Genomic DNA, 71,569 nt, shown 5'->3' on the forward strand with positions numbered 1-71,569 from the left:
CTCTCGTTTTCCCCTCCAGCAATTAATAGAAGAGACATCTAGAGCTATTTTGGGGAATGTGAAGAGCCACTCAAAGTGGCCAAATTGTTAGCAGCTATGCTTGGAAACACAACAAAGAAATAATGTTTCATTCCAGGGCACCCACCCTTCCTGAAACACCAGGAAACAGACATTATCCTCAGGCTGTTCCTTTTGCTAACTTTACTAATCATATTTTTCCTTTGGAGAACCATGGTGGTGTGAAAAACACTGGTTTTCGAGACAGACCTGCTGAGATTTAGACTCTGGCTCCCCTTTGGGTTAACAGTGACAAATCCTCCAGTTCTCCCCACCGCACCCCTGAAATCCTCAGTTTGTGCCTCCCAACACCATTGGAAGGACTTCAACTGCACCATGTGGTAAAGAAGAGCTCATTCCTCAATTCTGTCTGCCAAGAAAGTTTCACGTGGTTCCCAATTCTTTCTCTTTAAACTTGCAATCTTTCAGGAGGGAAAATGAACGGAAAGGAGGGTCAGGATTATGCACAGCAAAGCAGGAAAGAGAGAGGGACACCTTGCATCAAGGATCCTGAAGGACAGGTAGGATGGTAAAGGGCAAAACTGAGAGCTATTTTGCATTGATCCTTTCAGATCCCTGAAAGCTTCTGGGTGTGACATCTATAGAGTGAAGTCGTGGGGAATAGGCTGATCCATAGGGGGTCATAGGTAAGATTAATTTAACCTCATCATCTTTCACTGGTGACAGTTTATCTAGTATTCTAGACTTGACCCTAGGTGAATGTTAGCTCTTTTTCCCCAAATCAAATTCACTTCTGGAATTTGCATCCTTTGAAGAGAAGCAGAGGAAGTCACCGAGATATGGGATCAATAAGATAAGAGGCTAAGAGAAGGGAGGTCTGAGCCAAGCCACCTGCCAACACTGTGACATGGGCGGGTCCTTTCACACATTCAGGCCTCACCTGCTCCAGGTGGGTGGACTTAGGCATTCTGCAAGGTACCTCCCGCCTGATCAGTCCGTGCATCCTCACCTTGGAGGGTTTGCATGAATATCAGTTGCCTGGGGGTTACTCAGCCCATGGGCAATGTAGCACAAGGAAGACACTCAAGGTGTGGTGACATGGTGGAAACCAAATCCTAGCAAGAAATACTTTTGGGGGTGCCTGGGTGGCTCAGTCATTAAATGTCAGCCTTTGGCTCAGGTCATGATCCCAGGGTCCTGGGATCGAGCCCCGCATGGGGCTCCCTGCTCGGCGGGAGGCCTGCTTCTCCCTCTTCCACTCCCCCATGCTTGTGTTCCCTCTCTCACTGTCTCTCTTCCTCTCTCTGTCAAATAAATAAACAAAATCTTAAAAAAAAGAGAGAAATACTTTTGAAAGTGAAGGATGGAACACATATGAATAATCAAGAGCGTTCCTATAACCCCACCCAGTCTTGGGACCTTGTCACCTCCACCCTAAAGTAGTGGGATCTTCATATTACGTTTGCTTGCAGAGCCACACCCAGAATCCCATGTTGTTCTAACTAGCACTTACAGAAACCAACCCACAGAAGGCTGGCTCCTAACTGCTGACTCTGACGGATGCATTACTTCTGATGTCACTCTTTCTGTGCAGTGGCTCTTCAAATAAAATCAGAGCTAAAGAGATGTTAGACAGTCCAAATAAATCAATATGGTGGATGCTATGCTGATTCCTTTGATGAACTGCCTTTGAAAATGCTAAATACCTTTCCAGTTGTGCTCCAAAAATCATTTGCTCCCTGTAACCCTGAGCCACACTAAAGATCATAGCTTATTCGCTCTTTAGTCTAAATCTCATCCTGGGCTTTGGGCTAAAAGCAATAAAACTTGCCCCAAGCTGCAAGGGAAATGTACAGATACATTTCTTTTTTTCTTTTGTATAATTCTGTATATTCTGAGAAACGATATGATCAAACAAAAGCCTTCTAAGCAAATGCTTGTATTAAGTCCATTCTGGAACTGTTATCAGTTTCCTTCCTAATGGGGAAAATTGATTCTCAGGAAGGGTGTGAGACTGTGCCTGATATTTGCCCTTGGTATAGAGAACTGAGCTCAGTTCTCTAGTTTTCTTGCTCAGACTAACGTTCTCCTGGGTCTGAGATGATTGACTTTAAACCTACCAGGCTCTCTCCTGCCTTTGAAACGGAAAGCAGTTTCTGCTGACCTGACTCAAAGGCCACTGGGTAAAGTGATAGCTAAGACAATTGTGTGGTAAGCTTGTAACCTCTCTTCTCCCCATTAGCAAATCAGGTTCACAGCCCCTGCCTCTGTACCACACCTCCTCCTGGGAAGAAAGGCACGGCAAAGTCCGCACTGAACACTCCTGACACAAGACCTATGCTGCAGTGAATGGCTTCAGGCCCTGGGGGGTGCACAGGTGATCAGAGGAATTGCTGTAGGAGTTATCTCCCCCAGTACTGCCCCCACCAGGGTACTCTCCATTGCTGAGGGCCTGGCTCTTGCACTCAGGCTGAGTAGACTAGAGATTTTTCTTCCATGAGAGCTGTGTGGAGGATGATGGATGTGCCCCCAGGGGACTTCCTGTCCCCAAACAGCACCATTGGTGGTGGTGGCCATATAATATATTTTAGTTTCTGTAGGTATTTTTAATGTCTTACTGCCCCACCAGCAGGTATTTACATCAAAGTTGCCTAGGAGGAAAAACCCCCATGACAGACCAGAGGATGACATTTCCAATCCAGAGCACCAGAGAATTTTCTTCCTAGGTTTTCTACAGTGGGGGGAGGAAGGGGTGCAGCACTAGCAAAATCCGGGGTTTTCTCTGGGGTGCAAAGCTGGAAGACGAATCACTTTGCTCTTCAGTCACTCAGCTTAGGGATGAGGCTGGCCAGCGGCAGCCAGGGAGAGTATGAGAGCCACTCCCCGTTCCCCAAACAGCATCCAGATGCCCTGCTTTAGTCCAAGTGGCCACTCCAGGCTGAAGGGTCTTAAGAGTTCCTGGATCTGACTTCACGAATGAGCTCCAAACTCCCCTCCAGCAGCACTGGGGACTTTTCTTGTGAGAAGAGCATGGGCTTGGGGGTCAGCAGGCCAAGTTCCAGTCTCGTAGACCCTGGGCAAGCTGCTCTACTCTCAGAGTCAGTTTCCTTATCTGGAGAAGGGATAGCAGCGCCCAGGGTCTTCACTCAGTACCTTGATAACAGCTGCTATTATTAATGATGTTTCTGAAGAGAAGCAAAGACAGAGAAAATGTGGGATAGCAGCGCCCAGGGTCTTCACTCAGTACCTTGATAACAGCTGCTATTATTAATGATGTTTCTGAAGAGAAGCAAAGACAAAGAAAATGTGGGGGCCCAAGGGAAAGTGTTCTTGCCACCCAGGCCCTGAGGGATGGAGAATCCTCTCTGATAGTTCCTGTGAAAGCTTTGAGGCCTGAGAGACAAATCTTTCTGGAAAGTTCACTTTCATCACAGCGGTTCTTACAGGAAGGGCTGTGGCTTTGTTGTGGTTCCTCTTGGAAGGCCAAGTCTGTCTATAATCATGGGATTCTACCTCCCTCCCTGGGCTGGACATGTGCCAGGTGTCCCGCCAGGAGTTCTGTGCTGACACCAGGAGCAAAGATGGAGGAGATGCAGGCTCTGTCATCTTTCCTCAGGGAGGAGAGGAGCTCTGCTCCTGTGCCTCCTGCGGGTGGGCTGGGGTGGCCCTGGAGAGCCAGCTGCAAGCCTCGTGTGGGGCTGGGATGACAAGCCCCGGCAGGGAGGTGAAGCGAGGGAGGGTGTGGGGTAGCCAGGACACAGAGTGACTCTGTCACCAGCACTTGGCTGTCTGTGTCTAGAGAGGAGGTGGAGGCAGCCTTGGGGCAGGGCAGTGGTGAACCCCCTGTTTCTGGCCACTGAGGGGTGGCGGGGTGGGGGGTGGAGATGAAAGTGAGGCCAGGCAGTTGCAGGTGGGCCATCATGGAGCTGGAGCTGCCCAGCTTGGGAAGGTGGGAGCACACGAGCAGGCCCAAACCAGGCACAGCTGGATGTGGGACCCAAAGGAACCCGGAAGAGAGAAGCCCAGATGTTCCCTGCTTCTGCGACAGCTGGAAGCCAGTGAAGCCTGAGGTCAGGGAGACTCGGTGTGAGGTGTTCCTTCTATGTGCCAGACAGTGTCCTGGCTTAGTGAGTGAGCATCGATGTGTGGCAGGTGCAGTCTTCATTGCTCGCATGTCAGCTCACTGTGACCATCATCCTGAGGTTACAGATGAAGAAACTGAGGCCCAGGGATGTTATGTGACTTGCCTCAGATGACACCGGGTTCTCCACATCTGAGGATGTGGAGACTGGGCCTCAGGCAGTTTGGCTCCAGGGCGGAGCTCCTAACCGTGCACGCTGCTGCCTCCCCTTTTGGGGTGGCACTGCCTCCTAACAACGCAATGGGACAACCATGACTCGTCCTGCTTCAGCTCGGCGCAACTGGTAAGGAGCGAGCCAGAGCTCAGAGCCAGCACTGAAGGCTCCCAAGCCCAGGACCCCTCTTTGGGCCCCAAGAACAGCCTGGACTCCCAGGGTCTCAGCCCCAGACACTTAGGTCATGGCTCAGCTTTCTCTCTCTCTCTTTTCTTTTTTTTCCAGAGAGCTGTTTCTCCAACCCAACAGTGCTCACTTCTTCCTGCCTGTGTAGTTTTGAGTGTGGGCTCTGCATCCTCCCTTAGTGTCCCCCCAACCCCCAACTTTAATTATCGCTCACAATTGACTCACAATTTTGTTCCTTCTATTGGCTCCCCTGGTGCCCACTGCTTCTGTCTCTCTGTTCCTCACAGAGCAAAGGGCCCGAGGAGAGGGTCCGCGGCTTGGAGCTCAGGTAATTGGTGAGGCAAACCTCTGAGCAGAGTGAAGGATGGGCGGCCCCTGGAAGCACCAGAGCTGAGCTGGAAGATGATGTCTGACACTGGAGAAAGCTCTTCCCAACTGCTCGGAAGCAGGCGAAGCTCAGAACAGGATGTGATGAGAACACTAAATTCCAGTGGAAATGACAGAAGGATGCAGATAAGTGGTAGATAATTGTCCCGATTGGGACCTAAGGCAGAAGTTTGACACAAATGGAGCCTTGGTGACTTGCATAAAATAAAATGGAATAAAATCTTGAAAGCAAGGGGAAAATGCATAAAGCTTCATTCAGCTCCATGACTTCGAGCTGCTGTACATATTCAACAGGGCTGGATTTAGGTTTTTGTGAGCAGATGTCACCAGATGGGGGTTGGGGTAGGGGTTGCTGAGCTCAGGAGACAATTCCCCTGTGAAAATCTCACTAGAAATTCCCCTGGGAAACTCTTCCCCTGGAAGAGCCTGCTTGTCGACTGGGCCTGCGGGTTGGCAGGCATTTGGGGGCTACTGATGTGGATGGGGCTGAGGGCTCTTTTAGAAGTGGGACCACTGCTGTGGCATTAATGAAAGTTTGGAAAATGCAGAAAGTTGGGAGGAGGAGATATTGATTCTCCCGTAGGCTTATAGTCCAAACACAGCTATTCCTGTCATTTTGATATGTTTCGTGACAGTCTTTTCTTCTGTGTGTTTTTGTAATCATGCTGTTTAAATAAATTTCGTATACTGTTTTCTCCTCAAATGGGCTTTTCCATATTATTACTTTGTAAAAATTATTCTTATTAGTTGCACTATATCCTATATCCCATCAAGTGTGTGTGTCCTGGTTTGGTATGTTCCTTTTTGAACATTTGTGTTATTTCTAATTTTTCATTGTTAGAGGTATATTGGTGCATAGGGCTATTTTCCATCTTTGAGGTTGTTTTCTTAAAAAAGAACTCCAACAGTGCGGTTTGCATGTCAAAGAGCATATCCACTGTGAACGTTTTTGTTAAGAATTACCAACCCACCTTCTGGAGGAAGGCCCCCATCCATGTACCTCATTTACTATCTAAGGGCAAACGCTGAGCCTCCATCAGTTCCCACTTACAGCAGAGGCTTTGGCTTTCCTTGGCTACGCTCTGATCCTGTTCGTTTGTTTATTCATTCATTCACTCATTCACTCAACAGTTACTGAAATTCTGCTGTTTTCTGGGAATTGTTGTGTGTGTGTGTCATGGAAACAAAAAAGGATCTGAAACATCCCTGTTGCTCAGAGAACTCACGATCTAGAAGAGAAGGCAGGAAATGGACCAGCATGGTTTGTGTGGGTGGAGTTGGCACCTGGCGCCATGTTTTCCTGGGTCTGCCACTGCCCAGTCCATCTCAATTCTGCTGCTCTGCTCCCACCAGGCCGAGGTTTCCATTCTCTCACCCCAGTGTCTCCTGGACCTGCTCCCATGGCTCTCCTTTCAACAGAATCCCTCTCCTCTTTCTTTCATCCCAGTGCCCCTTCGACCCTCCTATTCATACCATGGAAATCTCAGCTCCCCTGAGTCTGTAACTGTGCCTTCAGCTTCCCAGCTAACCCATCCCACCTTCTTCAGACTGACTGTAGTTGGCTTGTCTGACCCATTTTATCTCTTAGGGCTCCTGACTTTATATTTTCTGTAACCCAGGGACTCCTACATGAACTCCCAGAGCCTCTGGGCTGTTTTCTCTATACATTTCAGTCTGTCCCAAATTTCTCAGCCCCCAACTGAGGATATTTGGCTAGAGGTTGCAGCAGAGTGGCAGAGATATGCAGAAGCCCTTAGCGCATTTCTGCCATCAACCTGCCACTTGGATGGCCTTTGGGAAAAGATGTGGGCAACAGCCCTTCAGAGAATTCAACAAATGAGGATATTTCAGGGAACAGAAAATTGCTTCCTTGCAGCTTCGTTAGGTGCAAGCTGTTGGCTTGAAGTTTTCATGTTCTTTTCATTTTTTTTCTGTGTCATAACCTGTTTTGAGGTAAGAACTATTCATTCAATTTGATTCCTTCTTTTTTTTTTTTTTGCCAACTCTTGCACAGAGGCAAAGTTGATAAGAAGGAAGTAGTTTCTCCCCAGTCCCAGAGGACTGTAACAGTAGCGCTTTAGCTTGCCTCTAATTACAGCCACCATGACAGTTCATATGTTGTAGCAATAAAAATAACCATAAACCTTACATAATCATTAAAGTTAAGCAAACAGCCCCTCACTGCATCATAATGTACAGGTAGTTGCTAATAATCCAGGAACAGCATTGGGGCATTCAAGGAACATCTTTCCTATCTCCACAGTTTCTTAAACAACTTTAGAGACATATTTTTATTAAGTATATGCAAGGCAGATGATCTTAAACCTCAAGAAGAGTGTGTATAATAATTGTGTACTCTTCTAATGCTCTCTAAAGACCTATTCAGAGTCCATTCTGAAAGACAATAATATATCAAGAAGTTCTGCAAACTTCCTCCTAATGAAGACATGCCAATTTGAGACCAAGAATGTGGCCTCAAAGGACAAAATAACCACCGCTTTCAGTCTCTCGGTGTTTTGCTACTTTATTTCAGAGTGATTCAAAATCTAATTAAATTTCTAAACTCTAATGAAATTACAGAAGAAAAATCATTTAGGATTATATTATGCACAATTACTCACAGCTGAAAATTACAGTTACCCTTTTTCACCAGGACGGAGTCTCCCGGGAAAATCCTTGTTATTTATCCACCATATAAATCTGACACTTCTTCCACTATTTACAGGTTGGAGGTAAAGCTGAATTAATTAAATGTATATATCCTGAGCAGATAGGTGGGGAGGGAGTCAAGGAGAGAGAGAGAGAACATGTTGGCTGATATTCCCTTATGCAAGAAAGTCTAAGATTGAATGAATGAAGACTGCACTAGATTCTTTCTAGCAGGTGAGATGCTCAGAGTCTGGGCTCTCTTGAGAGCAGAAGCATTGCCCATTGAAGAGGAGGTCAAAGCCTTAGATGATGAGCTTAGTGTGTGCTATGTTCATCTCAAGTTCTGTTTGTCTTTGAGAATCCTAGCTTATTTTTCTGTGGATAGGAGAAGACCTTGCGACCAGAAACTTGCTTAGGAATGGTGGCCTGAATTTCTATTTTAAAAGGATTCAATAACTTAGTCAATCAATGCTAATATAAATAGTGAGATTCTTTTGAATCTCCAGCAGCTGGTTAGCAATTTCATGAAATCCATCTGCTCAAAGTCTTTAGTTTCTGTGAATAGAGAGCTTTGAGGGGTGGGTCCCCATACTCACAACTTTTGTCTGGCACAGCAACAAGTTTGGCTTTGGAGGAGTTGAACTGGGAATATAGACTAAGTAATTTGGATCTTTCCTCTCATTAAGAATGAGTGGAAAAGCTAGACAAGACATGTATTTTTAAACATCTGTTGAAATTTATCAGAGAGCTACCAAGGCATAAGAACAATAGAAGAAACATAAGAACGTAAGAACAAAATATGGGAGAAGAAACTCCACATGAACCTGGAATTTGAAAAGGTTTTCTTCTAGAGGCAACTTTCCATCCCAGAAGAGGTGGCTGACAGGCAAGAAGTGGGAAAAGCTATCAGTAGCTTTGAGGGGATAGAACTCAGAATGTACTAAGGAAAAGGAAACTTAGTAACCCTCCTAACTTTGAATCAGGATTTTGAAAGGCTAATCCCTGGGAGAAATGGTAAACCAGAAATAAACTGGCTTTCAAAAGGACTGAAGTCCAGCCTTCATTCATCTTAATCTCTGGCATTGTATTTAAGTGTTGCATTTTTTTGCTAGTGAATCCTGGAAGATTTTCAAAAGCAATATAAATCCATGTGTAGGAAGATAAGATTATCCTAGGCTTAAAATTATTCTATTTCTCTAATTTTTCATAATATCAAGGACTCAGTAAAAAAAATGAACATATGAAAAGATAATAAAACTCAGTGGGGGAAAAAAAAAGCAAGAGAAGCAATAGACAGTAGAAACAGACCCATAGTTAATCGAGGAAATTGAGCTATCAGACTATAGACTCTGAAAGAACTTTACTTACTCTGCTCAAAGAAATAACAAATAAGATCGTGAATTTTGTCAGAGAACTAGAAATTATAAAAAAGATTCAAATAAAAATTCTAGAACTGAAAATTACAATAACCAAAATTAACTTATCAGATTACGCACATCTGAAGAGAGAATTGGTGAACTGGAAGACAGGTTAGAAGAAAGTATACTGAAGCATGGAAAGATGAAAGGATGAAAAGCACAGAAGATATTATAACAAACATAGTGGATACCCTGAGATATTCTAAAATATGCATAATTAGAGTACCAGAAGGAGAGCACAGGGAGAATGAAACAGGAATAATATTTGAAGAGATAATGGCTGAGGGTTTTCTAAAACTAATGAAAAACATCAAGCCACATATTAAGAAGTCCTAAAATCTCTAAGCAGGATAAATATAAATAAAAACAAAAGCAAAAACCACACTTAGGCACAATAGAGTAAAACTGGTAGAAAGAAAACACAAAGGAAAAGCTTCTAAGCAGCAAGAAAAAGAAGGAAAGAGCAACAATAAAACAGACTGCCAGGGATGGATTTCTGTGACACCAATGAAGTTGAAATTCCAGGCTCCTCACTCACATGGGGCCCTTCTGAAGCATCTGTTTACATGGTCATAAGTTTTTAAAAAACATACTAGTAAGATATCTTAATGTTAATTGATTGCTCTTTTTTTCCTTTTTTTTTTCACTCCAATTTCCCAATATATATTAGCTACTATGATGGATGGTGTTAGAGTCATTCCAGGATTTTTGGAGATCACATCAAAGTGAAGTTGAGGAGGCGCTTGGGGGGCTCAGTAGGTTAAGCATCTGCCTTCCGCTCGGGTCATGATCTCAGGGTCCTGGGATTGAGACCCGAGTCAGGCTCCCTGCTCAGTGGGGAGCCTGCTTCTCCCTCTCCCCTACCCCTGCTCATGTTCTCTTTTGCTATCGCTCTCTCTCTCTCTCAAATAAATAAATAAAATCTTTTTTTTTTTTTAAAGGGAAGTTGACTAAGTAATTCATCTTGTTTGGTTTAACAGAATAGAATTATGTGGTTCTTGGTCACTTTCACATATACCATTATAATACATGAACAGTTTTCAGGAGTACTCTTTCCTGCTGATTATGAGGACTTGCCATGACACAAAGGTGTAAGGTTAAAGGTAGCATCTTAGCATAAGTATGCTTATGGTGGCCATGCTGGAAGTGTGTGGGTAGTAGAGAAAAACAAGCAAGCAAGCAGACAAACAAAAGATTTGAAACATACAGAAGCCAGAAGCAAGTCTATAGAATATTCTTCCAAATCTTATAGCTCATACATGAAAGAAACTTGATATGGATTTTCCCAATTTTGACAACATTCATAAACTTTTTTTCATTGCATTACTAATAAAGGATGATGCTAAAGAAATTTTTATAAACAATCGGTAACAAAAAATAAATTTCAAACATGCTAGAGAAAACTTTACTCTTAAAAAATAGTTACCATATGAAGAGACACCAAAGAACTTATTGCAAAAAAAAAGGCGGGGGGGAAGTATTACAAGGTTTTGTTAGGTAGTTAAGTAATAATATAATTTTGTTTCTCTAGATTTCTGATGCTTGTATTTTTATGTTTATAAATTTGTATTTTTTGTGATTTCTTCTCTTATTCTAAATAAATATTCAATTTTGAACCTTACTTCATGTTAATAATTTGTATTCTTTTAAAAATAAGCACTCTTAAATTTTATAAGCTTCAGATAACACAAAACCCGGGTCTTCTACTGCTGATGGCCGACTTATAAAAAAAATAGTGAAAGTCAGTAAAATAATATATTTCAAATGGTAAAGAATTATTATTTATTTTAAATTCCAGCAATATCAAAAATAATCTATAAAAATGAAAGTGACATAAAGGTCTTTTCAGAAAAAACAGAGCATTTGTCATTAGCTGACCACATCGGAAAGTATACAAAGGATGTTCTTCCAAAGGGAAAATAATCCCAGGTGGAAGCTAAGAGATGCAGTAAGGAATGAAGGGCAATGAAAAGGATGTTTGACTATGTAAAAAAATCATCATCATCATCATCATCATCATCATTTCATCATTATCATTGCCACTTAGTAAGTATTAATACCTGTTAGGTCAAGTTTCTGCCCACCAACAGCCTTCATCCCTGCTCTGCCCTCATGCTCTCCTTTTTTGAAAACCCTCTAGCTATTTTTTGTCTTGTATTTTTCCACATATGTTTTAAGATCAGTATGTGAGGCTCCTAAAAATTTATCTGGCATTTTTGTCATCTTATTAAATCTATACGTTAATGTGCAGGCAATCGTCGTATTTATAATGTTAACTTGTTCCACATACAACCGTGGTGTTCTTTGCATTTATTTGACCTTCTTTAATGTCCTTTACCAGAGATCTATGTCTCTGTAAATGATTTGTGCATTCTTCATTAAGAAGACTTCCAGATAATCTATAACTTATGTTGCCACTGTGAATGGTATCTTAATATTTGAACATATTTTTGAATTTATTTTTGTTGCTATAAAAGAAAGCTGTTGCTTTGTATTCTAATACCTACCTTAGCTCTTTTATTAATTTCCACAACTGTGCCTTCTGTTGAGGTTTCTATTCAGGTAATCATTTCATTTGGAAGGAATACAGCTCTGGTTTTTCTTTTTCAACGCCACTTTTTTTGTTGTTGTTTTAAAAACCACAGCTAGATGTTGGACTTAAATGCATTCTCTGTGTCTACTCAGATGATCCTGTTTTTCTCCCTTGATCCACAAATACAGAGAATTGCATTGATAGATTTTTCTGATTGAAATCATTCTCAAATTTCTTGAATAAAAACCTGTTTGGTCAGAGTTTATCAGTTTTTTTAAAGTAAGCAGTTGAATTTTATTTGTGAATATTTTATGTACAAACATATATCTGTATTTATATACGACTGCTCTTTTTGTCCTGCCATTATCTGATTTGAGCATCCAGGTAATATAAGCTTTTATTAAAATGAGCAGGATAAGAAAGGGGAACCCTCCTACACTGTTGGTGGGAATGCAAGCTGGTGCAACCCCTCTGGAAAACAGTATGGAGGTTCCTCAAACAGTTGAAATTAGAGCTACCGTTCGATCCAGCAATTGCACTACTGGGTATTTACCACAAAGATACAAATGTAGGGACCCGAAGGGGTACGTGTACCCCAATGTTTATAGCAGCAATGTCCACAATAGCCAAAATGTGGAAAGAGCCAAGATGTCCATCGACAGATGAATGGATAAAGAAGATGTGGTATATATACACAATGGAATATTATGCAGCCATCAAAAGGAATGAGATCTTGCCATTTGCAACGACATGGATGGAACTGGAGGGTGTTATGCTGAGTGAAATAAGTCAATCAGAGAAAGACATGTATCATATGACCTCACTGATATGAGGAATTCTTAATCTCAGGAAACAAACTGAGGGTTGCTGGAGTGGTTGGGGGTGGGAGGGATGGGATGGCTGGGTGATAGACATTGGGGAGGGTATGTGCTACGGTGAGCGCTGTGAATTGTGCAAGACTGTTGAATCACAGATCTGTACTTCTGAAACAAATAACGCAACATATTTTAAGAAAAAAGGAAAAGAAGATTAACAGGAGAGGAAGAAAAGGGGAGTATGTCAGAGGGGGAGACGAACCATGAGAGATGATGGACTCTGAAAAACAAACTGAGGGTTCTAGAGGGTAGGGGGGTGGGGGGATGGGTTAGCCTGGTGATGGGCATTGAGGAGGGCACGTTCTGCATGGAGCACTGGGTGTTATGAACAAACAATGAATCATGGAACACTGCATCAAAAACTAATGATGTAATATATGGTGATTAACATAACAATAAAAAAATTTAAAAAAAAATGAGCAGGATAGGTGTTATGCATTTTTTTTCTGTAAAAATGTATAAAAGAATGATTTATTCTTGTAAAATTTGGTGAAGCTCACTTATAAGGCCATGTAAATATGGGCTTTTAAAAGGGCGAATGTTTTTGAGTTCCTTTTCAATTTTTTGAAAGCTATTGGTATCATATTTCTTCTTATGCTAATTTCAGCATTTGAATTTTTACTGATTTTTGTCCATTTTTTTTAGGTTTTTAATTTTGATCATTAGGTCTTTATACAATTCTTTTTAAAAACTACAAATTATGTGATAGTATTTTATTTATTTTGATGTTCTGTCTCTTTTCCATTTGATAAATTTTGCTGGAGGTCTATTGTATTAGTATTTGTAAAAAACCAGCTTTGTTAATCATTTGTCTTGTGTGGGTTTTTTCCTTAGTAATAAATCCCTCAATTTTATGCAGGGCCCATACATGAAAGACTGTATTTCTCAGCCTCTTTGCTGTTAGTTTTGGTCATTTAATTAAGACCTTGCCAATGAGATGTGAGCAGAAATGATGGGTCACAAAATTTATTATTGCCTCTTTGCTGAGTATAAATGTGTTAGTATGAGCTTATTTAAAATGTTACTCAAATTGTTTACTTCTTGCTTATTTTTGTCTACTTGATCTCTTAGTTTCCAAAATAGACATGTGACATTCTCCAAATATAACTGTTTATCTCTCCCTGTAATTCTTTCAGTTGTTGCTCTATATATTTTGAGACTGTATTTTTAGGGGCCTGCATGTGTATTATCAGTATATTTTCTTACCTTATTTTTTTAACCAAGGTATGTAATATCCACCTTTCCTTGTCATGTTATTTGGCACCTTAAATTCTGTTTTATTCAATATGGAAATTGATACCCTGCTTTTAGTATTTATCTGCTTTTTTTTGTTTCTTATTTTCAACTTTTATGAATTTCTTTTTAAAATATGTCTTTATTTAACAACACATGGACAACACATGCAGAATTTTTAAAAAATCCAATGTTCGTGTGTCTCTTATAATTAGTGAGTTTTCCTTATTTATATGTCTAAATTTTTACTGAAGTTCAATATACATACAGAAAATGTATATAACAAAATTAAGAACTCAGAGAATTTCACAAAAAAGATCGCATCCATGTAAAGCCCCCGGTTTATTACCAGCACCCAGAAGTTCTCTTGTGCTCTCTCCCAGTCATTATCCCCCAAGGGAAACCACTATCCTGACTTATGAGAGCAGGGATTAATTTGACCTGTTTTTGTGCTTTATTCAGATGGATCTGTCTTTTGTTTATGTTCGTGAGATCAATCAACATTGTTGTGTAAATATTTTGATTGTTCATGTTCACTACTGTATAGACTTTCATTGTGTAAATATACAGTGTATTTATCTCTTTAGTTGTTGGGCATTTTGATGATTTCCTGATTTTTGCTATTATTATTTGGACTGCTATGAACATTCTAGTGCATGTCTTCTGGGGCACACATGTAGACACATATTTACATTTCTCTTGAATTATATACCTAGAAACAGAATTGCTGGGTCATAGGGTATATTCAACCTTAGTAGATACCACTAAGAATTTTTTAGTTGTACAAATTTACACTCCTATCAGCAATATATGAGGGATCTAGTGCCTCTACATTTTCACCAACTCTTGGCATTTTCCGCTTTTATAATTTTAGCTGGGTGGTATGTAGTGCAATTATACTGACATTTTACTTTGTATTTCTCTGCTAATAAATTTAATTGAGCATCTCTTCATATAATTCTTGGCCATTAGTATTTTGTGTGTGTGTGAAGTGCATCCTCAAGTCTTTTGTCCACTTTTTAACTGTTTGTCTAGTTTTATTGATGTATAAAAATATTAAGGCCTAGAAATGAGGCCTGGTTCAAATACATGCATTATCAATATCTTCTCCCTTTCTATTAAGTTGCATTTGCACTCTGTTAAATGATGTCTTTTGATGCGTGGCAGTTCTTAATTTTAATAAATTATAATATATAAGTTTTCTCTACTATGTTTTGTGTCTCATTTAAGAAATCTTTGTTGGGGCGCCTGGGTGGCTCAAGTCATGATCCCAGGGTCTTGGGGTTGGGCTTCCTGCTCAACGGGGAGTCTGCTTGTCCCTCTCCCTCTGCCCTCTCCCCCAACCCAACCCCCCTCCCCTTAGCTCTCTCTCTCTCAAATCAGTAAATAAAATCTTTAAAAAAAAGATTAAAAAAATAGGAAACCTTCGTTTTACTTCAAAGTCACAATGTTATTTTTGCACATACATTTATTTTACTTATTTTGTAATTATTTTAGGTTACAATTTATTTCTATGATTTTTTTTTTACCATTTCCCTTCACTTTACTTTTTGTTTTTATTTGTTCACTTTCTCCTCTTGCATGTTCCATTGGAATAATTTTTCTTTTGTTCATTTAAAATTTACAGTCTAGGGGTACCTGGGTGGCTCAGTCATTAAGCGTCTATCTTCAGTTCAGGTCATGATCCCAGGGTCCTGGGATCGAGCTCTGCATCGGGTTCCCTGCTCAGCAGGAAGCCTGCTTCTCCCTCTCCCACTCCCCCCTGCTTGTGATCCCTCTCTCGCTCTCTGTCTCTCTCTGTCAAAAATAAATAAATAAAATCTTTTAAAAAAATTTACAGTCTATTTTTATTATTCTGATGTTTATCCTTAACCTCGTGTGATTATTCTTATGATTTCTCTCCCTGTCAATTTCTTGAGCTTGCCAATACTTCCGACTTCCTTGGAATAGGTAATTACTTTAGCATATGTTTACTTCCATCTGATATTCTCCCAGTCTTTATCTTCACTCCCCCACTCCCACCCCATGAGTATCATCAGGAATTTTAATTAGGAAAACAATGTGTGTGTGTCTGTGTGTGTGCATGGGTGTATGTGTATCCTGAATTAGCTTACAAATAAAAAGATATGGAAAATGAAGAAAGAAGAAAAGACAGATTTAAATATATATATTTCTCTCCATTTTTTTTGATTAATTCCACATTTAGGTAATAGACTTTTAAAGTTTTTTTAACCCTAACTTCCTGTATCTTTTGTTGACTTTGTGACTATTTCTTTTTGCTGGAGTATTTCTTGCAAGTGTTTTGACAGAGATTGTGAAGTTTTACATTCCTGATACTATCTCTGTTTTATCTTTGCATTTAAATGAGAGTTTAGCTGGATATAAAATTCTTGATTTGAAGTCCCCATTTTATGGTGCATCCACTGTTTCTGTTGAGATATTGGATATAACCTAATCTGTTTTCCTTTGTCAGTGATGTATGTTTTTTCCTCTTGAAGCTCTTAGATTTTTTCTTTTTTTTTTTAAAGATTTTATTTATTTATTCATGAGAGACAGAGGGAGAGAGAGAGGGAGAGAGAGAGAGAGAAACAGAGGGAGAAGCAGGTTCCCAAGGAGCAGGGAGCCCAATGCGGGACTCGATCCCAGGACTCTGGGATCATGACCCGAGCCGAAGGCAGACGCCCAACCATCCGAGCCACCCAGGCGCCCAGATTTTTTCTTTTTCTGTGATGTTATTTAATTTCAACAAAACATACCTAAGTTTTTTTTCCCTCCCTTAAGACATTCTTCTTAACATTCCTTGAGCCACCTCAATCTGAAATCTTTAATCTCTGTATCTGAGAAATTTAATGTATCATTTCTCCAAATATCCCCACTGTTTTTTTCTCTTCTCTCGATACTCCAGTTATATCAATGCTGACACTCTCACTTCCGTGCTGATGTTTTCAGAGAGACAGTTCCTAAACCTGATCTTTCAAAGCTCACTGATTAATTTTCCTGCTGTATTTTCTTTCTATTCATCTCCTCTCTAGTGTTCCTTAATTACAAACTTTCATACTCAGTGATTCCATTTTTCTTCTTTTTAATAACTGCTTATTTCTGCTTAATGTTTCCAATATCCTCTCTTATTTCTTTGGGTATTTTTTTTTTATCCTTATGTTAAATTATTGTGTTTTTTCCTGTTCCATTAACGCTAATTCTTATGTCATCATATGTTTAGCTTTTCTGCTTTTTATACTTGTGCTTGTGCTCTTCAGATATCTTTCTTTTTCCCTGTGAACTCATGACCTTGGGACGATCAGCTTCCCCTGGCTGGTGACGAGAACCAGAGTTGCAGCATGATCACGGCTCTATGGGGCCCTTCACTCTGAGAGTCAGGGAGTGTTGGGTGGAGGCTGCTTGGCTTTATGACCTGGGTTCAAGCACTTGTTTACATGCCTTCCCCTACTCCCCAGCCACTGGGCTTAGCAGCCCTCATGGGACCGCTCAGTAACTTGGACTTCCTCTCAGTTCTGAGAATCAAGGGACCTCCATGGCAAAGGCCTTTGTGTGTAGAGGGTGAGGAAGGGTGGAAGCAGTGTTAGAATGTGCTCTGGGGCCACCCAATCAACATCCACTGCTGTCACTGGTACCCTTCCCTTCAATGCTGTCTTGATGACAACTCATGACTCCAGCTGACCCTGCTGTTCTTTTGTTTCATCTGGGCAATTCAGGTGAAGGTAAGTCAAGTAGAAAGCTCCCCACCAGCCTAAACCTAAACCTGGTCCGGAATGCCCGGGCCTTTCAGCTCCAGACTGCCATTTCCTACATGTACACACTGAGACCCAACCACCTTCTATCTCCATGAGGTTTTCCCACAATTTTCATTTAGACCCTTGGGAGTCCCCAGTCTTCTCACTTTTCTTTTCCACTTTTTTTTAAAGATTTTATTTACTTACTTGTCAGAGAGAGAGAGAGAGAGAGAGAGCACAAGCAGGGGGAGTGGCAGGGAGAAAGAGAAGCAGACTCTCCACTGAGCAGGGAGTCTGACGCAGGACTCGATCCTGGGACCCTGGAATCATGACCTGAGCTAAAGGCAGTTGCTTAGCCAACTGAGCCACCCAGGTGTCCCTTCTCCCTTTTCTGTGGGAAGCCCTGTGCTGGTCTGTGAGGGACCCTATGCTAGTCTATGAGGGAATGTGGTAAGTCCCCATTTTTTAAAGTCACCCATTGTACAGATTTGTAATATTTATTTTATAGGTCATTTGCAATTGAGTTTACTTTTGTAAATCAACATTACAAAAAATAACAATAACATCAACTGCTTACATTTACACGTAACAATGTGGTGATCATTTTTTAGGAGGGTCACATGTATTAATTCACTTACTGCTCATAACAACCCTCACTCCTCTAACAACCCTCCTAACATTTTTATTTCTCTTTTACAAATGAAGAAACTAGATGGAGAGAGGTTAAATTTAGGGTCAAGGCCATCTGGCCCTGAGTCTGTGCTCTTAATCGCTACATTATAGCTGACTCTAAATTTCTTTCCTAATTTTTAAAAAAGATTTATTTATTTATTTATCTTAAAGGGGGTGGGGAGGGGCAGAGGGAGAGAGAGAGAATCTCAAGCAGATCCCCTGCCACAGAGCCCAACCTGGGGCTCGATCTCATGACCCTGAGATCATGATCTGAGCCAAAATCAAGAGTCTGACACTTAACTGACTGAGTCACCCAGGCACACCTTTAAATTTTTTTAAAGCCTGACTCAACTCCAGCACTGTTTCTCCAAAATTTTTATCTTCTTCTCCATCCCAAGTCTTACTGCTTTAATTAGCAATATCCTGTTGGGAATATTCCCCAAGTAGTTAGATTTTTGGGTTTATGTTTGTAAGAACAGATTTTTCATGTAGGTCCCATTTTTGGAATCTTTATTTATCTGACAACATTTGTTAATACAAAGAAAATGGTGTTTATGCTAAGCTCTTGTGATTCTAGGGCAGAATCCTGTTTCCAAATAGAGACTGTGGATAACTCAAGACTCATTTCTCAGGCAGAGAAGCCAGGAAAAAATTTAAGTCCTTCTGAGAAAATGAGGCAGAGTTTGCTAGTGTTCTCCAAGAAGCTTCCTGCATCATCACCTGAGATGCCAGATAGTAGACAATCCTTTACTAAAGGTTGAAGTCAAGAAACAGAGCATCTGGGTAGTTTGCATTTTTGTTGATTTGCAACTTGATAAATGCCAACTTTTGTGTGAGATATAGGCTGAGACTGAAGTTCTTCTTTTCAAGAGTGTGGGAAATACTACATATGCCAAAGTGTCCTAAATCTCCAACAGCTGTGCATGGCCGAGTGTGGATGAGGTTAGAGGCCCAGCCTGAGAAAGATGCTCTGTCCCCAGAGCTTCCTTTGAGAGGGGCACCTAACAGGCAATTCCTAGGTTTCTTTGGCTATGAGACCCTGGGCCAAAGGGGCTTTGTACTGGTGAACTCGCCCTTATTCCCCAGAGTCGCTTTGTTGAATGTGCAGCTCCTTGGCTCCAGTGGGGCACTAGAGAAAAATTTCAAGTGAAAGTTGCTTTTAGTTTTGGTAGTTTCATTATTTCAAGATCGATTACTTTAATAATGAAATTTGCATTAGTACCTTAATGGACTTTATACTTTTTATCATGACCTGGCCATATTTGAGAAAATTTAGAATCACAATATTATTCTTGGGTCAGCAGCAGAGCTATGTACAGCTATGCAAAGTTGGGAAAGAAATGAAGTCATATGTATGTAAAGGCATAAATATAATCTTTATAATCAGGAAATAATATTAAAATGATAATACATATGTATTTATGGCAAATGAGATCACATTTATGTATATGATTCCCTGTAGCCAACCTCCAAATGCACACATATCTTGCTTTACTTTATTATTTCTGCTAGCCATATTCAAAGGTCACACTGTTCTTTATTTGCAAAAGGTTTTGGACAAGTGGGATGCACCACTGGCCATGTTTACCTACACTCTTTACCTTTCTTCTTTCCCTGGAAACAGATATATACACTAATTTGCTTATTGAAACTCAAGCTAGTTGATGAAGGTAAAGGTACACATTTACTGGTATACACTATCCTGTCAGCTATTTCAGTATATACATGGGCCAACTTAGGTTGGTTCCTGTCTTTACTTGTCCTCTGATTTTTAATTTAAAAAAAAATTGCATGGTGAGCATCTTTATACATCCTTCTACATTTGCTCAATTAATTCCTTAAATATGTTTTTTAAAAGTGGGATTAATGTTTCAAATCTTGTGTAAATTTTTAAATCTATTGATACTTATGACTAGAATGATACAAATAATTTGAATTTCTATCAAAACTATTCTGCTAGTATTAATATGTGCTTTAATTACATTTAAATTATGGAATCTTTAATAAGGAGTTATGAATAAAGAGACCATATAATTTATGATCCAAACTTTCTGGCTTTTGTCAAACCTTTGGGAATGAAAGGGGATGTTATTATAACTGCACCAATATAATGCACATAAACTAGGACTTATCTGGGAAAAACTCAGCATGTAATCCTCCTGCTAGTGAATCATCGTAATAACACAAATACCAATTACCCACTCGCAATTGAAGAACTAGAACATGACCTCTGGGTCCTGCTGCATGTTCTTTCCTTATCTACCCCTTCTCCTGAATTATGTTTGTCATTCTAATGATTTAAAAATAGTATTTAATGAAAAAATATATGTATTCCCTAGACTCTTTATGTTTAGTTTTGCTTATTTCTGTGTTTTGTGAAAACGGTGTCATTCTGATTGTCATCTCTTGCAATTTGATTTTTTTTAAAGATTTTATTTATTTATTTGTCAGAGAGAGCACAAGCAGGAGGAGTGGCATGCAGAAGGAGAAGCAGGCTCCCCACTGAGCAGGGGGCCCGATGCAGGGCTTGATCTCAGGACCCTGGGATCATGATCCGAGCCGAAGGCAGTTGCTTAACCGACTGAGCCACTCAGGCATCCCTTCAATTTGATTTTTCACACAGTATTATGTTTCTAAAATTTATCTAACTTGTCTGTGTTGCTATAGTGTATTCATTTTTATAGCTATATAATAGTATATATTTGTTCGTTCTTCTGTTGATGTGTTTCATGGTTCTTTCAAGGTCTTTTTTGCTATTATAAACCATGCTCTATAAATGTTTTGTTCTGTATCTCTGAATGTACAGGTCTAAGAGTGTCCCTGGTTAAATCTCCAGGAGTAGAATTATTGAATCTTATGATAAACAAACCTTCAACTTTCTCAGAGAATGGAAAATTGTTTACAAAGATGTTATACCCAATATTCCCCCCACAATCTCAATTTAACTTTAACATTCCCCAAGATTGCTTCCCCTATCTTTACTGAGGTATAATTGACAAATAAAAATTTTGTACCTTTCAGGTATACAACTTGATGTTTTGATATATGTGAAATCATTGCCACAATCAAGCTTATCAACACTCCTATCACCTCACATAGTTAACCATTTTCTTTTCTTTTTTTTCTTGTGATGAGAAAGAACACTTAAGATTTACCCTAGCAGATTTTAAGCATATAATACAGTATTGTTAACTACATTCACATCGCTGGTCTTCAGAATTTATTCATCATGCATAACTGAAACTTTGTATCTCTTGACCATTATCCCCCCATTTTCCCTTCTCTCCAGTCCCAGGGAAACAACCAATCTACTCTCTGCTTCTGTGAGTTAGATTCTACACGTAAGTGAGATCATGCAGTATCTGTCTTTTTATATCTGGTTTATTTCACTTAGCATAATGTCCTCCAGGTTCATCTATGTTGTTCCAAATGTATTACTTAAGATTTTTATTCTTAACAATCTTAAAAGTGTAAAATGGTATCACACTGTGGTCCTGATTTTCATTTTTCTGATTATTAATGAGCTTGAGCATAAGAATGCACTGATACTATAGATCAGTTTGAGAAGAACTGATATCTTTAAGATTTTTGAGTTTTCTTATTCATGATGACACACTTTTTGCTTGTTTAAGTCTTCTTTAATTCTGTTAACTAAAGTTTTCTCCATGTAAGTCTTGAGTAAATTTGCTTAGACTTATAACATATATTACATATGATATTTATTACATGTCTATATTATATAAGATATATTTATACTATATAAAATATAAATATTTCTACAATATATTACTTATAATATATTTATATTAAAATATAATATATACATAATATATACATTTATGTATTTAAATATATTTATTATTTTTATATATGATTTATTATTTTCCATATATATTTGTGTATATACACACATGTTATTGGTCGTGGTATAATTTTAATTTTTTAAAAATATGTTTTATATTCATTACTGGTGTATAGCAGTACAGTGGATTTTAAAAATATTGGCTTTGGGACACCTGGATGGCTCAGTCAGTTAAACATCTGGCTCTTGATCTTAGCTCAGGTCTTGATCTCAGGGTTGTGAGTTCAAGTTCCGCATTGGGCTCCATGCTGAATGTGGAGCCTATTTAAAAAAAATTGACCTTATATTCAGCCATATTATTATTTTTGACAAATAGTCTTTGACTCTTAGAGGCTTTCTATGTAGACAAACATATCACCTGAGAATATAGGATTTTTTCTTCCTTCTCAATGCTTATTCTTCATAGTTCCCCTTAAAAAAAAAAAAAAACCTGCACTAACCAGACCTCCAGACAATAATGAATAGAAATGGTGATATAGGGCATTTCTTTTTATCCCTAATTTTAAAGGGATTGCATCTCTGTGGCTCACCATAATAATGTTTGTTGGTTTTTTTGTGGTAGACCCTTTTATCAGGTAAAGAACGTTCCTGTTTATTCCTAGTTGATTAGATGTTTTTATCATGAATGGGCAATGAATTTTATTAAATACTTTTCTACATCAGTTGAGATAATTGTATGGTTTTTCTATTTTAACTCATTAAAATGGTATTTACAGCCCCTTTTTATTCTTAATATTATTATTTGTATCTTCTCTCTTCTATTCTATGAGAAGTTTGTCATATTATTAGCTTTTTATTTTTTATTTTTTCATATTATTAGCTTTTTAAAGACAAACTTTAGGACTTGTTGACCCTCCCTATTGAATATTTGCTTTCTGTTTTATTCATTTCTGCTTTCATATTTATTATTACCTTTCTTCTGCCCTTTCTTAGGCTTATTCTTTCCAAACCTCTCCAATTGGTTGCTTAGCTCATTCCTTCTCAGCCCTTCTTTTCTAAGTACTTATATCCTTTCCTTCTAATCATTACTTTACTTTCAATCCACACAATCAAGTATGAAACATTTTCATTATCTTTAGGTTTTGATTATTTTTAATTTTTACTGTAATTTTTTATTGACTTTTAAGTTACCTAGAAATGCGTCTTAAAGTTTCCAAACACGTGGAAACTGAATGTACTTTTTGTTACTGTCATCTGATTTGATGGCACTGTGGTTAAAAAATGTAATCTGTATGTCAGCCATTCTTTGAAATTTTTGAGAGTTACTTCATGGCCCAGATGTAGAATTTTTTTTTTTTTGTAAATATTGCATGCATGCCTGAGAAGAATATTTATCTTCTAATTGTTGGGTGCAGAGTCCTATTTAAATCCGATAGATCGATGTGTGTTTCAAATCTTCCTTATCTCTCATTTTTAAAAACGTTCCGTAATGATGGTGGATCTGACAGATTTCCTGACTTGAACTACAGGCACATGGGGTATGAATCTGTGAGCTCTGTGGCTAGTGCTGAGGTGCTGGGGGAAGAGAGGAGCTCCTGAGGCTGGATGGTGACCATGCTGGACGAGGGGCAGCCCCCTGTGGAGTATCAGAGCTGTGGGCTCCTTCTCTTTGGGTTGGCAGAGCAGGTTACTTCCAGACCACAGCAGAGTCCCACAGCCTTCCTGCTCACAGGCTGGAGGCTGGGCTGGCTCCGCCTTGGTGGGAGCTAAGCAAGTAAACTGATTCCTTGATGCAGCCACCGCCACTGAGATCTTGAGCTGTGTCAGGCACAGGACTAGGCTCCAGCCCCTGTCTTCACAGGCTCCCAACCGCTGTGGCAGGAGCAGACTCAGGTTAAGAAGCAGACGTCGTGAAATGAAGAGGCATTTGTTACAGGAACCAGGGGGTGGGGCACCCATTCTGGCTGGGGGGCATCACACCACACGGAGGCCCCCCGTCCCACCCAGGTGCATGGCCTAGGTGTCAGGTTATCTTTTCAGATTCTAGCTTATGGGACGATTTTGAGCGCTTGTATTCCCCTCTTCTCTACTCAAGTAGGGGGCAGATGCTGCCTTTTCCAGTCTCAGGAGGTTGTGGCAGGGTGAAAAGCAGAAGTTGCTGCAGGAACTTCCCTTCCTGGGTTTATATCTGAAAGGTTGAGCCCTAGAAGAGGTCTCCAGAGGTATTTGAGAGCAGAAGTTACATACTGCTGCCTGGTTTGAGCTGCCCCATGTAAGAACATTTTAAAATTAGTTGCCGACATTTAAAAATGTGATTCCACAAAACATGAGACCTCTTTGTGCACCTGGCAGCCCTTGGCCCCCTTGCGGCTCCCCTGATGCACTTCAAACATCCCCCAGCCACTGCCGATGACTTACTGGGCCTGCTCTGGCATTCTCTTACAGTTTGCTCAGGAAGTGAAATATTTCTCCCACAAACATCTCCATTAAGTGGGGTTAAAAACTCAACACCCAAAAAACAAAGAATCCAGTCAAGAAATGGGCAGAAGACATGAACAGACTCTTCTCCAAAGAAGACATACAAATGGCCAACAGACACATGAAAAAGTGCCCAACATCGCTCGGCATCAGGGAAATCCAAATCAAAACCTCAATGAGATACCACCTCACACCGGTCAGAATGGCTAAAATTAACAAGTCAGGGAACAACAGATGTTGGCGGGGATGCGGAGAAAGGGGAACCCTCCTACACTGTTGGTGGGAATGCAAGCTGGTGCAGCCACTCTGGAAAGCAGTATGGAGGTTCCTTCAAAAGTTGAAAATAAAGCTACCCTATGACCCAGCAATTGCACTACTGGGTATTTACCCCGAAGATACAAATGTAGGGATCTGAAGGGGTATGTGCACCCTAATGTTTATAGCAGCAATGTCCACAATAACCAAACTGTGGAAGAAGCCGAGATGCCCTTCAATAGACGAATGGATAAAGAAGATGTGGTCCATATATACAATGGAATATTACTCAGCCTTCAGAAAGGATGAATATTTTTCATTTACATTGACATGGATGGAACTGGAGGGGATTATGTTAAGTGAAGTAAGTCAATCAGAGAAAGACAATTATCATATGGTTTCACTCATATGTGGAGTATAAGAAATAATGCAAAAGATCATAGGGGAAGGGAGAGAAAACTGAATGGGAAGAAATCAGAGAGGGAGACAAACCATGAGAGACCCTTGACTCCGGGAAACAAACTGAGGGCTGCTAGAGGGGAGGTGGGGAGGATGGGGTAACTGGGTGATGGGCATTAAGGAGGGCACGTGATGTCATGAGCACTGGGTGTTATATGCAACTGATTAATCACTGAACACTACATCTGAAACTAATGATGTACTCTATGTTGGTTAATTGAATTTGAGTTAAAAAAAGAAAAAGAAAGGGGGTAAAAGTTTCAAAAGTTCATTCGTATCAGGAGAAGCAAGAGGGAGTACGTTTCCTGGTGTAGGTGAAGACTGACCCAAAGTGTTTAGTATGAAATAAAGTGTGTCTGGATAGAAGACTGGAACCCTAAGGCACCAAAACGAAGCAAATGGCTTTTCTCACAAACATCCTGCTCCGCTCACGTCCATCATTTGCGTGAGGCTCAGAGGGACAAATGTGCTCAGTGAGTTAGCTGTGTTAGGGATTTGGCTGAGGAAGCTTGAGAATGAAAAGAGGTTCACTGTTGTCCATTTGGATGGGGCTCAACACTTGTCATTAAGTGGCTGTACATTTTTAAAAGCGAGATTTCTTGCACATTTGAGTTGGTGGCTCGACAGTCAGGCAGGTGTCAAGAAGTATGGAAATGTATGGCCCCAAATCTGTTGGTTTGAGCCTGTTGAGAACCAAGGGTCTTCCAACATAAGGGGCTTCTTGTGGGGTCTGGGAATGTGCATGGGAAAAAAATCACATCCCTGTCCTCTAACCTCTAATGGAAACTTAACATGTCTTTCCAACATGAGGGTAAGCAATAAGCCACCGCGATATTACCACGCAGGTGACTTTATTGCTGGTAGCAACTGTAGGTTTTTTCATCCATATTCCAGCTGGTACAGACGTCTCTAAATATTGTTTCTGTTTGTCACGATGTCAGGATTGCGGACTTACTGCCCCTGTGTTAGATCTTGCTGTTTATTGTGTAGAGAAAGAAGCACATATATTTCTATATCATAAGTCTGCTTTCTAAATATTCTGATAACTGTATTTCAATATAACTGATTTCTTTTATGATCCTAGCTACTTTATTTTGGACATTAAAAATGTTATTCTGAGAAGAGAGTCAGCCTCCCCAGACTGAGAGGAGTGCATGGCACACACACAAAAAGTGACTGGGGTGCGCTGTGGGCTGGTGGGGGGCTTCCTGTCCCTGACCCAAGGCCATGGGCATTGCTGCAGGACCTGGAAATCCACGTTGACCAGCTTTGCCCACACCCCACCTCTGAGACTTATCAGCCTGGGTCTTTGAGCAAGAATCTGCACCCAGGGGCACCTCTGTTCCCATGCTGTGTGTGTGTGTGTGGTGGTGGGGGGGGCGGGTTATAGGAGATAGGTGGGGTGATAACCAGTACCCAGAAAGCTTCGAGGAGCCCTCCTCGTGGACTAGCTCCTTTCCACCAATGGCAGGGCCGGAACAACAGGGGCTTCCCTCAGCCCTGCCCTTTGACAGAGCTGAGAGGAACTGAGCAACCTCCTGGCAGTGGAGGCAGCTTCCTCCTTGTCTGTCACGTGGAGCTTGGCTCCCGTCCCTCACAGCCTTGGGTCACACAGCCCGTAGTGCCTGTTCAGAGAGGAGCCAGGAGCACAAAGCCAACATGGGCTTGGGGGCCAACATGCTGAGAGCCGTCCTCCTCCTCCTGGGTAAGTGAGGAATGCAGAAATGGGGTGGTCGGGACTCTGCTGTGGCACGGCTGCCTCAGTGAGTGGGAAGCCGGGGGAGCATTAGCCCCCTGGGGCCCAGTCCCTTAAGCACAGATGTGTCCCTTTGGATAGATGGCTTTTTCACATTTTGAGATGGGAGACAGTGAGCAATGATTTTGTCTGTTTCATTCCAGCTGCAACTTACAAACGCTTCTGGGCCAGAGGAGAACAGGAAAGGGTCATGTGGTAGAGTTTTGGGCTCAGGACCCAGACAAATCTGGCTTTAAATTGTGGCTCCATTGCTGACCAACTGCAGCAAGCTTCCTAGACCCTCTCTCAGTTTCTGAACTGATAAAAAGGGGGATAATAATGCATATCTTCTAGGATTGTATGAAAATTAAGTTCAATTTAATTAAGTCAAACCAAAATAATTACATAAAATGGGAAAATGTAGGCATATAGATGCTTCTCTATAGTTAGTGGTGAATCAGTCTTATTAAGAAGTGGGGTAGTCTCTCAGTCACCCAGAGGTATCCTGGCTTTTTAAAGTCATTTTTATTTCTGTGCATCAAAAGAAGGAAGAAGGGAGAAAGGCAGGGACTAATAGAAAAGTAGTGCCAGATAAGGAGGGAGAAATGTAAGACCAGAGAAGCAGACAGAGAGGAAAATCAGGAGAGATACAGATGGAGGCACAGAATGATGGTTAGAATGATATGTATAGACAGAGATAAACAGAGATGAAAGAGCCATGCACTTTGCAAAATCTGCTTTGACATTAACTGTTATTTCTTAAAAAGGAAACAAAGGTTCCTCATCTGCACAAAGATGTTGTTTCTCAGATCTTGCACTGGGTCAAGACTCAAAGGCAGGCAGTCTATCTCCAGATCTAATCTTCTGTCTGAGGAAGCAATAGCCTGTATCCCAGACATGGGCAATGTTATTCCCATGGGCAGGACTCTGTCCAAAGCCTGCATCCAGCCCAGAAATGAACAAAGACCTTGGCTTTCTGGGAGTTAGCATGTCAGGCAGAGCGCCTCGGCATCTAGCAGTTTACACATGGAAATGGGCATGTGTAATGAGTGGCAGTGGCAGTGAGGGGTGGTTAGAACCAGCAAGCAAGAACGAAGTGTGTGCAGGGCAGAAAATGCAAAGTGTGCTCAGTAAAGTGGCAGAAGATGGCAAGCGTCTTGTGACTTGTTTCTGCTTTTGACCTATCTAGATATACAGACCAATCTGTCCTGGGGGGGGAGGGGTGGAGAAGTTAAATTTAAGAAATCCAATGAAAAAATGTGCCTATGATACGAACAGGCACCTTGCTGAAGAATTACAAATGATAAGCCTTGAAAATGCTCAAGGTCCCAAATAATAAAAGAAATAGTAACATGTAACATTTTTGAGTGCATTCGTCATGCTGCATACTCCCTTCAACACTTTATATTAGCTCATTCCAACCCTACAGCTTCATAAACAGGTCCCACCATTGTTTGTATTTTAAGGATGAGGTTTTAATTAGTTGGTCAAGGTATCACAGCCAGTTAGTGTTTTCAGATACTATTGGGTAGAGATAGTAGTGTTTAGGAGTGTGTGCCTCGCTCTAAACAACCGGAATGTAAATCCTCTTTGGCTGTTTACCGGCCCCGGGAGTTTGGGAGATTGTCCATCCTCTCCTTGCTCGGTTTTCTCATCTGTAACTTGGGGATAATGATTGTACCAACCTCATAGGGCTGTTGAGAGAACTCAGTCTGTGACCACATTTAAAGCATGTGGCCAGTATCTGCCCTGAGGTGAGCACTCACTATTGGATATTTGGAACGCTGATTGACCCAATCTTCTCAGGAGGCAATCTGACAATATGTAGCAAAGTGCAGGTTGTTCACAACCTTTTACCCAGAAATTCCACATTCGGGAACTTATCCTGATGAAATAATAGGGTAACAGCTCCCCAAAATATTTAATAGGATGTTATTCAGCACTGCAGACCCCAGTAGACACCAGAAAGAAATGCTTTTCAGTCAGAATCTGGCTAAATCCAATACGTTTACATGAAAGACATAACTTTCTCGAGGGACAGAGGAGATGTGACATGGACAGAGGAGAGGTGACAAAATGATAGCTACAGAGTTATAGGTACGGAATTATATTTTGCACATTTGTTTGCCTATCCAAAAATTGACTGGAAGGAAATACAGCACATTGTTAATAGTTTCCTTTTACTTTTTCTAGGAAATAGATAATGAGGCATCTTTTAATTTCTTTGTATTGACGTTTTTCATAATGATCATATATATTCTTAATACCAAATAAATAAATTTCTATGCACCAAAAAATAGCATGATAGCCTGTTGAAAGTTGTAAGAAGTAATTGAGCTTTTCCTTTATGAACTGGTCAAAGGAACCTGGGAGATTTTCTAGTGATACCTACTAATACAGGGCAAGTGACCAGGCCAGTCACCCCGGGGCGTAGGAGAGTGCTGTGCATGAGGGCTTTTGGGAACATGGGAGGAAGAAGGACATCTCTCCCTACTCCTGTGACATCAAGGCTGCGTGAGCCACTATTTTCCACATACAGAGTAGTTGGAGAGTTTTGGGAAACCCAGTTTTCCAATCTTCTAAAACTATTTTTAAGACTGAGATCAATATAACAAACATTCGTGAATTAATGCATTTTAAACACCTTGAATTAATGCATTTTAAAATCTGGCTGGTTTTTTAGATACATGTATTTGAAAGTGGATAGATAAATCAACATGTCCGTCAAAGAAATGGAACGTCAGAGATGGAGTTAATGCCCTTTGGGCTCCCCTCTTCTGTCTTGTTTTCCTCTTTCCTCCGGAGGAAACGGCACCCCTGCTGTGACTGCGTTTCCTTCCTGTGTTGCTTTCTAGGGGTTCAACATGTGGCATGAATGTCATGCTACCTTAGGTCCCCATGCTGATCACATAGATCAAACGTATTTCTTTCAACTACCTATACGATTCTTTTGAAACACTACATCATAATTTAGTTGTACCTTCCAGTATTGATCAAATTGAGGTTGTTTCTTACTTCTTGTATGGTCGCTGATGCTGCCACGAGCCGTCTAGAAGCCCCGTGTGGCTGTTTTCTGGGAGACAATCAAGAAGAGGTGTTGCTGTCATGGGTATGGGCAATTCTCCCCTCATTGGATATCGCCAAATTGCTCTCCAATGGCGAGGCCTGGACCTCTCTGTCGCCCTACAGGTTTAGTAACACCCAATAGTGTGAGACTTCTTATTTTTTTGCCAATCAGAGTTGTAAAATATTATCTCCAAGTTTTTAGGTTGCGCATTTCTGATTACTAGTGAGAATAACCATTTTCCCTGTATTTATCAGACAGCCAGGTTTCTTTTTCTGTACATTTCCGGTGGTTTTCTTTGATTATTGGTCTTTTATGTATTTTTTCTGGACATTAATTATTTGGCTCTGTCATGTGTTGAGATATCCTGTCTCAGTACATTGCTTATCTTTTATCTTTGTGGCATTCTTTGCCCTGCAGAAGTCTTTAAATGAGATACAATCACATTTATTATCCTTTGACTTTTGGAGTGTCTGGTTTTTTCCCCTTGTCTAAGAAACTTTTTTTTAAAATGTAAAGTGGTCGCATTTTCCATGATTGTACCTTTAATTTATTTGGAATTTATTTTTGTGTATGGCCTAAGCAAAGGATCTAATTTAAGGTTTTTTTCTATATGAAACATCACTTGACTTCATATCATTTATTTCACAATCTTTCCTTTCTCCCCTGCTTTGCAGTGCTTCTTCTACTTTACACCCATTTAATGCATATTTGAACTGTTAATGGGATTCCTATTCTGTGCCGGGGCTTGTGTCTGTCTGTGTTGAGTCATGTCACACAGTTGTATTCACCATAGCTTATGAATCTTGATAACTTGTAGGTAAGAGCCCTTCCCCTCCTCTTTCTTCTTCCTCACATTCTTCTCCTTTTTCTTTGACATTAAACCCATCTTGGCTCTTACTACACCTTCTCTCTTGCGTGTAGATTGCTCTCCTTGAAAGCATCATCAAAGTCCACTTCCTGAGAGTTGATTCTGAGCATGGTGCCTCGCCCAGTCCTTCTACGTAGATCTCATTTGTTTCTCACAAACAGCCCACGAAGCATGTGCTCTTATCATCATGCCCATTTCACAGATGAGGAAACCAAGACCCAGAATGGTAAAGTAGCTTATCAGAGGTCACATAGCAGGTGAGTGGAAATGCTGGGATTCAAACGCAAATAGTTTGATGCTGAAAAGCTGTATTCTTAACTCTAATACCAAACTGCCTCCCAGTTGAGAATAGAAAGTAATGTCATCATGGAACACTGACATGACTTTCTGAACTGTTCTCTCAATTTTTTGTTTCAAGATAGTTTCAAACTTAAAGAAAAATTGCAAGAATAATAATACAAAGAACCCCCATATGATTTGCCGATTTCTTACTCAAATCACATCATTTGCTTTATCTCATGTTATCTCTCTAGAGAGATATGTTTATACAAAACAAATGAGGATATAAATATATATACTTCTATATATAGAAAGAGAGAGACGTCTTTTTTTCAGAGCCATTTGAGAGTAAGTTGTATATATCATGGTTTTTTTTTTTAAACCCCTAAATACATTAGTGTGTATTTCTTAAGAGTAGAGACAATCTCTTGCATAACCACAGCACAGTTAGCAACATCAGGAAAGTTAACATTGACAAAATACTTTCACATAGTCTGTCACAGTCCAATATTTTCACTGGACCCACCAATGCCCTTTGCAACCTTCACTGTGGTCTTGCAAAGGAGCCAATGGAGGGGCAGATGTTGCATTTGGTAACTTTGTTTCTTTAACCTTCTTTACCTGGAACATCTCCTCAGCCTTTGCCTTTTATGACATCGGTATTTTAGAAGCTTCCATCTCCTTTTCTTTCAAAGAACATTCCTCATTTTGGAGCTGGCCTGATATTCTAGTGATTTCAGTTATCCATTCTGTACTAGACAATGCATAACTGCTCTTGGGTCCTTCTCAGGGTTTCACATTTGGAAGCAGAAGATACCCATGTGAGAAAGGCTCATGTTCTTTTGACATGATGATAAAAGACTTGCAGCTAGATTTTGGATTATGGTTGTCACAGTTCTAAATAAATTATTTGCCGCTTAACTACCACCCAATCAATATTGTTAAATTTTGCTAAAATATTGCTCTAAGAATAGCTATTGAAAATATCTGGTGAAATTTCTAGGCATTTTCTTAGAGGTTTGCACCTTCCTTTTTAAAAGGCTGCCAGATAAAATATTCCAATGGACTCTTAATGCCAACCAAAATGTCAGCCATCTGTCTCCTTTTTAATTCTGTTAGAAAGCACCCGTTGAAATCTATGTATTATTATAATCATGATAATAAAAGAAATACAATATCACTTTAATTATGTTTCAGTGCCTAAAACATTCTTCATTGAAAGAGCCAGAGGTATTGAAGAGAGCAGAGGCTTCCCCCCGCCTTAATTTATAATGAAAAGATGGCAGAGGCCGGGGTAAAGAGAATTAAATTCGTTTTTATCTTACAAGTCAAAGTCATCACTTTATTCCTTGGCTCTTAGTCCCTGAGATCTTTGTAAAAATCTTTCCTGACAGCTTTTCCCCTGTTTCAGATTCCTGCCAAGACAATGGTTCACAATCGTGCAGTGAGTGGATTCCTGGAAGAAAGAATTCTTGACATGTTAGTTTTCTTTTTCTGTGCAACAATTTATCACAAATGTAACAAAATAAAACAATACAGTAGGGTCACTCAGAAAATCAGTGGAACATAAAGGAAAAAGGGAGGACCCCAGGAAGGTGAGGAGAAATGTCCTGATCAAGCCAGCATTCTCTTCATGACTTTGCCCATTTTCTAATTGGTTTGTGTGGTGTTTCCTTTACTATTGGATTTTAAGAGTTCTTAATATCTTCTGAATATGAGTCTTTTGTCAAATATGTGATCTGAAAATACTTTCTCCCAGTCTCTAGCTGGTCTTTTCATCCTCCTCACAGGGTTTTTCACAGAACAAAAGTACTTAATTTTAAATATACTGATATTTTTTTCTCTTATGGATCATGCTTTTGATAGAATGTCTGAGAAGTTTTCACTACTCAATTGCCTAAATCTCCAAGATTTTGTCTTACGTTTTCTCCTACTTTATTCTTCACTTTCAAAAAAAGTTTTTAGCAATGGTATTTCTTTTGCCTTTCCATGTAAATTTTAAAATAATCCTATCTACATCAACAAAAAAATCTTGCAAGGATTTTGATAGGAATTACATTAAATCTATAGATCAATTTGGGGAGATTTGACATCTTTATTATGCTGACTTTTCCATAAACTTGGTTTGTATTTCCATTTAATAAGATTCTTTTTTTATTTCTCTCAACACCATTGTGGATTTTTTAATATGTGAGACCTGTACATGTATTATTAGGTTTACATCTAAGTATTTTTTGGGGGGGTGATAGTAAATTGTATTGTATTTAAATTTTCTCTTTCTACATGTAACTGTCCGTATATGGAAGTATAATTGATTTGTGTATGTAGATCTTCTATTTTGCCATCTTAATGAACTCACTTATTAATTCTAGGGGTTATTTTTTAGATCCCTTGGGATTTTCTACATGGACCATGATCTGCAAATGGTTGTATTTTTCCCTTTCTGAATGGTATGCTATTTTAATTTCCTTTTCTTGCCTTATTGGACTGGCAGGAACTTCCAGTCCTATGTTGAACAGGTAGGGTGATGGCAAATAGCTTTGCCTGTCTTTGATCTTAGTGGGAAAACATCTTGTTTCTTATGATTAAGTATGATGTTAGTTGTAGGATTTTTTTCATAGATTCTTTATTAAGTTGATGATGTTTCCCTTTTTTCCTAGTTTTCTGAGGATTTTTCTCATAAGTGGGTTTAGAATCTTGTCAAAAATGCTTTTCCTGCATCACTCATTATGATATGTGATTTTATTCTTCTGTTGTTTGTTAATGTGGTGGATTGCACAGATGGATTTTTGAATATCAAACCAGCTTTGCATCCTTGAACAGACTCCATTTGGTCATGATGTGTAATTCTTTTATTTTGCTGAATTCTACTTGATAACATTTTGGTAAGGATTTTGGGTTTGTATTCATGAGGGACACTGGTCTGTAGTTGTCTTTTTTTGCACCATTTTTTCTCTGGTTCTAATGTCATGGTAATGTTGGTTTCATAAAATGAATTAGGAAGTATTTCCTTCTTTTTTATTTTCTGGATGGAGTTGTGCATAATTTGTGTTAATTTTTCTTTAAACATATGCTAGAATTCTCACCTGAAACTGTCTGGGCCTGCGGGTTTCTTCCTTGGGGTTTGTAGATTATGAGTTCAATTTCCTTAATAGTTATAGGGCTCTTCAAAGAATCTATTTCATATTGGGTGAGTTGTGACAGTTCGTACTTTTTGAGGAATTGGCCCATTTTATCTAAGTCATCAGGTTTTTTTTTTTAAAGATTTATTTATTTATGAGAGAGAGAGAGATTGAGAATGCACACATGGGGAGAAGGGGCAGATGGGGAGGGAGAGAGAATCTCAAGCAGGCTTCCGACTGAGTGTGGAGCCCATCATGGGGCTCAGTCTCAGGACCCTGAGATCATGACCTGAGCTGAAACCAAGAATTAGATGTTTAACCAACTGCATCACTCAGGTGTCCATAAGTCACCAGGTTTTTATGTGTAGCGTTGTTCATAGTATTCCCTTATTACCCTTCTGATGTCTATAGGATCTGTAGTGATGTTCCTGTTTCACTTCTGATATTGGTGTCATCTCTCTCTTTTCCCTTGTCAGTCTCATTAGAGGTTTGTCAAATTGATCAATCTTTTCAAAGAATTGGATTTTTTGTTTCACTCATTTTCCCTATTATTTTTTCTTTTTTCAACCCTATTGATTTCTGCTCTTGTCTTTATTATTTACTTCCTTCTGTGTGTTCTGGCTTTATTTTGATGTTCCTCTGGTTTCTTCAAGTGAGATATTAGATTATTGTTCTAAGACTTTACCTCTTTCCTAATGGAAGCATTTAGTACTATAAATTGACCTCTCAGCACCACTTTAACTATGCCCCACAAATTCTGATATGTGTGTTTTCATTTTCACTTAGTTAATAAATATTTTGAATTCCCTTGGGACTGCCTCTTTGACCCATGAATTTTGTAGAAGTATCGTTAGTTTCCAAGTGTTTGGAAAATTTCCTGTTATCTTTCCATTGTTGATTTCTAGTTGAGTCCATTGTGACCCCACTTTGTATGAGTGAAATTATTCTTTTTGTTGATGTTTGATGCAGAATATAGTCTAGATACTTTGATATATCTTATATAAATGCTTGAAGAGAATGCGCATTCTGCTGGTGTTGGGTCCTGTTGCTTGATAGTATGGTTGAAATTTTTTATATTATTACTGATTTGTTGTACTGATTACTAGTTGTTTTATCAATTGTTGAGAGAGGCTATTGGAGTCTTTAACTATAGTTGTGCATCATTCTATTTTTCCTTTCAGTGTTACCGGTTTCTGCTTCACATATTTTACAGCTCTGTTGTTTGATTATAGAGATTTATGATTACTGTGTCTATTTGGTGGATTGACTCTTTTATCATTATGTAATATAATACAATGTCATGTAATATCTCTGGCCCCAATAATTTTCTGTGCTCTAAAATGTATCTGATATAAATATAACCATTCTTCCTTTTTGTTAATGTCTGCATGGATTTCTTTCTTCATTTTTTTACTTTGTACCTATCTATATCATATTTGGGGTGAGTTTCTTGTAGACAGCATATGGTTTGATCACTTTTTAAATAAAATTTGCAAACCTGTTTTTTAATTGGTAGATATAAACAATTTACATTTAATGTAGTTCTTGATATGTTGGAGCTTTCAGTCTGCCACTTTATATTTTGGTTTCTCCTTGTTCTCTATTTTTCATTTCTCTTTTTCCTACCTTCCTGGGTGTTACTGGAACATTTTTTAGAATTCCATTTGATTTGTCTCTAGTGTTTTTGAACATATTTCTTTTCATACCCTTTGCAGTGTTTGCTGTAGGTATTACACTATATATATACATAACATATCACCATCTACTGTTGTCAACATTTTAACAGTTCTAGTGAAAAGTGGAAATTGTGTCTCTATGTCCCTTTCCTCTCTTAAATATTTCCTCTACATATATTGAGACAACATATATTGAGACCTCTACAAAATTTTAGACATGTTATTTTTTAGCCTAAACTGTCAAACAGAATTTAGAAATCTTAGAGGAGAATGAAAGTCTGTTTTGTTGACTCATATTTTTATGAGCTGTGACAGCCACACTTTGACCTCAGGCCACATGCTGCATCCAGTGGGCCTTCCAAGGTCCTCAGCCCATTTGCCTTCCTCTCTCCATCTTTCAGGATCTTCTTATGTTTGTTTGTTTGTTTTTGTATAATATCTAGGTTTTATGCTATATTTAGTGAGAAGAATAGGGAAAAGTAAGCCTGGTCTCTCTCTCCAGAAATGGAGTTCTGAAATGAGTTTTTAAGAGCCTGGCGGATGGGTGATTGGGAGGAAGCTCTTTGGGGAGGGGGGTCTGGGCTCCTCTCAGACACACAGCACTGATCCTGGGGGATCATGAGGGAAGAAAATGCCCTCAGGTAAGGGCAGCACAGTGACCTCAGCAAAGTGCCTGCTGGGAATTCCCGGTGGTCCTTGAACCCTGGACGGGAGCTGGTGTGGCCATCACACAAATCAGCAGATTTTTTCACTCACTTCCAAATTAAACCACTTGTGCTTCCTCTTGAAAGTCACTGTAAGCATCTCTGTCACATCCAGACCCTCATTTATTCTCCAAAATTGCCTGAACTGCTCCTTTTATTAAATTTGATTCCATTAAATAACGGGCTAATGGTTCTCAGTAAGATGAACTGGCTTGCTCTCTCCTGCTCGTCTGAACAAAACAGATGAGCAGCTGGGGAATTTCTGCCTGGAGCCTGGCTGCACCCCCTCAGAAACCTATACAAACCTTTGGGCCATGTTGTCAAGGAGCTGCTGTCAGGGGATGAGGTGAAGGGCCTGGAGCTGGGCACAAGGACGTCGGAGCTTTCGCTTACAGTAAGCAAATAATGATTTTTATCAGGCTCTGCTGTGACACAAAGTTAAGCCCCGGTTGAAGGAGTTGAAAGTCTACAGGAAGAACAGTTGCAATGTGGTCTCTTAGGTGCTGAGATGTAGGAAACATGGAGGGAGACAGAGAAAAAGGCCCTGATCCGAACTAGGGTGTCTGGGAGGGCTTCCTGGAGGAAGAGTCCTATTGAAACTGTGGTCAACTTGGAGCCACTGTCCAGCCCGTGTGCCAGTGTGAGGCCCTTTCCTGGAGCCAGGCTGACCCAGGTTCCAACCCCAGGACTCCCCTATTCAGGAGTGTGAATGTATGTGTGCCCCCATGTCATACATACGTTCAAATGCAAAGAGTTTTTTTCTTTCTAGTCATGTTATAAAGTGTTTTCAAAGTTCAGGAACTGGGTCAGCATGCACCCATAAGGGAGAGGGGTTTGTTTGTGCACTGGGCCACCAATAGTGAGGGTGGTGTGTCCAGGGAGGAAAACCAGCCTTGTGGGGGCCTGGGAACTAGACAGCAAGAGGGGGACTGCTTTTATTTCAGTGACGAACAGGCATTCCTTGGCAGATAACCAGAAAATCTCACTTCCTTCCTCCACTTGGCAAGCTAGTTTGGGAAGCACGCTTCAGCGCTGGCCAGAAGTCTGGGGGGAAGGCGAGGTGTTGGGTAGAAGGCCGGGTGGGAAGGTTGACGGGGCCAGGTCCTGCCCTGAATCCCGCAGCATCCTGGCATCCCAGGAGACCCCAGCCAGGCCCCAATTCCTCCTGCTCTGCCCAGACCAGCCAGCCAGCCTTTGGGCCTTCGGCAGGGCTGAGCTTCCCCCCTGGGAAAGATGACCCCAGGAGAGTGGACTGCAGGGCCCTGAGGGGCAAGCGGGCTGGGTCATGTGTGGATGGATCTCTAACTTTTAAATATTTAGACTGTGGCACGCCCTGGACTCTGTGAATGTTAGGAGCTGCCTTGAAAAAGAAGTGTCCAGCGCAGACCCTGGCACACAGTAGGGCTCAGACAACCTCGGTCCTGGTAGATGGAGGCAGGTGGTGGGGTGTTGCCAAGGCCCCGGGGCTTTCATGTTGGCTGGGTGTTGCTGTTTCCGCCGCAGTGTCATGGGCCTTTCCCCCGTGGGCCAGGCCAGCAGTTATCCCGCAGCCCCGCCCCCAGGGCTCATGCTTCCCTCAGCTGGTCCCCGAGGACTGCGGAGCAGAGCTTCTCAGAGGCTGAAGAGCACAGTATGAATATTGCATGAATAATAAGCACGCCACCACTTAGCGGTCACGCAGCGCTTTCCCCCTTCCACAACACTTTACCATCATTAATTAGTTATTCTGCGCTGCTTCCAGCTGCCCCAGCTCTCCCTGCAAAGGCACTCTTGCAAACGGGCCTTCCCTGGTCCGAAGCCCCGAGGCTGAGTGGGTGGGCTGCCCCCCACCTGGCCTCACACAGCCTTCTGGAGGCCTCTGCCTGGCTCTGTGACTTCCGGTAATGTTGACGGGGAGGACAATCTTTCTGACCTGAGTTCCCGCCCAGAGCCGCTTCCTGGCATGCAGTGCTCCCCGCATCTCCCGTGGCCTCTGGAAAGCTGAGGACACCATCTCAAGTGGGTGGCTGAGGGCCTGTGGGGGAGAGTTCCCTCTTGCCCCTCGGTCCATGCCCACACACCTTCAGGGGATCCTCACAGCACTCTGTGTGTGGTAAGGAGGCTTCCTGGTCAGCCGCGTTGCAGAGTGGCCACCGAGCCGTGAGTCATGTCCTGTCTGGCCCCAGGCCACTGGATGAGCAGTGGCAGAATGGAGATTCAGATGCTCTAGTTCCAAGTGTCATTCTTTTCTACCCACCATGGAGTCAGTCATATGAAGCATTCATGCCCCCCTGGAGACAGTCAAAGATGGACCAACCCCCTTAACCAGTGTGTGCAGGGTTAGCTGGGTGGCCCCACAGTGGGTCCTCTGGTCCTGCCCTCCTTGGACACCACCATGCACCTGACCGGGGCAGCCTCAAGCTCCCCTTGCCTTCCAGCACCTCCAGCTCCCTCAAGGTTTCAGCAGCTCACCTGCTAGGTGTGATAGCATTTGATGTCACCGCCTGCTGGCCAGCATGGGCCTGGGACGCCTTGGGGGGCCCTGCCCCTTTGGGACCGCTCCCCATCCCTGGAGTACCCTTGGTTCTACCTTGGGCCGAAGCCGGCTCCCTGCCCTCAGCCCCTCCATTAGCCTGGAAAGGTATTGATCAGTTTGGCTTCTATAGCTGAGTGTTTTAATCCCCGTGTGTGAATCTTTAAGAATTAATTAGCAAAGATTGCGCAGGAAAAACAAAGTGGGCACAAGTTTTGGTACTGTCTGGTCACCCACCAGTATTATTTTGCTCTTAATTACGATGCTATTTCTGGAAGCTGGAGGCATTTTCCCCTGCATTTGGGAGCCTCGGGTCAGCCTCTCTTTCCTCCTGGTGGCCTCCGGACTCTGGTTCCCACTCCGGGCAGCTGTGTCCTGGCTAGCTGACCCGTCCTTCTCCTCTGGAAAACCCCGAGAGCCTCAGTTTACCGGTGCCCCTCACTGCTCTGACTCGCTGAGCTGCCTTTTTTATTCCCAAGCCCTTGCTGGTGCCTTTTCCTCTGCCTGGACAACTGCCCTGCCTGGCCCCATTACCCGGCCCCCCATCTTCACTAGGTCCTACTTGTCCTTTTGCTTTTAATTTAAATAATGCTTACTCCAGGGGGCCTTCCCTGACTCTCCCAGGCTGGGGGAGACCCCCCCCCGTCCTCCCACATGGCTGACGGCTGCGTACTTCCATGTGTGGCAGGAACCCCGTGCAAGGAATTCCCTCTCAGTGGGCAGGTTCAGGCGGGTGTCAGGGCGCACGGCTGGCCAGGCTGGGTGCTCAGCTGGGTTTGCGAAGCTGGTGGTCTGACTCCTCATGCCCTCTGGCCATGGACCGAGGCCCCACGGGGCCGTCTTTGCTCTGCTGCCCTTTGTCCTCAGTTTTCCTTTCACTTTCTATCTCTGGACCATGCATGGCTCCGGCAGGTGCGGGCTCTGCCCCGGGTCTAGGAGCTTTGCTGGGAAGTGGGGAACACTCCGGTGCTGGGAGAGGAGCAGCGAGGCCTGTTCACTCCGAGCTGGCCGCCGCAGTCTGGCCAACAAGACCGGAAGGTGAGATGGAGCAAGAGCAGTTTCGGGAGCTTCCCGGGCTTGGGGACGGGGAGCCTGAGGTTTCTGCAAGTCACAGCCATGTCAGACCCCAGCGCACCCCCAGCAGCGGCTGGGAGCCAGAGCGCTCTGCACCTAGGCCAGCCCAGGAGAGGACTGAAGCGGGATGCTCACTGCGCTGTACTCGATCCAGGACCTCAGGCCGGGGAGACAGAGACATCCGCAGCAATGACAGCCACGTGTGTGCCACCTGTGTTCCGTGGGGGTGCCACAAGAGTTTCCTGTCTCAGAGTTACAGCAGCAATGGTGCCTCGCTTCTCCTTGGCTGAACTTCACCTCCCTCCCGAGCCCACAGTATCATTCACTACTGGATACTCAGTCTTATCACCTGAAGCCACTTCTGGTTTCATACTCAGTGGTTTTGGGGTCGCTTCCCAGTTAGTTCAAGGTTCTCCCCTTCCAGGTTCTCTCTGCATCTCACAGGAAGAGAAACTGAGTTCCAAGGAATCTCACCTCTCATCCTGGTCCTGGAGAGAAGCTGTTTATCCTGAAGCGTGTCCTCGGTGCCATAGAATGGCAGGCTGGACAGTGTACGTGGAGTGGGGGCAGAGGAGTGACAAGGTGGTGGGGGTGATCCTGAACAAACCCAGAAAAAGGGGACTTCCAGAGGAGGTGGCTTTGTGCTAGGTCTTGAAGGATAAGAAAGTAAGAACTTTCCACGGGAACAAGGAAGGCGTTGCATCAAAGACAGCAGCATGTGCCAGGCAGAGGGGCAATGGTGGCTTAGCCTGTGGATCCTCGCTGGATTTATGAGAGGCTGTATTGTGAGTGGCTTGGTTCCAGCCAGCATTCTCTGCTTCCCTCCCCACTTTGCCAACCTGATTTCCGGTGTTGCTTTATGAAGGACCTGCCACCCAAGTCATCAGGACTCTTCTGATTGCGGATGACAGTGACTTAGTTCAGATCAGATTAAGCTAAAGAAAGTGTTTCCTTACTAAGGTGACTGGTCAGTCAAGAAGAGGTGTTTCAGGCACAGCTGGATTCAGGTACTCAAAATCTATCTTTAAGACTTGGTCTCAGCTTGACCCTCTTCTGTGGCGGCTTCAGTCCCAGCAGGTTCTCTCCATCCAGTGGGCCTCCCTCAGCCCCACTGTTACCAATTCCAAAAGACACTCCTGTTTCTCCATATTTCCCTCAAGGTCCCTGAGTTGAGTCTTACTGGCCTGAATTGGATCATCTGCCCCACCCCTCAACCAATCACTGCTGACTGGAAGCTGGAATATGTTAATCAATCAGGTATTCATGTATTCGTCCTGGAGCCAGCCCTGGGGGAATCCTATGGAGGTGGTTCCCCAAAGGAAAGCCAGGGGGGACTGCTGGCAGCCAAGGGGCCAGGGGAGGCGTGCAGGCCACACAGCAAGCGTCCATCGTACGTGTCCCCATTCAGACTTCCTCTACCTGGTGGAGACGGAGGTTTGCAGGAAGGTGCTGGACATCGCCCATGACACTCTGATTTTTCTTTCTGTCTCCCTTGTCACTCCATGAGCTCCTTTATCCAGGACAGGGGTCTTGGGCTGCTCTCGGATGCCCTATCCAGAGCACACGGCAGGCACTTCCTGACAGCATTAGGAGAGGGTGGATGCCTGTCTAGACACTTGAAGCCCCTTCCTCTGGCTGGAAACATTAGAATCCATGAGATCTAAAGTTAGGAGCCATTCTGCAATATTTAAGTTCCAAGATGAAAATGACCAAGCATCAGGTGACAAACACTTAGGGCGTCTTCTCCTTATTTTTAGTTCAGACACTTATAGAACGACATTTGAGTGGTCACATGCCCACTACCCCACAAATGGAACCGCATAGCCGGATTCTGCCTAAATAAGGGTGGTGAAGAGTTCCAGCCCCCATTGAGGGTGGGCCCAACAGGTGTCATGGACAGCCCAGGAGGTCTGGACATCAGGGATGGGCTCTCGGTGGGTTAGATTCCAACTGAGATGGGGCAAGGCCACATTGCACCCTCAGCTCCGTCTCAGAGAGCAACCCTATTGCAGCCTTCCCCTGAAGGTTGTCCTCTCGTGTCTCAGGCGAGGGGGCCCAGCAAGCCTCAAGGCCTCAGGACCATTTACTCTTGCAGGAGGCTCCTTCCTGTTTGGAAATCACTCGCAGAAGCAGGCGGTGTTCTACGTGACTGGGGTGGGAGGGGCTGCAGAAGGAGGGCTGGAGACTGGCTATTTCGGCAGGGAGGGGTGGAATAGCATCCTTGGGCAGCAGCATGTTCAAAGGGGGCACGAAGAGGAAGAAGGGACTCTAGACTCAGAGCCATAAGTGCCTCTGTGCACCTGAGGGAAAGGCACCATCCCTCTGCAGGTGTAGCCGCAGGTGTGTGACTTGGTGGGAGCTCCTGGGCACAAGGGGGAGACTTGAGGGTGGAGACCCATCTAGAGGCAGCTCTCCACGCTAGGTAGCAGGAGGGCTGGCCTCTGGGGCCTCTGCTCCTGTCCCCAGTGCCTGGTTCGGGGTGGGCAGCCTGAGGAGTGCCGACAGCCAAGTTGGAGCTGGCCAGCACTGTGCCTGGTACTGCCTGATGAACAAATCAGCACAGTCCCTGCCTGCCCCCCAGAGAGACCAGCCTTGATACAGCCAGCCTCTGCCCGGTCCCCCTGGACTCTCCCCTGGGTTGGAGAGTCTGTCCTCTGGACGCTAAGCTTCCTCCTCCTGTTTGCAAAGAGAACCCAGAGAATTCCAGCAAAGAACGTGCCCTGCGACTTGCTCCTGGGGCTCTCACAGATCTGAAGGCAGGAGCGTGCTGGAGGCCTCTGGCTGTGCTGCTGGGCCATCCATCCTCCAGCTAGTTTGCAGAACCAGAGGAAATGAGCACTGGGGCCTCGCAGGGGGTCTATGGCCCAGGAGGGACTCCTCCTGTTCAAGACCCTGGCAGGAGGCGGGGGTAGGGTTGGCTGGGCTAGTGTGCTTATGATGGATCCTTACCCGGGGCCTTGTTAGAGCGCAGGGCAGAGATGCAGAGTGCAGGGGGAAGGCTGCAAGGAGGGAGTTCCCTCCCCAAGGAGGGGAAAGGCTGCCGCCGAGTGGCCATCTGGCTGGCTAGCAGGAATTACTGGGACCGATGTGTCCACCGCCCCGTTTTGTCTGCCTGCAGCTGGAAGGGCACTCACTCAGACCCTGACCTCGGACGTGGTAGGGGAGCCTGAAGCCCTGAGAGCCTGTTTGGGGCCAGGGACTAGGGGCCGCCTCAGGGCTTGGGGCCAATACAAAATGGAAAGTGGAGAGTGGTGTCTCAGTGCGGGCTAGGGTGAGGAGCGAGGGCTGAGCTGAACCCCAGCCATGGAGTTCCTGCCAGGGGCGCAGAAAGAGCCAAGCGTTGAGGACAATGTCACTGGTAGGCCGGGCAGATGAAAGAGGCTGGGCTGCCTGCTGAGCTCTGGGGCCCGGTGCTGTCAGGGAGGGCAGGACCTGGCAGGTTTTTGACAATGTTCTTTCTCCTCTTTCCTTCTCAGCCCTGCTGCCAGAGGTCTGAGCTCCTATGGCCCAGCCTCCATTCGTCCCCATGTGACCAAATCTCTTTGTGTTTCTTTCTCTCTGGCTCTCTGACATTTTCCATCTCGCTTTTCCTGACCTGTGTTCTTTCTTCTTTCTCCATTTAAGTTTCATTTCGGGCCCATATAAAGTTTTTACACGGCATGCATCACAATGCATCACATGGAGAGTGATGGTCACCAGCAGAAGACACAGGAAAGATGTTTGTGTATGAAGGGGTCAGGGGAGAGACTCCGTCTGTGTGCCTGGCCCCACTTGCTGATGCTCTGCCCTGCCCTGTCCCCAGCCTGCTGCCCAGTAATGGCAGAGAGGGGTCAGGCTGGTGTCAGGAAAGGAGCCAGGGTGAGCACGGGGCATATGCAGCTCTGAATTTTGGGCATCAGTCTGGAAGTCAGCTCCTAGCCCAGCTACTCATAACAGCCCAGCCCAACCATGTGCAAAACAGAAGATTTTGTCCCATCCCTGGAGTGGTTTTCAACCTAGCTGGAGCAGCAGGTTTAATGTAAAGAATGTAAAGAAACAGTGGAGCTCAGCAGGGGCTTGGGGGAACCCACAAGACCAAGGTCATATTGTATGTGGGGGTGTCTGTCTGAGTGGATAGAAAGACAGAAATCATTGAATTTCTAAGAGGACTTGTGATTAGAACAAGGTTGTATGCTTTTGCTGCATAACTCCCCAGCTTTATCCATTGACTAAATGAAGCCACCAGAAAAATCCCAAACTCCATTATGATGATCCCTTCCCCATCAAACACATGCAGAGCAAGATGTCCTCTGTGGAGTGTTGACCCAACATGTCACCCCAGGCAGCATTGTCTGTAGTCAGCAGACATGGCCCTCAGCCATCATTCAAGCTCCGATAAGTAGGGAATTGGGAGGTGAACTTCTCTTGGAGCTAAGCTGGGGAAGATTCAGCCTCTCCCAATGAAGTCACCTGCTTCCTTTGAGAAGCAGGGGTCGTGGCACTTCCTGCTTCTGCCTTTGCCTGGAAGCTTGTACCTAGAACCAGGCTTGGGTCTCATCATCCGCCCACCCCAGCCCAAGCCCCTCCGGCCCTTGACCTTGTGGTTTGTGGCATCATTCCGTTAGCTCCCTGGGATTCAAGTTTGCAGGGTGTCATCCCTGTGTAAGTGTCATGGCTCAGACCCTGGCCCTGCCACCTTCCACTTCCCTTGGCCTTTGGGCCCATTATCGAGTCTTCAGTGCCTCTGGTTCCTCATTCATCACACAGAGATAATCACACCTAGCTCCCAGCGCTGTTGCTGCGAGTACTAAGTGCATTCCTGCAAGTGCCACATCGGTATCGCCTCGAAATAAGTGGCCAATTACTGGACGCCTTCCCCTGCAAGGCCTACAGCTCTGCCGTGGGTCTTTGAGGGCTGGTCTGCAGGGACCGTGGCCCCAGCCTGAGCCCCGTCTCCTGATGGAAGCTCTCAAGCTCTGGCCGGAAGCATGAGGCATCTCTACAGTGTGATCTATCACCACCGTTCATTCAGCAAACGTCGTTAATGCCTCCTTCGTGCCAGATGCTGTGTCAAATGCTGGGGTAGAACATTCCACAAGGCACGGACAGCACAGAGGGGTTAGTGGCGAGAAGGTGCAGCCAGTGGATTCATAGCTGAGAAGCTCTTAGGACGGAGGGTGCCCGGCACACAGCAGTGCTCTGTAACATCGTTGAATAAACGGTGGGGTCATTTATGGTGGCTGAGAACAGCCCCCGTGGAGCACACAGCTGAGCCAGGCGTGGGGGCTCAGGAGGAAGCAACATGGGAACCGAGATGAGGGGAAGGAGGAGAGGCGAGAAGATGGGGCCGGGCAGAGGGAAGGGCCCAGAGGCAGCAGAGCCCCCAGCCTGGGTGGGGAACTAGAAGCAGTGCGGTCTGGCTGGGATGAGAGGCTTCGTGAAGGGGCTAAAGAAGCAGGCAGGGGTCAGAGTGTGGGTCTGGGACGCCATGTGAAAGAGCCGGCTGAACGGAGCTCGATGGAACCGCGCTCCCGGCATGGGGTGGGAGGAGGGCGCTGACGTCCCTGCCAGGCTCCGGGACGCTCCATGGCAACCAGGAGCCCGCCTCTGTGTTCCTGAGGCCAGATGCAAAGCAGCAGAGGTACCTGTGCCACGGCTTCCCGGACCGGTGGGACACAGGGGTTGGGGATAGGGCTTTGGCCCTCGACCCCTGGTCTGAACACGGCCACCAGCTTGGTTCTAACCAGACTCTGGGTTTTCTTTCTTTGCAGATGTTGGAGGAGCTCCAGTGTTAGCAACGGGCAAGTCTGCTGGGGCGGAAATCGGTAGGTGGCTGCCCAGCTTCCTCTTTGTGCAGGGCTGAAGGGGCAGAAGGGGCAGGGGTGGGGTGTGCTGGGAGTGTGGCTGGTTTCCTGCCAGTCATCACAGAACAGGGGCTGCACTCACTTCCACATCTGTCCCCACAGCGCCCTGCATACTGCCATGCCTCCCCCTCCTCCCTCTACCTGCACGGTCCTAGCTCCTCTCCACCTCAGGGGCTCCCCTCAGCAGGCACAGTGCGGTCTGCAGACTGTGATCTAGAATCTTCACCCCTCTTCCTCCGGGAAAGCTCTCGGCTTCCACGCCAGCCCAGACCAGCCTGTTACCCTGGCGTTAGGGCGAGCTCCCATCAGCCCCCGCTGACTGCAGGCCCCTCAAGACGGAGTCATATCTTTTCCTTTGCCTTCCATGCTCACCACAGAGCAGGCAGCCAATTAACACGTGCTCGATAAATGAATTAACGCAAGGCAAGTGAGGTAGGGCTGGGGGAAGCCGGAGGAGGGAGCCATCAGCCACTGGGGAATGACTCCCATGGCTGAAGAGAGCAGGATGGGGTTCCAGGAGGAGGCGATGGGGGGGTAGGTAAGGGGCGGGGGGGGCGGATGTGGCCCTGGGCTTCAGCCAATTGGCATGTGGAGTTTTCGGGTGACTTTGGACTTCACCCCGAATGTGAAGGGAGCTGTAGAAGAAAGACCTTTGCAGGGTGGTGCCTGATGGATACCCATTGGTCAATTCCTCCCTGCCCTGCAGACATCAAGTACGCCATCATCGGGACGGCTCTGGGCGTCGTCATATCAGCTGTCTTCCTGGTCCTGAAGATCTGCATGATCAGGAAACATTTGTTTGATATCTACTCCTCGGACTTGAGAAGCACAAACCCAGGCTTCAACGGTAAGGGAGCAGCGACCTCCGGCCTGGATCTGCCCCGCCCAGACCAGGATCGGCCCCGGCAGCTTGAGGCCCTGAGAGCCCCTCCAGAACGTGGCTAGAGAAAGACTGACAGACTGGGTTGAAAAGAAACGCAGTGACCTCTCTGTGTCTCTGTCCCTCTCTCCCCCTCCCCACTTCTCTCTCTCTCTGTACTTTTCCATTTCTAAGAATCAGATTTCTTGGAGAAGGGTGGGGGGAATGGAGGTGAGCAGGCTTCGGACAGAAATGTCTACTTCCGTATCCAAAAATGTGACCAGATAAAGTGGATCCCAGGAGATGATGAGGCTGGGAGGGTGGCGGACGTGCTGCTGAGTTTTTTTTGTTTTGTTTTTCATAAACTGGGCAGGTCCTACTTGGAGCCGTGCTGTGTCCTCTTGGTCCAAACAGGGCTGGGCTGGTGTGAACCCTGGCGTGGTTCTCAGTGTCCTTGTGGCACCTGCTGGGAAGCTCAACCCACAGACCCAGCAGTCAGTTTTTGAGTTTTGATAGCAAAATACAACACTGATTCGCATCCCCTTTCTCTCAAGATGGCACTTGCAAAAATCATTCCCAATCCTTTCAGCCTGCTTAATGGAATCATCATGCAGTTTTCCAGGACATTTTCCAGAGGATGAGGAGGAAGGAGCCTCACTGTGCCTCTGGAAAATGTGATTATTATCCGCGAAGATATGCAGAAGGGGGAGTCTGGGCCAGGGGGCGGAACCACAGCCCTCCAGGGCTTCCTGGGATGCCAGCATGCTCGACTGCACAAGGGGTTTAACTGGTCATAGGTGTTTACTTGCCATTATTTTTGTATCCCTATGATTAGGAAGGGAGAAGAAACAGCCTCTTCTTCACATAGTGGGAGATGTGCTAGATCCCTTTAGACCAAGAGGGTCCAGGAGCGGACCCCTCCGCAAGCGAAGGGGGATGATGAGGAGTGATGGGGGTAGCAAGGCTCCACGGAAGGTTCAGTTAAGTGCCCAGCTAAGGGGGGCTCAGTGATGCGACCTGGATAGAGAAGCTCCAACAGAGCCAAAGGAGAAGGATGAAGAGTACTCAGCCCAAGACCACCACCCCCAGTGGCCCCAACCCAGGGAGCCCTTCAGAGCTGCCCGAGTCAGGTTGGCTCTGCCTCACTCCTGCTTGCCTGACACTGAGTGAGCCATGCCACCGATCACAGTGTCCCCCTCCTAATGCCCTGTTTTCTCTCTTTAGACACCATCACACTAAAGAAGAGAGTCCCAAGGTAAGGTCACTATTGTGGTAAGTGCGGGGTATCATTTTCCCTCCTGTTTTATTCATTGTGCTTCTTTGCCTGTCATCCTAGCTCTTCTCTCCACTCCAAAATGCTTCCTAGGAGACTAGAATGCACCCCATGCCCCCTCTTCCCTTCTTTGCTTCAGTGGGCAAAAGTCATGAGAATGGGGGGCCACAAGGTACAGTAGCCAAACGGGGCTTGAGCTTGCCTCTGCATACCCTGTTACATTCTGCCCCACCTCCCACACAGAACCCCTTAGTACATTCCCCCCAGAACTCAGAATGAGGTCCCTAGCCCTTGCCATGACCTACTTGGGAAACCCATATGGCCTGCTCCAGGTTACTTGGCTTCCCTGCTGCCATGAGCCACACTGCTCTTCTTCACAGAGACTATGTCCTCTGAGGACAGTCCTGCCTCAGGACCTTTGCACTTGCTGTTTTCTATTACATGGAATGCTCTTCTCCCAGATAGCTGTAAACTTTCCCCATTCATTTCCTTCGTATCTCTGCTTCAAGGCCACCATTTCATTTTGGATGGCCTGTTTAAAATAGAAACCCTTTCCCCTGATCATTATCTTTCCCTCACCTAGCTTTATTTTTCTTCATATTACTTTCCTTTCACTAACATTATGTGATATATTTCTTCGTCTATTTCTTTTGATGATTTTCCCCCTGAAGTGTAAGGTCCTTGAGGGTGGGGTCTTTCTCTTCCTCTTTGTAGCGCTAGCATTTAGCACCGTGCCTGGAACAGAGTGGGTACTTGTGTATGTGTTGAATGAATGAATGAATGGGCGTTCAGGCATGGGCTAGGTGCTGAGGAATAAGGGAAGACAGGCTCCCTTTCCGTCTGCAGGGGACACAGGCACATTCTGGGTGCTCGTTGCAGGGTTTTGGGGCCAGGGGGCTGCTGTGACACAGCTAAGCATGCGTTGCCTTGTGCCTGGGGGATGCAGAGGGGTCCAGCTGGGAAGCAGGACGTCTAGGGGTGCAGGCAGCACTGGGATTGCATACGGAGGGATGAGAAGAAGTTTCCCTGGGGGAAGCAAGAGAAGTACACACAGGCAGAAGGCACGCCGAGGTGTGTCAGTGTGTACACCCAGGGAACAAGTGTTCTGTGTGACAGGAGCCAATGCTTCACACGAAGATCTGCAGAGAAAAGGTTGGAGAGAGTGGTGGTTTCACTCAAGGTCTTACATGGTAAGTGAAGGAGTCTGCACCCTTTCCTGAAACTTCTGCTCAATCCCTGATGGATTCTAGGCAGGAGAGGGATGGAATAGCATTTCCGCTGTAGTAGAATGGGGGGGGCGGGGAGGGCGCTGGGGACAGGGACACCTGCTGGGAAGCCCTTTGAGGGCTTCAGATCTGCTGCAAAGCCCTGCTGGGCAAGGATCGGAGCGATACTGAGGCAGTGGGTGCTGAGCGAATGTGCAGCCACCAAGACAGAAGAATCCAGAACAGTACAGCGTTTGTGGGGGTGGAGAGGCCCCAGGGGGGCGGTGCCCTTGGGAAGTAGGTGGTGGAGCAGGCTTGGGCAATGGACTTGGGGGCTGAGATGGGGACTCCTTTTTTAAACACAGTGAACCTGATGCTTCTGGAAACCTCCATGTAGAGGGGTTGCTCAAGAAGGACTGGGTGCTGACTCAGACTCTCCCACTATAGAATCAAGGCAGCCTGACCTTCATCAGGGGTTCAAACAGGGCTTTGGACAGAGGGAGCTATGGGAGGCCATGGTCTGAGTCTGGTAGGATGAGAAGGATTAACTCCTGATGAGCAGGAAGAGGGGACCTGGAAATGAATAGATGAAACCCAGACCTAGAGCCTGCACTGCCTTTTGGGGGTCCAGCTGGTCTCTGTGGTGGGGAGTACAAGATGGGAGTCAGTTCTGCGTAGATGGGGGATGTCTGCGATGGTGAAGACTACCCACCGCACGGCCTCCGGGGCCCTCTGCTGGGTGGCGGAGGCACCCTGCGCCCGTGGCTACAGACTTTTGTGGCAGGCTGTGGCCCTCTGTCACCAATCAGTGGTCATAGTGATCTCACCACCTGGGTGTGGGCTGGGCGTGCTACCTTGGCCAAACCACCCCCACACATGGAAGCGCACTTGGAGTTAGGGTACTTTGCCTTGGAAACTCCAGTGGCTCCCAGAAGTCTCTGCAGACACTGTGTCAGGGCTATCTTAGTCATGGAATTCAAAAAAAAGGAAGAGTTCCCAAATCCTAATTTCCAATCCTGTGCATGTGTTTTGGGGGATGGGGGGAATGGAGAAGCTGTGATAGTTTGTAGCAAGTGACAGACACACACACGTGTGCGTGTGTGTGTGCGCGTGCGCATGTGGAGGTGCCGCTGTGTGCAGTACAACCGACCACTTTAAAAGCATTGTTGAAGCAACAGTCGCTGTGGATTTATGTTCCCATGTATAAGCATGTCAGAACGTGTCCCGATTTTGTGTGCGTTTGGAAGTTCTGAATTCTTTTAAAACATCAGAACCAGAGGAGGCAATTTCCATCGTCCATCCGGATGGGGTGGTTGCGTGGGTCACTCACAGACAACCATGGTGAAAGTGAAGTCCCAGAAAGGGAACACGGGCAGGGAGCAGGAGGAAAGCAGGTGGCTGGAGGGAGGGAAGGGAGAGATGCAGGGCAGGGTCATGGCGGGCGGCGGGGTGGGAGCCCTCCCACCCCCCACCCCCGGCATTTAGCGCCCCCAGCACGTGCGGGAGCTGTTCTTGGCACAGATCACACCAGAGCTCCTCCGCAAACAGGGATTGTTGAAGAGAAGGGAGGCACACTTCAAGTTTCCAAAAGTAACACTAGATGGAGTCAGGCTGAGTCAGGAAGAAGTTAGACCCGAGAAAGGAAAATCTAAGGACAGGCGAGCCATTCTCCTGAGGCAAAACTTTGCATGTGCTTTTTGTCACGCAAGGATGTTTTAATGAACATCCGATTCTCCTGTTTTGCAGGTCAAACCTCAATTTCTCCAAAAGGTGAGTTGTGAGAGTGATCACTGGTTCTGAAAGGGGGAAAGGCGGCGGCTCTCCCCAGGTGGCCCCCACGCAGGACGGGAGGGGATTGCTAGCCACGAGCCACGACTCCCTGTGCCTTGGCTGGGACACCAGGAGTCCACATCTTCTTCTTTATTTTTTTTTTTCCCCTCCAGAAAGTCTTAATTTAGTGGTACTTCAGGAAGATTTAAAATGAAGCCGTGGGACCTTTGCCTGATTAGAGCTGAGAAAATGGGATTTTAGAAAAGGATAGTTAACTTTCTTCTTTTGTCAAATTTTTCCCTAAAGGTCAACCAAACCATGAGCTCTCCAACTTAGTCCACGTGATTACAAAAAAAAAAAAAAAATTCCAAAACTTTGCGTCCTCAAGCTATCGATTTGGCTGAAGTGTCTGTTTCCCCTGTTGCTTTTGGATCTCACAGTGGACGAGGTCTGAGCGTGCGGGATTGGTCACAGGTCACGTTCCCTAGGCCCACCTGCCTGCGCCTCATGCATCGCCCACGTGCTCTCACCTTCCTTCTTTTTGAAAACTCTTCAAATCCACCAAAGAGTTGAAAGAACAGTGCAAGAAAAACATACACATCCTTCACCTAGATTCCCAAGTTAATATTTCCCTCCATTTGCTTTATTCTGTATACATCAGTTTTTTCTGATCTACTTAAAAATTAGTAGGAATATCACCCCTAAGTTAGTAGAGATATTTCACCCCTAAATATGTAACCAAGTGTCTCCTGCATAATCACCATATGATGACCACACCTAAGAAAATGACCAGTATTTCAGGAATGTCATTTTTTTCACAGCCCATATTCAAATCTCTCTGATTATTTCAAAAGTATCTTTATAGCTTCAGTCTTCCAAACCCAGATCCATGGTATTTGATTTTTGTCTCTTGTTTCGTCTCTTTTTGTGTTGGACAACTTCTCTGCTTTCTTTCCCTGCGGCATTATCAATTTTGAAGTACTTTTGTATGATGTCCCGTCTTCAGGACTGGTCTGATTGTTTCCTCCTGAGTAGATCCCGATTGAGACTTGTCAAGAACACCACGGAGGTGACACTGTGTGTCTGATACTGTACTGCGTCAGGGAGCGCATGACGCCAGGCTCTGTCACTGTGGGTGATGCTGCCTTTGATTGCTTTTTTTTTTTTAATTTTATTTATTTGTCAGAGAGAGAGAGAGAGAGTGAGGGAGACAGCAAGCACAAGCAGGGAGAGCGGCAGGCAGAGGGAGAAGCAGACTCCCCACTGAGCAAGGAGCCCGAGGCGGGGCTTGATTCCAGGACCCTGAGATCGTGACCTGAGCCGAAAGCAGATGCTTAACCAACTGAGCCACCCAGGTGTCCCTGCCTTTGATCACTTGAATAAAGAAGTGACTGCTAGATCTCTGTATCAGGGAGACAAATTTTCCTCTTTGTAATTAGTCAGTAATCTGAAGGGTGATAGTTTGAGACCACGTGAACATCCTGACTCCCCAATGATTCTTCACCCAACGATTTTACATCTGTTCATGATGCATGTTTGATTCAGTTATTGCATTGGGGGGTTACAACACACTGAGTTTCTAACGCTAGCATCCCTTCTACATTTAATAGCTGGTATTCTTCTGGATAAAAAGACCTTTTCCTTCCCCCTTTTCTCTCTTACTTGAATATCGTTACTGTGGACTTCAACATATTATATAATTCATTGCCATCACAGATCTTTGTGATACTCAAATTGTCCCCAGTTTGTCCAGTACCAGTCACTTCTTGGTAGCTTTTGAGCATTTCCTAGATGTCTGTTTTGTTTTGTTTTGTTTTCCCACACCACACAGTATCCCGGCTCACCTTTTACTATCCCTGCTCATACCCGGAATCACCCAAGTATCCTTTAGATCCCTGGTTTTTCTTTTTTCTTTTTTTATGTAGAATAGCTTTTAGAAGCCAAGATGTGGGCACAATGTGTGCTCATGGCTTCTGAGACATCATTCCTTCTAGGCCCTCTCAATGGACAGGGTCAGGAAATGTGTATTTAAATCACAAACTCAATACCATAAGGCTCTACTTAAGCTTTCCTCACTCGGTATTTCTGTTTTGCTTCCTCCAAAGTGGAAACCCTGTTCCCTATAAATATTTTTACCCTTTTGCTCTATCCTCTAGTACTACCCACATACTTCCACAATCACAACACTCTATAACTACAAACTTGCTTAGTAACTTGAAGATTTCTTTGCAGTTCTTTTTCTTCTTAGAATTTAGCCCTCTGTGTGTATCGAGTGTGATATTCAAATTGAACTAATTATTTTCTCTGTGTGGTTATGCTATCAATTTGATATGGGGTTTGTTTCCATGTGTATGCTATTTTAATGTTTCCTTTCTTATTTCTTTTACTTTAATTCTATTTTCTTGAGATTATAAAACATGTATATGGTTCAAAGATAAAAAATATGTAGACAGGCAAACTCGGAGAAGTCTCACTCCCACACCTGTCTGCTCTAATCTGTCCCCACCCACTGCATGGGGGTAACTATTTTCAAGAGTCTCTGCTTTATCTTCACATATTCCTTTAAAAAATATATTTAATTAAAATTATATATATAATTTCTGTACAATTAAAAAATGTTTACATACGTACATATATATTTTTTCTAGTTCTTGTAAGGCTTTGTTTTTTATTTGGATCTCTGATCCATTTAATATTTATTGTGGTGTGAAGGATGACATATGGATCCAATTTTGTCTTTTTCCCAAATGGCAATCTATTTCAGTATCATTATTGAAAATATTATTTTCCCCAGTTTTATTTGCAATCTTTATTGTGTTCTAAATTTCCGTGTGTACTTGGACTATTCCTAGACTTTATATTATTTTCCATGGTATTTGTGAGTATTCACGTGTTAGTACCATGGTCTTATTCATGCATGCTTCATGGTTCGCTCCGCTATCTGGCGCACCCCCACTGTGCTCTCTATTCAGGGACACATTCTTGCTATTCTCTTATAGCTCTTTTTGCACATTTGTGTTTCCATATGAACTTCAGAACCAACTCCAGAATCTACCCATGGAACAAACACCTTTGTATTTTTGTTGGGGTTGCATTACGTTCATGTATGAGGCTCAAGACGATTGACTTCTTTATGATGTTAAGTAGTCCTTCCTGGAAAGGTGAATTTTTTTTGCAAGTCTGTGTTTGTGTGTCTGAAGAGAGTTTTTAGCTTTTACCTTATGGGTTTTTCACATTTCTTCTTAAGTTTATTCTTAAATATTTTTATGTTTTTGTTGCTTTTATGAATGGAGTTTCCCGTTATGTCTCCTACTTGGTCATTGATTGCTTATGGATTATTTTTGTATGTTAACGTTATTGTGACAGCCTTACTGAATGCTTTAATTGTATGTGTGTTCTTTTGGATTTCCTTGAGTTTTCATAATATTATGTCATCTGCCAAATTGTAGATCTCCTTTCCCAGTTCTTATGCCTCTGTTTTCTCCTCTGTGATTGCACTGGCTAAAACCACCAGTATTAAATAATAGTGGAAACGGTGCCGATACAGTCTCCAAAAGTCTCTTTCTCTTTCTTTTAATCCCAAGCCTGGGTCTGCAGCCTGATTCACCTGCTAGTCCAGCCAGCAGCTAATATTCCAGCGTCTGTCCTGCCTGTCTTTTCTTGTATATTGTGCTCGTCTGTCTAGGGGCTGGTGAAACACCTGTATGTAAAGGAATGACTCCTTTGTCAGAGAACAACTTCCTCCTTGGAGGAGCTCACAGGTGCTACTTCCCCAGCTCAGGGCCATCAGGAGTGGGAGGAGGCTGCCTTCTTGGTTTTCCCATCTTCTATAGACATGAGTATTTCAAGAGCAAATGCTGCATCGGCCCAGCCACTTTGGATCCTCTTAACAACACCTGAAAGGGCCATTTGAACTCAGAATTTGTTAAAGATGATAGAAGGGGTGAAATTTCTGTTGAGCCCCTGGACCTCAAGACCATCCAACTTAAACTCTGATTTTTGGGCCTACCATATTTTAAAGGAGAAGCACAAAAATCTGACAGCCTTTAGACTCTCTTAGAATCCCTTTAGACTTCTCTGTCACCATCCTTGCTTGTTTTCAACTTGCTTATCTTCCATGTTGCCTTTGTGGCCATCAAGCTCTGTAACCCTGACCTCAATGTGTGTCCCTGGTCCTCCACACATGGGATAGGTAGCTACTGTCTCTTTTATGGCCTTTGCTTTGGCTTATCAAATTGATGCTTCACTCTGCCCCATCTTTCTATTGTTGTACTTTCTCCCATGTTAGATATCAAAACATTGAGACAGCATGCACAATTGAATGGCATAAACAAGTATGCAACATTCAATGTAAACATAAATATGCCATTCTGTTAAAATTATGACTGTTATGAGAAACTACAGTGAAGTGTTGGTGTGAATTCAGTTTCTGTGCATGGAGGTATCGGTGAGGCTTGTAGTTGAAATTGGCCACAGCAGGGTCTGTGCCCTACTTTTTCAGCCTGAGCTCTACTATATTGGGGTCTGGTTTGGTGACCTCATCTTTTCTTCTGTGATCCTAATTTTATGTAGTTATAGAGATAGAGATAGATACACTATGTGTGGACAAGTCTCACGCTCTGTAACAGCACAAGTTCAGACTTGAATGTATCAGTTTCTGGTTACATTTGCACAGGTCTGTCTACCCGGTTCCTTGTAGCATCTTACCAGATCAGTGCAATCTCTTCAAGTACATAAAGTGGCATTTTCCTGCAGATATGCCTTTTAAACTTGGGGAATGACTTCTTCCCTTTCTGCCACCAAAGTGGGTAAGGTTTTGTGGCTCGAGTTTTGGCAGGCAGAAAACAACGGCTCAGTTGAGCTCTATCTGAAAAACTCCCCCTTTTATCTAGAAGCCACTGGTCTTCACGTACTTTCTATGTTGCACAAGGAAATGTCTCACCTTGCTAAGATATGCTGATGAATTCCTTCATACCTACTTAATTGTGTGGCAGCATAAGCATATGCCATGATTAGTGAGAGCATAATCACTCTGTCAATACGTCTTCCTGATGGTTCTTTTCCTTTCCAGAGATGAACAAGTGATTGAGCTCTGAATGAGTGGACTCTTCAGGAGAGGTTGGGCAGTCTGGACAGTTTCAGTCTCAGGGATGTCATGAATTTGAGCTTCCAAAGCTGGTGATGGACCTTCATGTGGAACTCAATGCCCAGGGCAAGTAAGAGATGGAATAGAGTTTACAGTGTTTCTGTCCTGAAGGAAAATATCAGTCCTCTTCCATGAGAAGCTGACTGCATAGAGGGAGGCATGAGCACTTTATCCAGCAGTAAGAAAAGATGGAAACCAATAAACCCACACTGTCTATCCTGGTCCTCCATGATGGAGCTGTTCATGATTCTATGATAACACTGTGTCCATATCAATGGAACCTACCCATAGCAAATGGCTCATGGCCATGGGGACCAACGTCAGAGCACAACCTCCTTAGCACCACCGTTTATCAACAGGTAAGCATCATTTTCTAGAATTGATGGCCTCACCTTCTCCGTTGCCATAAGAATCCCCCTGCGAATATTCAGGGTCCTTGAGACATGAAGACCATGGAGTAGTCTCCGGTCTCACGAATGAAAGACTGACCTTCCACGGGAAGAAATGGAGGGCTGGGCCGGAGTGAGAGGAAGGGGTCTCAATGGCCATGGAATGGCCTGCAGCTCTGCAAATGATGGAGCCAACAAAGGATTAAATGAAAAAGCCAATGGTGCACTTTATAGGGACCTACACAGATGTAAGGGATTATTGTTATGCTTATAGCATTATTTTGTGGTTATTAGTACAAATGTGAATGGCTTTTGCCTGGAGGACATGATTAGCAGAGGCTTAGGAAACCCCCATCTTCTTATTATTGCCATTAACGTAAGGCTGTGTGGCACAAGCCCCGTTAACATTTCTCTCCCCCATACTATTAACCCTGTAGTTCTGGGGCTGCATTATGGAATACTCTTTGCCTTTCCAGTTCAACAGAAATCCAGGTGGTTGCGTGGGCTGGTTCTCCTCGGATTGGGTTACTCTCCTTGTGTGTGATGAAAGAGAGCAATATTTCAAAACAAAGTGCTGTGTTATAATAATTTGCCTGGATTCCCAGGGCGTCTTTTATCTGACTTGATAATAACGTAGTTCATTAGCAGGCTTTGTTAGCTGATAACCTAAAGCAGTAACATGATACTCATAAGGAATTTTCTGTGTGTAAGATAGAATAAACCATCTTGTAAGGTATCTGTTAATTGATTTGCTTCTTTTAACAGCATTTTAATTAAGACGTCTGATTTGTGAATGGCAGAGACACTTACAACCTGAAGGTGAATGCTTCAGGATTCTCAGTAATCATTTTGCTGTAGACACAGTAAAACCGTGGGGTCCTCTCCTCCATCCCACACCATGATGTATTTTCCTAGCATCATTCCTGGGCTCTGGTTCTGTGTTAGCCCCACACAAGGTTTCCTGGGTGAAGAACAGAGAATTATGCTGAAGACCAAAATGCTCTCCTTGGGTTATAAAGGCTGACATGCCCTGGGAGACAGCATGGGACTCTTTGTGGTGGGTCCCCTTGGCTTCCACCCCAAATTCAAGCTCAGTGTCTTCCTTCTGTGGCAGTTCTCCTGGAAGCTCTCTGACTCCTTTTTTGACAGCCCTTCTCCCTGGTAGCAGTTCCTGGGGATGGAGGTTCCAATGGGCAAGAGCTCTGGGAAGTGTTTGGAAGCAGCCCCGAGAAGTCATTGTGTGTGAAAGTGCAAAGTCAGGAGTGATGGCCATTCTGACTACCTCACCCAGTGGTTTGGGAGTATGGTAGCAGAGGCCAAGGGTTAGGGGAAACCCTCCCTTCTCAGCCCATAGGCCCTGGGGCCCCCGGAACGCATGCAGGTCCCACACAGCCCACCTTGGCAGGCAGAACACCCTGCCCCAAGGCGGGGGGGCAATGACACTCAGACACTTGGAGGGAGAGCCATCCCTACAAGGGCGGAACAGGCTGCTGACAGTAGCCAGCCAGCATCTATGGGCATAACAGTGGTTTGCTGCCTCCAGGACTCAGTGCCCAGAGGAGGAGAAGGTAAGACATGAGAGGGTTATCTGACGAGATCAACAAATAAAAAATGTGCATCAATCTCTATGTCTATAAATTAAAAATATACTTACATGGAATCTATAAATTAAAATCAATACATAAAAAGCAAATGCATATGCGTATATATATATTCTTTTACGTGTGTTTTTAAGGTATGCATATCATAGAATTTTAAGATATATGGGGGTTTGAATAAGTTAATAAATGATACTCTTTTTCATCATGAAGTTTGGAAATAGCTGAGAGTAGACAAACAAGCAGATGGAGATTAAAATATGAGAGTTATTGTGATTTTCAAATGAGTCATGACATGCCAATATCACTCTGGGGTCCCAAGAGTGCTGCTTGGTGTCCTTGCCGCTCCAAGTAAGAGGGGAGTGTGGCTTGGGCTGGGCTGCTGGCAACAAGGATGCAGAGGGTGGATGTGTTGGGATGGGGATTAGAGGTGAAGACGTCGAGAGTTACTGCTGGGTAGATTAGATCAAGAGGGAGGACGCGACTCAACATCACTCATAGGATTTGGTGCCACTGATTAGGATGTGGAGGACCTGGGGCCTGCTAGCCTTGGGAAGGCTCTGCTGCTGGTCTTGGGTCTCTTGTATCAACCATTAGGGCACCGAAGTGTGGGCTACGTTTGGGGAGAGTAAACCCCACATTCCTGCAAGTGCTCAAGCTTGGGGACTGGGGTTAAAAACACACGTGTTGGAGATTGCTTCAGAATGTGCTCTGGGATCCATGAGAGAAAGCTGGGGAGGGTCAGCCTGGAGGAGTTGCAAGGCTCCTGTTGGTGAGATAGAGTGTGTATGGGGTTGCTTAGTCAGAGGGAGGCGGAGAAAGAGCAGAGCCCAAAGATGCAAGCAGAAGGGGTGGTGCCTGTGACATGAAGTCTAAAAGGGGCCAGATCTGGGCTGTTGTCAGGGTCCAGCCTGCTGACTGGTTCTTTTCCCTCCAAGTCATTTGTCATCATCTCAGACTTGTCAGATAAATTAATCATCCTTCAAGGGATATGATTCTTCACATGTACGTTATCATCGGATGACAAATGAGTGGCACATCTCTACACAAAGTGTGGGGAAGTTGCTCAGTCCTCATATATCCCAGCCTCACTTACCAGCATATTTTGGGTCTGAGGGTTCATGGTTCTGGAGTTTCCACTGACTTACGATTTTCTCATCATTTGTGATCGTCTCTCTGTGCAGTTTAGGGACATAATAGAGTATGTAGGCTCTGTAACCAAATTCTGCTTTGTGAGCTGGACAAATTGTTTAACTTTGTTATGCCTCAGTTTCCCCATTTGTAAAAATGGGCTAATAGTTGTACTTACCTAATAGGATCTTTGTTAGCATTAAATGAGGTAACACATGTAGTAAAGCTCTTAGACCGCGGACATGTAGTCGACATTCAGCAAACACGCTCGGTCACCTTTTACTCTATTCTAAAATTCAGAGGTGAAATTAAGGAAGTCTTCATTTTTAGACATTCATTTCTTTATAGATATTTTTGAATAAAATTTTATTTTAGAACAGTTTTAGGTTTTCCTTAAAGTTGTGAGGGTACTTCAGAGAGTTCCCCTATGCCCCACTCCCAGCTTCTTTATTATTAATATCTTATATTAGTATGGTTTATGTGTCACAACTGATGAGCCAATTTGATTCCATTATTACCTAAAGTCCATATTTTATTTGTAGCTTCTTAGTTTTTACCCAGTATCCCTTTTCGCTACTAGGACCCCATCCAGGATGCCACATGACGTTTAGCTACGATGCCTTCTTAAGCTCATCCTGGTTGTGATGGTCTCTCAGACTTTCCTGGACAGTTCTGAGGCACACTGGTCAGGCATTTTGTAAACTGTTCCTCAACTGAGAGTTTGATGTTTTTCTCATGACGATAAATTTCTTTTAGGCCAATTTTAATATAAAATTGATTATAATCATACAATAAACCAAGTGTTCACTGATGTTTACCATTGTTCACATAAATAAAGTTAAGCACATCGCTGACAAATCTCCCCTAAGTCTAATCTGGTAGGCTCAGTAAAAAGGAAAACTTTTCTTTATCAATAAAGCAAAGCAGGTGTTTCTAGTCAGTGTGGGGCTGCTCACGTTGGCATCACACAACTGCTGTGCCCGTTAGATCAGCCGCAGAGACCACGAGAGTACTCGGGTCCCTGTTTGGGGCAAGTGTAGATTTGACTCCACAGTCCTCTCTTACCCAAGAAAAGATAAGCCCACCTTTGCTCCTTCTGTGGACAGGCAGGAGCTCTTGGTAGTATGGCCTGAGCTCTCCAGGGAAGTGGTTCAGAGCTGCCCATTACGTTTTCCTAGAAAAAACAAAGACCCACAAAGAAGCCTTACAATATGGTTCTGATTTTTTTGTCCTTTCCTGAGTTTAAATAAGAAGGTGATTCTTACGTACTGGTAACAAATTGTGAGTCAAACACAACTGCTGACCAAAAAGGAATTAAAGCTGTGTCCAAGAATTACCCGCAATGTGTTCTGATGGGGCATTTCCAGCAGGCAGCAAGGGCTCTGCTCTCTGTCCCCAGTAGACTCACTCCAAGGGGAGACATTGTGTGGCCTCAGCCACGTCACCCAGAAGGTGCTAACTACTGCTACTGTAGATGACCCTCCGCTCCCTCCATCAGCCTGTGGAGGGTGTCAGGTTGGGTTGATGACTCTCCTACAACCCCATGAGGTCTTGATCTGGGATCAAATTACCAAGGATTGAAATTACGCATTTTATATTTACTGACCCCAATGAAACAGTTAACCATTTTTTTAAATGCTGGTCCAAAAATATTTCTTAGCTTGGAAATCTTAAAATACTTTGAAAAATAACTCTTGAGGGATTCTGAAGCTGGATATGACAGAGTAGCATATCATTCTAACCCTCCTGCCAGTAACAATGATAAATTTAGTACAAAATACAGTAAGCCAACCATTTGAAGTACGGATGAGCCACTCAAAGCAGGCATAAGCCAGAGGGAAATTGACTCTTAAAGAAGAGAAGTCAGTGAGCTCACATTTATTTGGCTCTACCCCTGAGGACACATCTAGTTTACATTGCACACAGGGCAATCAATAGAGTGTAAGTAGAAAGTGGCTCTCTTACTGGGCATAGAAGACAGAGAGTGGGGCTCACAGAAGTCATAGGGGCTAGGAGTTTTGGGGAGCAATTCTAGAAAGAAAGCAGTAAGCGGGGTAGACCAAAAATCTGCTTTAGAATTCCCCTAAATCCTTGACTAACTTCTGAACTGGGCATGCACACAGTGAAATTCGAAGGGGCTCAATGGGAAACAACCGTGAGAAGGCTAAAAGGAGCTGAGCAGAGATTTCAGCAGTTGCCCTGCCGTTGAGAGACAGTTTGAAGTTCAAATCCTGCCCAATAAGAGGGGCGTGATGTGATGGTTCCTTTCATGTGTCAGCTTGGCTGGGCCACAGTGTCTGGGTATATGGGAAAACATTATTCTGGATGTTTCTGTGAGGGTGTTTTTGGATGAGATTAACATTTAAATGGATGGACTTGGAAAAAAGCAGATTGCTCTCTGTGATGTGGGTGGGCCTCACCCAATCAGTTGAAAGTCTAAATGGAGCAAAAGAGTGTTCTCCTCTCAGCAAGAGGGTACTTTGCCAGCAGACAGCTTTCAGATCTGAACTGCAACATTGGCTCTTCCCTGGTGTCTAGCCTGCTAGCCCACCCTGAAAATTAGGACTCACCAGCCTCCATAATTGCATGAGACAATTACAAAAAAATAAAACTCATTATATACATATTTTTTTGGCACAGATGTGAGAGTTTTTCTAGGGCAGATAGAAATTCTACTCCTAAAACCATAGTGTGCCTATGGCATGTCCAGCATGAAAATGGTCTGAGTAATACAGTATTGTGTATAATGGTTTTATCCCTGGGTGATTGACCCTGATGTTGGAATGGAAGCATCTTCTTCTCTGGCCATTTTGTCCAAGTTTTGGCTCCAATGCCAGGCTGCCCTTGGAGAGAGTGAGAGAGAGAAGAATGGCTTCTGCCAGCCTGAGGGGGTGGCCTCGGGTGATCTTGGCCAAGAGAGTCCCTAGGTAGAGAAAGGGACAGAGTAAACAGTGAGGTTGCTGTAGCAGGATGGACAAAAACATGGTAGAAACAAGTTCAGGTGGCCAGGACTGGTCCGGGCCAGGGTGAGGTAGAGGGTAGGGATGGTGTGAGGGCAGCTGCAGACAGAGGCAAGAATCAGGCTGAGGGGGACCTGTGGGTATCGGGAGAGGTGGAGTAAGTAGGAGGTCAAGGCGATGCTCACTCTCTTCTCTGGCTTGCGAGTAGCTAGCTTAGAGGTGGCTATTCCTCCCATTAGTTGGAGGAGCTGATATGGGACAGGTCTTAAATCAGTATGGGCAGCTCCAGGAGTGAAGGCAGGCACAGGATCCAGACACTCTCAGTTCTTCATGTGGCCATGGATCTGGCCTGACCCTGCAAGAGTGATCAAAGTCGTAGAGGACCGCATGGAAGGTTTTGTGCACCTGAATTGTGGGGGGCGTCTCCTCTTGCAGTAAGTCCAGGTGGAGGGGGCTGACTCCACTTCCCCAGAGAGGGGGTGGGCAGAAGAGCAGGACAGCAGGGAGGGGATTTGCTCTAGAAGAGAGAGAAGATGTTCCATGGGTGAGACTTTTTGGAGAGGAAACAATGTCTGAAAACAAAGTTTCAGAAGTTTTGCCATGAAAAGCCTCTGATGTCCCTATAAGGAAAGATAATGGGGTGAAAGAGCAATGGGATTAAGAGCACACTTAGAGCACTGAGAAATGTATAGAAGTGTCGAATCATTATATTGTACACCGGAAGCTAATATAACACCGTGTGTCAATTATACTTGAATTAAAAAAAGAAGAAGAAAAAAAAAGAGAAGAGGGATGCTAGCCAGGATGGGCACGACTTGGCTTCAGGTGGGCTCAAACCACCCCCTTTCAGTGGCTTCCTACATGAGGATAGTAATGGCTCTTCTGGGTGAGGGAAGGGACAGTGACGAAGGGGAGGAGGGACAGACAGAGGTGGCTCAAACCTGGAGCCTGCAGGCCGGGCTGGTTGTGCTCTCAGATCCCACCTGGGGCTGGAAGGGGACCCCTCCACTGTCTCCCCGGTTCTGAGTGGGGAACCTGAGTCTCTGCTCTAAGAACCATCAGGGTAAACAGCCAAAGGTCGTACTTTAGGCCAAGAGAGAAAACGTCAGTGTGGTGTAGCTTCTAAGCCTCAGCTGTTGTTTGTGAGATCGGTGAGGTACTTTGTCTCCCAAGGGGAAATGTCTCTTTAAATTAATGATAATGTATAATATGTACTTAGCGTTTGCCTGGCACAATTTTAACTAAGAGTTGTAAAGCTGCCTTAGCCTTTACAGGGTGGAAATGATGCCAAGCCCAAGGCTCACACCAGCTTTGTTAGGGGCTCAGGTGCTCAGGAGTGGTGGACGGCAGTCGCTGGGGGCTGGGGCCGGTGTCCAGAGGGGGAGGGCCAAGGGGAGGGCCCTGCGAGGACGCGGGGGTCACTGATGACAGCCCGGCTTGCCGTGAGAGGGAAAGCCTGAGCTCTGCGGACACGTGTGGGCCCTGGTTCACATGTCTGCTCGGCAGCTCAGCAGCTATTTGACCTTGGGCAAGTCAGACCGGAAAACGGGAGCGGGCGGTGGTGGTGTCTCCTCCAGGACCATTGTAAAGATTAAATGACAAAATGAAATGCCCTGCTCTGTGCCTGGCACACAGATAGCAAGAGATGGTGGACTCTTTTCTGTTCTCCGACCTTGGGGCCGGAGAAGACAGAAATCTGGGTGGACCTTCTCTTCCTCCGGGCAACTGGAACTGGCTGATTTAGGTCTCTAAGTGCCTGAAGCTCATCACACCCAACTTTCGCTGACTGTGTCTGTGTTCCAGGCCCTACTGGGCAGCCCCCCCCCCCCCGGCCCCGTCCCCCCAGCTAGAGGTGCCCCGACCCTGCCCCCAGGCTGGCCCCGGGGAGCCTCCCACCCTGCAGGCTCTCTTTCCTGTGGCCAGGCCTGCCGGCCCAGCTGGCTTTGATCAGGCTCTCACTGAGCCACATTTCTGTCTTCATTTGTCCCTGTTTATATTTCCTTGCAAACAAATGTCATGTCTTTCCCACGGGGCTTCTCTCTAGCCAGTTTATTTTAACCCTCTGCAGACAGGGCCAGGGTTTTGCTTTTCATCCCCAGTCCTATTTACAGCACCCACTGAGCCAAACGCTGCCTCGGACCCAGAGGCTGGTGCTGTCCCCAGGCCCCTGGACGGGCCCACTTGGCCTTGGTGTGGAGAATCCTAGGGATGGATGAGTAGGAGGCGTGAAGCTTTGCAAAAATCTTGCTTGTGGGCCTCTATTTTATTTTATTTTATTTTATTTTATTTTATTTTATTTTATTTTTATTTCATGAGTATTTAAATAAATCTAGAAGTAAGTGATTGCTTGTTTTCTTACATGTTTATTGCACAAAAATTAGAAAATAATCAAAAGGATAAGGGAACCCTCTTTCCAAAGATAAACGTTGCTCACATTTTGGCATGTGTCATTCCAGACTTTACGTGTGTGTGAGCATGTAGATATATATAGACTATGTTTTACATAACGAGTATTATATGGTATATGTTTTTACTTACTACATCGTGAACATATTATGTTGCTTTCTTCATGAATGGCATTGTATTTCTTCATCTGGTTGTCCCATAATTTATTTAACTCAGGGGTTCTCGAACTGTGTTAGGCATCCACATCAATCACAGGGAGGTCTTATTCAAACACAGATTGCTGGCCCACACTGGAGCCGAGCCCAAGAATTTGTAGTTCTAACAAACTCCCAGATGGAAGCTGATACAACCCAATCAGTTTAGCCCAAACTCCTTGCTTGGGACACAGGTCCCTTTGGAGTTTTTGAGTGTAAATGACACTGTGGTAAAAAATGGGCTAGCAACATCTTGGGCATACCTTTCCTTAAGGATAAATCTCTAAGAGTGGAGTTGCCAAGACAGATGGTATCATAGGCTTCAAGTTGTTGCTACATATTGCCAGAAAATTGGTTTCGTTTATTTTTCCACCAGTCTACCAGTTCTGGACTTTGTATTTATTTCTCTTCCTCCTTTTCTAAATAAAATGTTCCTAGCACGTGTAGCTAATCTAGCCGAGAAAGCTAGGTTCCTGTCCCGCAGGCTGTGTGAACCCAGAAAACCTTCCTTACGCATCTGAGGCTTGGCTTTTTCATCTATTAGAAGGGAAAGAATACTCTTTTGCCCCTTCCTGGGTTGCTGTGAGGATCATAAAATGATGCATGGGACTGCCCTTTCTAAATTGTGACCCACGTACCTAGCAGGGCTAGGGTAGTTCTGAGCTCTTCCCTGAAGGATGAAGATACAACCTATATAATTGAGTCTATTTCTGGTTTTAATTTGTTTGTTTTTAGATTCCACATAAAATGAAATAATATGGTATTTATCTTTTTCTGTCTGACTTTTTTCACTTAGCATAATACCTTCTAGGTCTATCCATGTTGTCCATCTTGAATGGCAAGATCTCTTTTTTTATGGCGGCATAGTATTCCACTGTATATATTCCGCATCTTCTTTACCCATCAATGGACACTTAGGTTGCTTTCATATCTTGGTTATTGTAAATAGTGCTGTAATAAACCAGAGAACAAACTGGTGGTTTCCAGAGAGGAGGGAGTCAGGGGATTGGTGAAATAGTTGAAGGGATTTAGAGGTACAAACTTCCAGTTACAAAATAAATAAGTTATGTGGATGAAAAATACAGCATAGGGACTATAGTCAGTAATACTGTAGTAACTTTGTATGATGACAGTAACTACACCGGTTGTGGTGAGCATTGTATAATGTATATAACTGTTGAATCATTATGTTACACACCTGAAAATATTTTATGTCAACTATATTTCAATAAACAATTAATTAAAAAAATATAGCTTGTAGTGTGGAACGTTCTGGAAAGTTAGAGTGATCGGGGGAAAGTTGCCTAATGGGCTTGTCTTCACAGCCAAAACTGTGGGTTCTCCCAGTTGCCAACAGGAGCCCCCAGTGGTAGGACGGTAAATGATCAACAACCCCCTCGATGACTGCGGTGGGGGTGGGGTGGGAGGCGAGGCCCTGATTCTAGCCTTTGCCAATTACCACCAAGTAACTACTTCCTCCAAGCTGCCACTGTGTTGTAAAATTTAGTAAAATAATTAGGAATTGATGAATTTTAAGTATTTATTACTTTGGTGTTTAATGTAATTTATTTAACTGTCAGTTTACATGAATTTAATTTTGATAAGGACTGTATTTAACAACTAGCTTGCAAAAAGTTCTTGAAAGATTTACAATTGGCTCTTGCTAGCCAGAACTGGGTGGCCTTTGCACATCATTGGATGCCCATCTTGTCCATGAACTCGTTAAAAATACAAGTCACTTTTTCAAGTTCATGCAGGAATAATGCATAGTTATGCCGACTTCGTCTTGTACATTCAACTGAGGGTGACACACTAGCAATCTGAATTATTTTGGTTTTGACATTTATATATAGAAGAGTCCAGCATTAGTTAGGTGTTGCAAGGACTGAGATTTGGGGTCCCACTAAGACATCTCTCCGGCTCTCATGCAGTGCAGTCAAGCTCCTCCCCTCATCCCCGCATGTGTCTCGTGCAGAGAGAAAGTGGCAATTTGGGGGAAGCATGCTTTGTTTCCAGAACCTCATCAGTGAGGTCTTGAGAGATCAATTTTCAATTGCTGCTCTTCTTGCCTTTTAATTATCTTAGTTGGGCTTTATTGTGATCAATTTAATTTGTTGTGCGTTGGGTGTTGAGTCCTACAGTGCGCCTCTCCTTATCACATTACTAACGTTTGCGACCTGGAATTTTCTAATGAGCCCACTTGCATTTGTGTATACTTCGTGGCTCAAATATGAGTCCTCATACCTCTTTCACTAAGGCAGGTAAACTATATAACAAATTTTTTTTGGCGTCTACAGTGATATTACAACATCTGTAATGTACCACTGCCTGTGAATCTATGCTCTGTAAATAGCCTATCACGCATTGTAGCCAGTGAAGTCATAAAACATTCGGTGGGTTATCTTCAAGTTTTGGGGAATCATTTTAAAACTATAAATCAAAATTTAAATAATATGCAGATGCTTGTAGTCTTCTCCTATAAGTAATAAATAATTCATATGTGTTCGCCTCTGATCTTTACCAGAGTTGTTGAATTTCTGGCAGCCGGTGGAGGGGGGAGCTTGGGATGGCTTCTGAGGAGAGTTGTCTTTTCCTTGTGAAGTGAACCAAATGAAGCTGACGTCTTTCTCACTAACACTGGAAAGGCTTCTCTCCCCCCACCCAGGAGTGAGTGCCCACCGTGCCCATGACGCTGGCTGGTTCTGGTGATGGGGGGTCAGACGTGAGGTGCATGTCTCCAGCCACCATCTGTCCATTCCTCTTGCACTGTGAGGGTGCTGGAGCCCAGTTCTGTCCCCCTGAAGCCAATTCCCCTGATCGTGAGCTCCTCCCATTTCATCAGCCTGAGAATGATGATCACATGGAGCAAAGGGGGCCCTAAGAACCAGACCTTTCTACATGAGCAAAGCCAGATGGGATCCCGGGAATGCAAAGTGTGGCTCAATATTTTGAAAGTCCAGAAAGGTAACACATCACATTAATAGAATGAAGGGAAAACGCCCCACAGAATCACGTCAATTGATGCAGAAAAAGCATTAGACAAAAGTCAACATCCTTTCATGATAAAAGCACTCAATAAACTAGGATTCAAAGGGAACTTCTTCAACATGAAAAAGACCATTTATAAAAGCCCACAGCTAACCACATGCTCAATGGCAAAAGGCTGACAGCCTTTCCTGAAGATAAGGAACAAGACAAGGATGCTGGCTTTCAGCACTTTGATTCAGTGTAGATGGAAATTCTTACCAGGGCGATTTGGAAAGAGAAAGCAATAAAAGGCATCTAGACTGAAAGGCAAGAAGCAAAAGTCTATTTGCAGATGACATGATCTTATGTGTAGAGAATCCTAAAGAGTTCACAAAAAACTTAAAATTAATAAAAATCAGCAAAGTTGAATTTAAAAAGTTATATTTCTGTACAATAGTAAGGAACAATCTCAAAAAGATATTAAGGAAACAGTTGCATTTACATAGCATCAAAAAGAATAAAATATTTAGGAATAAATCTAACCAAGGAAGAGCAAGAAAAGTGAAACTAAAAGCCCCTGACCCCGACGTGGAGGGGGGCTGGAGCCAGTCTCACTGCCCTGAAGGGGTCCAGCTTGTAGTTGGACTGGTGTGGTTGAACACACTGCCTCATATTCGGGTCCCTAAGTCTTAGCTTCAGATTCCTTTCTGGGGAAATTTCTCATAGGACTTTCACGTAGCCTAACTTGGCCTTCCCAGAAATCATTCTTGGAGGGCTTGGGATCAAATACAGGGCTTTGGGTGGTGTCCTGGGGAAGGGACAGTGGCTGGACTTTCCTGGGATACCTTCCCCATTCATTAGGCAACTGTATCATCTCATCGAAGAGACACTTTCTCTGAAGGACTGGAGGGGAAGAAGCCAGTCTGAAGATGAGGGTCTGCAACAGCCCTTCTAATTGTGGGGATGGAAATAAAGCATCCCATTTATCTGTGAGCACATATGCTGCTTGCCAGTGGGGATTGCAAATGCCTTGGATGTGAGCTGAAGGCTGCATGGGAGTAAGCCCAGCACACTTAGAAATCATGGTGACTTGTTGTTGGCCTTTGGGGTCCTGGGATCTCACCTTCCAAGTTGGAGCCATGCTTCCAGAAGGTTCATTCAGTAGGAGTTAACAACTGGTGGCCTGAAAGCTCTGTCCAGGGTGGCCTATGGCCAACAGATTTTGGACAAAGAGAGAGGGAAGACCCAGCCCTTTCCCCAGAGCTCCCAGCATGGCTGTCTAAGAACATGCATGGGGAGTGGCCAGCTGCCAGGATCCTGGAGTTCCTGGGTCATCATGTACATGGCCTCCAGCAGGGCTGTCCTTCCTACTAGCTGAAATCACCCTTCCAAGGAAGCATATGTTGGAAGAAGACACTTCTGCATCGAGAAATCTCATTGAACATTCGAGATCCCACAGAGTCAGAGCTAGGCGGGAGGGAGGCAGGGCTCCAGTCCTGGAGCACATCCACGGACATGCCCAGGGGCCCAGCCCGGAGTGTGTCCCCCTCCCTGCTCTCTGATGACAGAGAAAGCCTAGGCTATTTGTGTGGGCGCCCTGAGGTTAACGTCAAAACCCTGAGACAGCTCTAAACAAACCATGGAGAAGGAGCAGTCTGTCATTAAGGTTGAAGGGGAAAAAAACAAAAAAATCAAAACTCCCTTCCCCACTTGCTTGGGGAGCCCGAGGAAGAGTTCTTCATATTACATTTCTCTGTGGCTGAATTTTTCCTTACGTGGTCCACTGACTCACTTCTCTTTAAATAGTTACAAGAAGCAACAGAAAATGAATTCAAAAGAGAGTACGTCCTTACTCGAATCCTCAAAGGGTCAGATACCTTCTGGCACTTTCTCTGCAGCGTTGGCACAGGGCAGAGGTCATCAATAAATCCTGGCGATTGACCTTCCCCGGGAGAAACTCCCCACTCGGGAGCCCACCCTGTACCTGGCCGGCAGCGAATCAGGCGGCTCCCTGCTTTTCTCCCTCCCTCGGGTGTTAAGTCTGATCAGAGGAGTTCTTTTCGGGGCAGTGGCAAGGTGATGGGTGCTGCCTCGAGGGGCCCTATTTTCTAGCGTGAAGAGAAGAGCGTTGCCTACTGAAAACATTTTCTGTAGCAGCGGGGCCACAGAAAAGTCATGACTGATGCCCCTCCCCCCGGCAAGGTCAGGCTCCCTGGCCAGGCGGACAGGCAGTTTCTGGACACTCACAGGCTCTGGGGTGAATGACCTGACTGTCCCTGTCATGCCCATTGTGGCACGAGCCAACCTCTGGAGTTGGAAGGGAAGGGAGAGGAGAAGCAGCGTCTCTGCTTCCTGCCGTGCCTGTGGCTGGTTGGCTTCCTGTCAGCCCCTTCCTGGGGGCTGAGAAAAACAGAGGCTGGGAAGAGTAGGTCTTGGAAGAAAAGTTAAGACTGGAAAACACTCCGGGCCTTCTTGATGAGGTTTAAGGCTGACATGCAATGTGTGAAATGAGTTGGCCAGGACTCAGAGCTCCAAGAAAATGCTGTGTTGGTCCTTTTGGGGTTTTGTGCACCAACCCTGCTGGCTCTGGCTGTGGAGCACGGAAGTTCTTGGCAGGGCTGGAGAACCAGCTGGAAAACTTCAGGGCCTGGGACACAGTGGGCTGGGCGGGCCTGGGCTTTAACCATTCTTCCCTTCTTTTCCCTGGGGGAGGGCAGGAATCCTGTATGGGTGGCCTTACTGAGCTAAATATCTGCATGGAGCAAGGGGAGGGGCTGGGAAAGAAGGCCTTCCCGTGGACAGAAGCAACCCAGAGGCCATGCAAGGGTGAAGGCTATTTGCACACCTTTTAGCGGGGCTTTGCTTTTAGCCACCTGCTGGGAAGTGGCCGGACATGGCAAAGCTGCCCAGCCTCCACCTCATCCCTCCTGCTCGGCGCGTGCCTCACCTAACCCTTCTGAGCTGCAACCTCCCTCTAGAAAGTAGGGTTAATAATGCCTATCTGGCAGGATCATTGAGAAGATTAAAAAGAACATACGTAGATTCTGGGGGAATAAAGGAACTGACTGATGTGACTCTGGAAAATAGTGTTTTGAGTAGAAAGACTAAGGCTAAAGAGAAAAGCAACTATACAAACACTGTAATGTAGTTAGTAAAGTAGTTTCCCAGAGGGGTACAGGTTAACTACTCTGAAACTGTTGTATGTGAATCCTGGGAGTAAACAAAGACGAGAATGGATGATGGGTGGCAGGAGACAGACTCCCAAGTTGTCTCTGGAGAACCATAGTGCTCCACCAGGACGGTACACTACCCTATAGATGCTGGTCAATGAGCTGTTGGAACTAGAACATATTTAAACATTACAGGTAAAAATCAAAGTCTGATGAATTATGATGGCCCCATAACAGATTGCCCCCAAACCTCATAGAAGATGGATCTTTTACGATGCTCACCATTTTTTTTTAATTTTTTATTGTTATGTTAATCACCATACATTACATCATTAGTTTTTGATGTAGTGTTCCATGATTCATTGTTTGTGCATAACACCCAGTGCTCCACGCAGAACGTGCCCTCTTTAATACCCATCACCAGGCTAACCCATCCCCCCACCCCCCTCCCCTCTAGAACCCTCAGTTTGTTTTTCAGAGTCCATCATCTCTCATGGTTCGACTCCCCCTCCGATTTCCACCCCCATTCTTCCCCTCTGCTATCTTCTTCTTTTTTTTTCTTAACATATATTGCATTATTTGTTTCAGAGGTACAGATCTGTGATTCAACAGTCTTGCACAATTCACAGC

At 44.2% G+C, this 71,569-nt stretch overlaps 1 protein-coding gene across 5 annotated transcripts; it reads left to right on the plus strand.

The window, feature by feature from the left end:
* The first annotated feature begins 26,514 nt into the window (after positions 1-26,514).
* TMEM273 (transmembrane protein 273) lies at positions 26,515-57,249 on the plus strand. Of its 5 annotated transcripts, none has more exons than XM_025880401.2 (7): positions 26,515-26,696; positions 45,779-45,832; positions 46,578-46,718; positions 47,955-47,985; positions 49,120-49,193; positions 50,918-50,978; positions 56,050-57,249. In XM_025880401.2, exons 1-7 carry the CDS (start codon positions 26,651-26,653, stop codon positions 56,072-56,074), a joined length of 432 nt encoding a protein of 143 aa, XP_025736186.1. In that variant the 5' UTR covers positions 26,515-26,650; the 3' UTR covers positions 56,075-57,249. The 5 variants fall into 5 exon arrangements, with proteins under 5 accessions (XP_025736186.1, XP_025736187.1, XP_025736188.1 ...); XM_025880402.2 differs by having other exon boundaries at positions 26,517-26,696; positions 50,955-50,978; XM_073904512.1 differs by lacking the exon at positions 26,515-26,696 and adding an exon at positions 30,739-30,918.
* Positions 57,250-71,569: the final 14,320 nt, after the last annotated feature.

The sequence above is a fragment of the Callorhinus ursinus genome, unplaced genomic scaffold (genome assembly GCF_003265705.2).
Source record: "Callorhinus ursinus isolate GAN/ISIS: 27379988/994484 unplaced genomic scaffold, GSC_fseal_2.0 scaffold20, whole genome shotgun sequence".
Lineage (NCBI taxonomy): Eukaryota > Metazoa > Chordata > Mammalia > Carnivora > Otariidae > Callorhinus > Callorhinus ursinus.

Bases quoted from the DNA above. Each gene is read 5' to 3' on its own strand.
- TMEM273 (XM_025880401.2), top strand. From the start codon at position 26,651: ATGGGCTTGGGGGCCAACATGCTGAGAGCCGTCCTCCTCCTCCTGG. The intron at 46,719-47,954 runs GTAAGGGAGCAG...TTCTCTCTTTAG, and splicing joins CACAAACCCAGGCTTCAACG to ACACCATCACACTAAAGAAG. The intron at 47,986-49,119 runs GTAAGGTCACTA...TCTGTGTGACAG, and splicing joins CTAAAGAAGAGAGTCCCAAG to GAGCCAATGCTTCACACGAA.